General features: G+C 44.8%; 1 protein-coding gene and 2 long non-coding RNA genes across 3 annotated transcripts; 1 reads left to right on the top strand and 2 right to left on the bottom strand.

Moving 5' to 3' along the window:
• Positions 1-33670: 33670 nt before the first annotated feature.
• LOC138918641 (uncharacterized) lies at positions 33671-57088 on the bottom strand. Its single transcript, XR_011428190.1, has 5 exons — positions 56960-57088; positions 52711-52885; positions 47469-47573; positions 44675-45087; positions 33671-34691 (listed from the first exon to the last, which is right to left on the bottom strand). It is a non-coding gene; the product is annotated as an uncharacterized lncRNA (long non-coding RNA).
• A 1329-nt stretch (positions 57089-58417) lies between these two features.
• On the bottom strand, positions 58418-61128 carry LOC138918640 (uncharacterized). Its single transcript, XR_011428189.1, has 2 exons — positions 60682-61128; positions 58418-60300 (listed from the first exon to the last, which is right to left on the bottom strand). It is a non-coding gene; the product is annotated as an uncharacterized lncRNA (long non-coding RNA).
• A 59-nt stretch (positions 61129-61187) lies between these two features.
• On the top strand, positions 61188-64970 carry CXCR4 (C-X-C motif chemokine receptor 4). The gene is made up of 2 exons (XM_005601469.4): positions 61188-61335; positions 63388-64970. The coding sequence occupies exons 1-2, from the start codon at positions 61321-61323 to the stop codon at positions 64432-64434; spliced, it is 1062 nt and encodes a 353-aa protein (XP_005601526.1). The 5' UTR covers positions 61188-61320; the 3' UTR covers positions 64435-64970.
• The last annotated feature ends 7119 nt before the right edge of the window (positions 64971-72089 follow it).

The following is a 72089-nucleotide window of genomic DNA, read 5'->3' as shown; positions in this document are numbered from 1 at the left end:
GAGGGGAACAATCAGAGAGGAAAGAAGAAACGGACAAGGCAGGCACGATCATCCATCCATCTTGGAATCGATGAGCTGGGGCCTTCTACAATTGAGTCAACTTCTCTCTGAACTGTTCCCAAACAAGGCGGCTAGCTAGAAAAACCAGAGTTCAGTGGTTAAAAAGTGTTATTGACAATAATGTAAAACATACGATGCAAAACTGTCCAACCATAAGGGATGGCTTGAGCAAAAATAGTATATCCATTTATAGAATACTGGGCAGACATTTAAAAGGATGCCTAGAAGGCTATTAAACGACATGGAAAGCTATTTACAATCTATTCAGTTTAAAGGGAATAAAAGGGAGAAGAAAGGAGAGTATACAACAGCACCTATAGCATGCAGTTTTGGTTTAAAATTACATATGCAAAAAATAAAAACTATCTCTATATATACATGTGCATAGAAAAAAAAGACTGGAAGAATACGACCGATAAGTCCTGTTTATTTTAGATTGTCTACATTTTTTAAATTACCTATATTGAGCATACATTCCTTTTGCATTAAGAATAAAATAAGAGGTGCTGCGGCTCTTTTACATTTTTAATTAATAAAAGGAATAGTGCAATCTTGAATACATCCACCTCACTCACTCCTGCTTCTCACTCCCCACCCTCTCATCACGTCTATGGAAGGGGAGGCCTGCGAGTCTGCAGTGATACAGAGTGTAGAGCTTAACCTCCCCCGCTGCCAGGGCCCTGGGATGAACTGTGCGTCACTGTCACCCTCACTCAATATATGAAACCTCTACCTACATTTCAAATTCCATTGCAATACATTCAAATTACAAAAGATTGGCACATTAAAGCATATTATCATTTTTCTTCAGCTTGGCCAACCTCCTTCCATCAGTAGAGCTTCAAAAATTGCCTTGATACCAACAGTTTTTTAGTAACACTCCAAATTTGGTCATGTCCTTCTAAAGCTATCAGGCAACAGACATCCAAATGCAATGAGCCAAAATGCTGGTTTCCAAGTTAAAACAGAGCTCTTAATTTGGTCAACATAGTAACTGAGATCAAAGGGAGTGCTTCCTCTCCATTGGGGGGAATATAAACTAGTACAAACATTTTGGAAAACAATTTGGAAATATGTTTTTAAACCTCAAAAACTTCTCCACTAATTCCTCTTCTGGGAATATAATCTAAGAAAACAAATTAAAAAGCAGAAAGAAAACACTGTAACATTATTTATAATGCAGATCGGATAAAGTGTTTAATCCCAAGAGTGGGATATATTGCACAGCTATTAAAATACATGTTTTCAATAATTTTAACAAAAACGCAGGAAAATGCTTATGATATGATGGTGGTTAAAAAAAGAATGCCCCCCATGCCCAATTGTATAATCTCAAATATTTAAACAAAATGCAAAGTGTGAAGGAAATGCATCAAAACATTAATCCTAGTTCCATTTGGTAGAATTACGGATGATTTCCATTCTCTTATCTAGACTTTTCATGTTTTCTCAGTTTTGCATAGAGATGAGAGGTTGAGTGATACTCCCAAGTTCACAGGAGCTAGGAAGTACCAATGCTGTTTTAAATCAGGAATTCAGAGGTGTGTTCAGAAACTGACTCTCTATACAACAGAGAAGCAAAAAAATACCTTGATTTGTAGCATTTGCAAATTCCATGGTGTAAATCCTCCCACTGCAGCAATTTCAAGCTACAAACAGCCTGCCTCACACAGGTGGACTGGGGCAGGAGAGAGGTGGACGAACACCAAGGGTTGAGGCGAAGCTAGGAGGAGCTGAGGGTGAGTTGCTCACTCTAAGCATATTATCCAACCTCCCACCCCACCCCTGCCTGCTGGCTTCCCCTTCACTGTTGGAATCCAGGCTCTTTTACCAGTAGTCGTGATAAAGAAAACCAGTCTAAGAGTAAGGTCTTTTCAGTCCCAAAGATAGATCCCAAAAGCTGTCAGGTCCAAAAATCAAGGCAAGCCCAAATGGATCAAAAGCTGAGATCATCCTAGGTTCAACCAAGAGCAAGTAGCGAGGAGTCTATCAGGCAGTGGAGACCAGCTGACTCCGATTTTATTCAATCCGAGTTGGCGGTGGGATAAGGGATGGTTTAAGCACGGGGTCCCATGCCTTAAGGAGCATTAGAATCACCTGCCGGGATTAGTAAACACAGATCATGGGGCCTCAACCCGTTGTTTCTGATTCCCAGTAGGTCTGGGGTGGGGCCAAAGAATGTACATTTGTTCCAAGCTCCCAGGTGATGCCTATGCTGCTGGCCCAGAGCCCACATTTTGAGAACCACTGGCCTGGGTGATTCAAGTTACCAGCAAAAAAGGAGGAGGATTCCAGCAGATGAGAAGGTGAGTGCGTCTACTTGTAGATTAGAGGAAGGAAAACACGTTCTGTTCCTTCTAACCACACAATTACAATGGTTTTCAGTACGTGTCTTAATAATTCACAATCGTCTAAGGTAATTTTATTTCATCAGGTTGAACACACATTTGGGAGCTACGGCAAAATTTCGCCAGCCTTCAGCCTCACTTAGGAAGAAAGGAAAGTTGGGAATCATTTTGAGTAATTTGCATGTGCAGGATGTAGTTGGACTCCTAGAAACAATGAGGTTATTATTATTGTCATCACTTTCAGGAACCAGAACACACAGTCCCAGAGAGGGTCAGTTGCCCCAAACCACTTGGCCTATGAGGCAGTGTGTGCACCGGAGTGGGGGGGACTCCTGTGTCCCCCTAACCCGTGCCTTCACCCCCAAAGTCCCTCCAGTCTCACTGAGCACAGAGAAGGGATGAAGCTGCAGGTTCTTCGCGTCTTTGGGCTGTGGTCCCTTTGGGAGTCTGGAGAAGTCTCCAAACGTCTTCTCAGAATAACGATTTTCAATGCTTCACGTAAAATGCCCAGGATATAAAGGAAACCAACTACACTGAATTATTGTTATCGAAATAGTAAAAAGCAAATTTTATGTAGCAATGACAGATATTACTGTATATTAAAGCACTTAAAATCTAGGGCTAGCCTCATAATTTTGAAGCGGGGAGATAAATAGTATTTTGAGATATCTGAAACAATTTCGATGTGCCATGGTAATAGCCGTGATTTCTATTGGCGACAGTCATAGGTCTGTTATATTCTTGTGGTTTGTTCCCTACATTCGCAATTAAAGGACATGTCAATTTTCAATTAGAGAAATTCAGAATTCTAAATGTGGACTCCTTGGCCGGGGCTGGGGGTCCATGGACCCTAGTTTAAGTCAGATTCAACACATCTAAATAAATCTTCATGCCACTCAAATTTATGTTTTCATCTTATTTTTCATATTCCTTTAAAAAATATGGCAGCATGATTCCTTGCCTTTTTTCTTTTCTTTTCTTTTTACAACTTGGAATGCGTTATACTTGTGGTTCAGTAATTACCCTAGGATCTGCTATATGAAACACAAAACCCACATTCGTGTCTCAACAGGACTTAGCAAATTACATAGATCTAACCTAACCTCTAAAGAATAAAAAAAATCGTTGGTTAAAAAAAATTGTGTTTTGACGAGTAGCCCCATCTTTTCAGAATCATGAACTCAAAGAAATCTTGCTTATGGGGTACTACACCAAATCAGATCAGGGTTAACTGCAAAACATTTTTGGCTCCTTAGAACACATTCCAATTCCTTCCCTAATGGGTGTTCATTAAGGCTGTGTTTCCCCCATCGCTGGAAAAACCGTTACACAAAAAAACTTTATTCTCTTCTGGAAAACCAAAAGCTGATAACAATGCTCTCTATCACAGAAGCAAAGATAAGAAAAAATCAACAGCATTTATTCTTTTCCCAGATTCTATAACTGCACGAACATCTTGAGGTAACTAGAAGCTAAATTTCTACTTTTTAAAAGCCATGGGTATCTCTGCAGAGCACACAACACCAGCTCATTCACGTTTTTTTCTACTGCATTCCTCAAGCTCCTGCCCTTTCAAACACGTATGTAAATGAGGGGGCCCAAAGAGCTATTAATGCAAATTTCTTTAAATAAGGATCCTGAAAACCAAAGGCTGTTGGTGGTTTCAGAAAATATCTTGCAGGAAAATGCTGTGTCCATAGTGAACTGTTGCCGCATGACCCTGGGAAAATTAACTTGCGTGGAGGGAAAAACAAAGAGCGGTGGCCTAAGCAGGACACCTCAGTCAGTTTCCGACCACCAAACCAGGCAGCCACGCTGGTGGGGGGAGAGATTCTGAAATGGGTCTGGGAGGGGTGCTGGTTCTTTTTCATGCACTTGGGAATTCTTCCTTAACACAACAATGTCTCTAAACATCATGTTTAATAATTCATTAATAAATGTGTGAAAGGGTCTTTGTTAGAAGGATGAAATCCCACCACCCATCACTGGAACCTGAGACCACTGTGCTAATATTACTAGAAGGGTCCCACTGGGCTCATCCCACATGGCGCCCGCCCAAGGTTCTCCCCCTGCTGCCACCAAGACACTACTGGCTGCAGGAAGCAGGCTCCCAGATTTGGCTGTCAGAGCTGCTTCGTGCCTAGGGTTTTTCCTGCTGGGTAGAGGGACCGGACTCTGCCACTACATGGAATCTGATGGGACTTTGCTTCTCCCTCGAAACACAATGTTTTTTTTCATCAGTGTATTCTTAGATCAAGAAAAGGATCCCCTGTAACCAAGACCTTGGGAATCTAAGAGAAGAGAAACTAGCACAGTGGTGAAGCACGCCATCTTCCATTACTTGACCTCTCAGTGCCTCTGTTTCTCATTTGTAAGAGGGGGATAATAGCGTCTGCCCAAGGTCAAGTTTGCCAAGGGCAGGCAGTTCAGCAGCTATTCAGTGTATGGAAGAAGCCAATGGATTTTATTACATCTTTTAACTCAGTCTGAAACACCGGAAAACACACACCTTTATGGAAAAATATTGATTTTGTGAACATGTATCGATTGGTCTGGAAAGTAAAGGACTTTGTCCATTAGAAACAATGGGTCATTTTTCTAGAAACCTGCATTGCTACACTTTTCAAAGTGGTGGAAAAGAAGCACAACACTACTGGCAATCTTCCTTCTAGCCTGAAACCACGGGTGGCTGTTGGCCTGCAATCCCGATACTGCCACACTTGAGGGGGGGGTTGGAGAACCCACTCCCAACTACACTCTAGTTTTGCAGATGACACACTAGGACTAGAAGCATCTGTCTGTCCATGGCCACCCAGCAGAGCCCGATCCAGAACTCAGAGCTCCCAACTCCCTCCCTGGAGCTCACCTGCAGCTCCACAGAACTCTCGCAACCCCATGACAAGTATGATTCTCCTCCCTCTGCCCCAAGAGCGTTCCATCAGAGGTGTTGACTGATGAATTTGCAGTTTAAACCTATGAGTCGCCTTTGAATTTACAGCCTATGGAGGGCATCTGAACTCAGAAGCTAGAACTAGAAACTAGGAAGTCAGAGGTTTGAGGGAGAAATTTTTCTGAGAACTGTCAGCACACGTTTATTATTGAGGCTCCAGTAATTCTCCTTACCTCTCTCAGTGCATTCACTGCTCCATTAATTTTAATAAATGCAACCCTAGAAAGGTCTAAATGCAACCCCAGTTTCTCCACTCCTAACAGCCCTTTAAGAACAGCAACCCTCAGAAGGCAAGGTACTGAGCACAGCTGGCCTCAACCACATGTGAGGCACAAGTTCACGAGCAGCCCAACCCACAACCCAAACATCATCACACACCTGCCAGCCTCTAAATTCACACACCAAAGTTCACACAAGTACTCAGGGCCCCACCACTCACATTCATGTCTCACACTGGTCTCAAACACATAAACACTTCCAGCATACTCTTTACAAAACCCTACATGCACCCATATGCATCACATTCAGCCTACGCGTGTGCTCACGCACAAACGCCCTATGTCTGCGTACACATGCACACACACTCTGACTCAGTTCCCTACCTGATTGCTAACCCTCCAAGTCTTGGCTCTACAACCCTGAACTTCAACCCTCAAGCCTGCTTCTAGCTCTTTACACTTACCGTTTCCTCTTGAGCCCTCTGGAACTGGAACATGGGCTGTCCCTAATGATCTTTCACTCAATTGCCTTACTTCTCCTGAGATCTGCAACCCTGATCTGAAACAACCGTGTTCGAGCTCAGGCCTCTAAAGAATCCCAATTCTGACAGCTCCTGTTTGGTCAGAGACCCAACCTAACGAGCCCAGCTGGCCCAAGAGGGTGGGCAGCCCCTCTCCTTCCACCACCACCTTGTTCACAGAGTTGCGGGGGCAGGCGGGGTGGGGATTCAACTGGGCAGGACAGTCCCAGAGATCATCAGACCATAAAATGTGCCCACTGGAGCCAGTGCTCAGTTCACCTGGCCTGGAATTTTACATCTGCAGATTGGCTCTAAGTGATCTTGTCACAGGACTGCATAGTGACCCTTTCTGGTAAGAGTTCAAAGGTTAGGTATTTGTGCCCCCAGTCAGGCTCATCAACCCCCCCATAAAAAAAAGCCATGAGGAATTGGCCCATCCTTGAATGTCTTCAATTGATTCTCGACACTGCAGTTTTTTCAGAGACCAGCTTGTCACCTTTGGCTGTTCCTGAGACAGTAGGACAACCATCAACAGCAGCCGAGGACAGCCAGACAGAATCTCTCCCAGCCTCCTCAGCTGCCCCCCAGAACTGCCGACCAGGCAGAGTGTGGCTGAACTGGGCATGGCCCTAAAGACACCGCTGCCCATCCTTGCCTGGATCCCACCACCAGCGTCTGGTTTGGGACACTGCACATAAGTGAGGTCTTCACTTTTTCCTGTGTTGTTTTTACACGGTTTTCTTCTATGAATCCAGACAGAGAGTGGAAGCAGGGAGGTCATCTTGGATCCTGTGTGGAGCACATTCATTCCCAGTGACGCCTCTGCTGCCCACTCTTAAACCCACTCCCAGAAGCAAACAAAGACATGAGCCCAAGTTCTACCAAACAGCCACAGGCATTTTGCATGCACACAGGTGACTCACCCTCCCCCACAGACTGCGCAGTCATCTGAATAGCCCATGACCTCATTTTAACTGAAACCCAACCATTACTGTAAAGAGCAAGATGGACTTGGGAAGAGCATCCAATCCCGCTCCTCTTTCTTGTTCCTGCCTCTGAGAAGGAAGAGGTGTCCTTGTTGGGGAGCATCAGTGGATCAGGTAAGCAGTTACCGCCAGGACAAGCAGCTCGCATCCCCAGGCTGCCTTGACCTCTAAGTGAGATGTGGGAACCCAGGAGAGACTCAGGACTGGGTACAATGAATAGACTGATACTTTGCTGAACAGTTAGAAACCACATTGTATTGTCTGAGCTCAGGAATGATGACAGTATTCTATTTTTAGTGATTATTGCACAGAATCATATGCAGCTACACATATAGAGACATAGAGGAATTTTATTTGCCTGTATTCCACCCTATTATAAAAAGAATTTGAGATGGCTAACAGCTATATACAAGGCAAAAGTACAGTTTAAAAAAGAGTGATGAAACCTAAATGTCTATCAACTGATGAGTGGATAAACAAAATGTGATATAGCCTTTAAAATGGAATATTATTCAGCCATGAAAGGGGATGAAGTACTGATACATGCTATAACACGGATGAACGTTGAAAGCTCTGTGCTAAGTGAAAGAAGCCAGGCATAAAAGCCGCATGTTGTATGATCCCATTCCAGAAAATATCCAGAATAGGAAAATCCATAGAGACATCAGATCAGCGCTTGCCAGGGACCATGGGGAAGAGGAAATGGGGAGTGACTGCTTAATGGGTAAGGGGTCTCTTTTTTCAGGTGATGAAAGTATTCTGGAATTAGGTAGTAGTGATGGTTGCACGACACTGTGAATGTACTAAGAGCCACTGAGTTGTACACTTTAAAACAGTGAATTTTATGTTATGTGAATTTTACCTCAAAAAATATTTTTTAAAAGTAGTAACAAAGCATGAAGGGAAAACAAAAGGTAAGAGATTGACGTGAAGCCTGGGGATGAGGGGAGGTGATTGTTACACAGTGCAAACCATAGTTGTAGGGGTGGGCCACCGACATAGCCATGATTCCCAGAGGAGAGAGCAGACCAAGAAACCCAAAGGACCAATTAGGAGACTCCCATATCCCACCAGACAAGAGCAAACGAGTTAGTGAGGAGCAGCACAGTCTCCCAGCACTGGGACCCAAGAACACTGCTCTGTGGATCTCCAGAAGGGAAGCTCCAGAGGTGGGCTGGGTCCTCCCCACAGCCCTTCAGCGAATACAACAGCGGGTCTCACGCACGATTCTGTTAACATCTCTCAGTGCAGGCTGAAGGCAAAGAGCCAAAGCACCTTTCAACAAAGCCACGCCCATTACTAAACATCCGCACACTGTGGCTTCAGTCCTTCGGACCGTCTTTAGGGCCAATGTTTTTCAAAGGATCTTCTGACCTTTATCTTCCTCATATTTTTTAATATAGGTCTATATTGTGTGGATCTGTAACCCATTTTGAATCCTGCGTTAGTAACCCTTGGAGTGCTTATCAAAATGCAGATTTCAAGATATTAAGCTAAACTAATGCAGCTTCAAAGACTTTGAGGATAAAGTCCATGATTAGGCAGTTTAATAAACGCCCCAGATGATTTTTATGGACAGTTGAGTCCTCCGCCTTGGTTCCTGGGGACCCTGAAGAAGGGCACACTACATGGGCAGCCAGAGGGAGCCACGGTGTGTCTCCCCCCTCCTTACCTTCGCTCCCACCTCCCACCAATTCCTGTGTAGAGATAGGGTCACTTCAGTGAAAAGTAGTCAAGTGGTATCTTCCAGGGTCCCCTCTCAGCCCCTTTCAGGGCCTCCTGCTTTGGGCCAGACACCTAGGGGTCTCCAGCAGCTCTGCCTTCAGGGGCGGAAGGATGTTGATAAGCTCATTCACACCTTAGAGGTGAGTTCACAGGAAGACCTCACCACATAACTGAGAAAACAAGTCATGCCTCGTTACTCCCGGTCTAGGCCCTTCTACTCACAGGAGCAGCTGATACTTACTGCAAGGTCCAGCCTCTCTCTCCCCAACTCTGAGCTAAGCCTAGGTCCCTGTTCACAACTCTGTGTTGGACAGCTCCAACCGGAGGTCCCCAGGGCACCTCAAACCCAACAGGCCTCAAAGCAGCCTACATCCCTCCATGATCTTTAAGGGCAGTACTGATTGAATCTCCAGATCTCTGAATTCCCTCTGTTCCTTCATGTAGTCTGTCCCAGTGCTTCTCAAATACCGAGAGATAAAGGCTTGTATACACAAAATCACGTATACTGCACACAGAGGATCTAAGGGATCTGTTAAGGGTAATTTTTACTCAGTTGACTTTTGTTACCTTCGAACTTCAGAAACCGACACACAGGTGATGTGGCTCCTCTGAACCTGTTTCTGTTTACAGCACTTATCACTTGTGAATGATTTTCCCCCCCTTGCTAAATTCTGAATCCAAGGCAATGGCCACTTTTTTTCCTGGGAATAACCTGTTCTTATTCTTGGCCCATTTTTCTATTGGGTGTGTCTTTTTCTTACTAATAGGTTATCTTTACATATTACGGATATTGACCTGTTAATTGACATACATTGTACTATTGTCTCCTACTCTTGATTAATTTTAATGTTGTTTGTATCATCTTTCACTATATCAGAGTTTTTGTTGTTGTTGTTGTTAATGCCATCAAATCTGTCCATCTTTTCATTCTTGTATCCAGCTTCCAGAACAGTGCCTGGCACATAGATAGTTCTCAGTAGACACCTATGGATTGACCAAAATGAGTAAGCAAATCTGTGCTAAGGGGAGACTTCTAAACTTCACTTGGGAAATTCTCATGTTTGGAGGTAGAAGTTTGGAGGAAGAGGAGCCTTGATAGTATAACACCTAAGCATTGCTCTGAGACTTTTTCTCATGAGCTCAAGGGCAGCAACTGTCTATTTTCTCTTTTCAGAACGCCTCAGCCACCAGGAAAGGTGCAGACTAGAAAGATGCCCGCTGTCTGGTAAAATTCCAGTCTTTTCTCTCTGGACCACTTGCCCACAGCTTCCACGTCAACTAAAAAGACAAATGAAATTGCTCAGGTTGAGTGAAAGTGGCCAAGGGCCCTCTCTGCCTCCCAGTATCTTGGAAATTGAAAGAATTTTAGTTTGAACCACACAGACAACACATGCCGGGACCTAAATCCTAATCTTACAAGCAATATTGTTCTCCTCTCACTTTATCTGGCCAGTGCTATCCCTTTAACCTGATGAAAGCTTACTGAGGGAAATATAACCCACCACCTCTACACACCCACCGCATGTTCAGATTCCGAGAACTGCTCCCAGAGGAGTATCGTGCTGAGAGCCGTGTAGACGTGCTTTCCAACCCTGGCTCTGTCACTCAGTTTGATCCCAAAGTGACCTAAGTTCACTGTGCCTCAGTTTCTTCATTAGCAAAACCCTACTTTATAGAGTTATTGAGAGGATTAACTAAGTAATACTGTTATCTAGTTCTTGACAGTCCTGGCAAAGAAGAAACATTCAAAACTTTGGGATATTCTGAATACACACTTGTGTTGAGTCTTATCTGAAGGGAAAACTTTCGGTGGTGGTTCTGAAGGATACCACAGGTTAAAGTCTTCCACTCTAAGAAGTACTGATAGCTGAACACATACCTACACCCACAGGCTCATTTGGCCATTGTCTTCCTTACTTCAAGGAGCTGTTATAGACCCCATTTCCTGGAGCTGATTTCAGCCAAACTGGGAAAAAAACAAATGGTGTAGGACTTAACCTCAGCTAAAACAAGAAGGCTGGCAGGACCTGGGGCACCTGGGGGTCGGGGATAGGAGTTCTAGCTCAGTCAACAGTGGGGCTCCGAGCTCAGGACAAGTTGCCATCCGCTGATGTGCAATCGGGTACTAGAACCTCCCAGGTACTCCTGGCCGCAGGCCTGGACCGTTCCTGCTAAACCTCTACAGTTGTCTCAGCCAATCCGAACTCCTCCCAGCTTTTCCCCCTGGGCTCCCTGCCCCCAAGGTTGTGGGTGGAGAAGAATCCAGGCCAGATTTTATCAGAGCTTTTTTCTCCCCTGGATCAGAAGAGGGTTTTCTCTCAGTTTTATCCATTTTTCATTTAAAAGTTGATAGTCAACTTAACACAGTGAAACCTCACTCCCCAGAGGAATAGAAAAATAAGCCACCCAAATCCTATTCAATAGGGTAAATATTAGAATAAGATAAACATCTGAACTGCCTTAAAAAGACCATTGTATTCAAGCAAACTGCCATTTCCTTACCTTGAGGAAGGCTCTGAATTCAGAAATTCAGAGAGGCTCTGACAAGGGGCCCAGCTGTGGTAAGAGAAGGCTATGATTATAGTCATCATTGATCAAGCCCCTACTGTGTGCCGTTTCAATCAAATGCTTTATCCAATGGTTTGCTCATCTTTTTTAGCAACCTGCAGGGTTGGTGTTTCTATCCCCATTTCCCAAAGACCCCACTCTTGCCCACTTTCCACAGAGACTGCCTGGCCGCCTCCCTCCCGTGCCCTGGTTAGATGAATGGGCTGCGTCAGAGGAGCCAAAACGCCATCTTGGTTCCAGCCACCTGGATTTTCGACATGGTCTTAGGCAAGTGGTACCTCCTTTAGCATCATTCTCTCCATCTCCATCTTTCAATTCTCCACCTTCTTCCTGGAATTTTGTGGAGGTTAACAGTAAAACTAGTGGCGGCTCTTTACTGAGTAACTTACCATGTGGTTCTAAACACTGTGTGTGCATTATATAATTTAATCCTATAAATTCAATACCATTGTTCATCCATTTTACAGAGGCATGGGAAGTTCAGAAATTTGCCCAACCCACTGACTCAGAATCCTGTGTTCTGAACCAAAATCTAAGCCAGACAACAGATAAGAAGGGCAGAAAAGCAGCCTTGACTTCTTTAAGCCAAAGTCTGCCTCCATGAAGCTTCTGGCTGACATTTTCCCAAAGGGCCTGTCTCTACAGATGTTGATCAGGCTTTGCTTCAGGTTGAGGGGAGCACTTTGAAAGGCTCAAGATGTTTAAAAGGCCATTTGATCTCAGAAAGTCACTGAAAATTCCAGAAGTTTCCTTAGGGTTCAAAGAGCAAGAGAGAGCCATCTGTAAAAAAAAAGAAGTAGAGAAGTCTTCTAATCAATTTGATTCAGGATAACATGAAGGCGCTTTACTGAAACGCCTGGGTGTTGGGAAGCCCTAGCACAGAGCAGAGTCCCAAAGGGCCAATTGGGATGTGAATTTTCTCTATGAAAAGTGAACTAAAGTGCGGCTTAAAGATGTTGGAAGGGGAGGTCGGAGGTTGGGTTTTCTGTGGGGGCGGGGCATGAAATGGTGGGTTTTGTTTGTTCTGGTTGTTTTTTAAGTTTCTCCTGAAGCTTGTGTTTCTAGATGACTATCTCCTGAGCAGTCAAGCAAATGGACAAACACATTAGGGCAAAAACAAACATTTACATAGGCAGGGAAGTGAGTTCTCCCAAGGCCCCTAATTCACAGGACTGGATCCATTTAGGGACTAAAATAAACTGGCTTTTTTTTTTTTTTTCTTCTGAGGAGAGTGGTTGTTTTCCAGAATTCTCATACTCTACAGAGCACGAACAAACTTTGATGACAGGATTCTTTCTTCTCTTTCCGCATACGAAAACCCAATTCAGATGAGCAGTGCGCGCCGTAACCGTTCACAGCCTCATGGTGCTCCAGCAGAGGCCCAACAATAGCCTCTTCTTTTCCATTGGACGACGTCTTGAGTTCCAGAATGCTGGTATGAGAGCCAACCATGTATATAATTTTTAAAAAATTAATCTAACTGGACTTTAGTCAGTCATTACCATAGGGGATTAATTGCTCCTTCTTCTCTTAAATCCATACAGCCCATGTAGCTCTAAAATTATAGGAAGTTCAGGCTGAAAGGCCCCAAAGGGACAAGCCAGTGTTTTTCCAACTGAAGCATTAGGGGGTCAGGAAGTCAATATAAAGGGTTATGACCAGCATTTTTTTTAAAGTAGAAAACATAGAGAATTCCACATAGTAAGGGTAATTATTGTTTTATAAAACTTTGGTTTCACTTATGTATGTAGCTCTGAGGGTCACAGTATAAAATTGTGGACACTTCTTACTATGGGTCCTGATCTAAAAATGTTTGAAAACTATTAGCCAACCCTCTGGTTTTACAGATGGGGAAAGTGAGGCCCCAAGAGGGACAATGACTTCCCCAGGGTCCTGTGGAGACCAGGCATGGGATCCAGCCCTGCTCTACCCACTTCCTAACATGCCAACTCCCCCTGGCTCTCTCCCACTGGTTAGCACACAAATCAGCATACATTAGGGCCTGCCTCGTGCTGTGTGTGTCAGCATACAGTTCCATTCAGACAGCAGACCCCCTTGAAGGCTCAGCTTCACCCCGTATTTTTGTCACCCCACAGCACTGAGCACAATGCAGAGCTCCTGGGAGACATTAAGTGTTCACTTGGTGACTCACTGTGGGCAGAAGAGGACACAAGATGGAGAAAAGGTAAGAAAATGCTCAGCAGAGGAGAAGAACTCCACCAGAAGGGCAGCCATGTTTGTGAGTTCCTGAACATTGACGACAAGGGTTCCAACAATGACCATCTACCAGCTTGTATTGTCCTCCCGGGTGCTGGGCTGGACTCTGAGGATGCCATGCCTCATTCCGTCCTCACAGGAAGCTACTATCCAGAGCCGACAGAGGTTTAGTGACTTGGCCAAGGTCATTCAGCTAGTTAGGATCCAAGCCCGAGCAATCGGGCTTCAGACTCCATGCTCTTAACCACTCCACTCCGCTCCTCCTCCTGAGAAATGGCGTAGAAAGTCCTCCCAGACTGCTAGCTATTGCAGCAATGATTAGTGCTTAACGAATTTGTTGACTGAATGAGTGCATGCGGGAAAAAGGACTCACTCTGGCTTGCTGAGAGGCTGAAGCCTAAAGCAGAAGACTGCTACAACAGAGCAGACCAGGTCTCGCCTGGAAGAACCAGCTAACACAAGATCAACCTTCTTCAAAAGGGGGAACAAATGTCCCTGAAACACAGCTTGTCAGAGACATTCCCTTCCTCCTTCCACCCTCCTTTGTCACCCATCACACCCGCCATTGCTGACAGAACAAAGGTAGCAACCACGTCCTCAGTCTAGGGGCCTGGAGTACGGGTTTGTAACCCAGAAAAGAAGTCTGATGAGTCTATTTCCTAAACCAATGCCTCTCCAAAATTCTATTTAAAAAGAAAAAGTTAATGTGAGGTTGAGCTGTGGAAGAGAAAATTAACTCAGCTTTTCATCAGCTTGGACTCCTGGGGTTGTCAAAGGCAGCATGTCAAGTTAAAACATGCAGCTAAAATAAAGAAGAAAAAGAAAAGAAAAGCCTGTCTCTGGGAGAGGGCCTTTCCTTTCTATTCTTTGCTGTCAAGGAGGCAAAGCTGGTTTGGTTATTCTTTTTTGACTCCCCTTGAGAAATTCTCAATATGATTGGCAAGAAGTCAGGAATAACAAGATAGAGTGGTAACGTAAATGCCTGCAGAAACAGTAGATCCTTTGTGCTGACCTTGTCTAAGAAGTCTTAAAGTGGGAAGAAAAGCTGGGGTTTGGCCTTTGATGCGGAGCCCTTGCACGTAAAATTTACAGTATCCTTCCTATCGGAAATGCTTAAACACTCTCCCTACAGGTATTTACAATCTGTCTCAACATTTGGCTGACTCCTGGCAATTTTCTGCTTTCATTCACATGAACCGCTTAAAGGAAAGCTCCAGGGCGGCATTTTGAGTAGCACATTGAATTAAAACAAAGGATAAATAACCAAAGAAATATTGGAGAGTCTGGAATGCAATCAACATCTAAGAAAAAAAAATCATTATTCTTCACAAATACAAAACAATGGCAAGACATTGACAAGGACCTAGAAAGCTGGGAAAACAAGGCCAGGCAAACTGCATGTGAAACCACAATCCCCTTCTCTTTAAAGCTTCCAAAGCTCTCACATTCCATCGTCCTATGTGTTTCCAATTTAGACTCCCTTTAATAACCACAATAGACACAATCCTTCCTTATGTCTGACAATCTCTAATGTCTAACAAATTTGAATTGTCTTATGTCTTGTGCTCAATAGATAGAGAAATACTATGTCCTTACATCGTGTAATATCCCAAGCTTCCGGGATCCTCGCCTGGAAGAAGTCTCAAGACTCCCGTTTTATTTTGTGAATTTTATACGCTACACCAATATTATCCACGTTTGTTTTCATTTGAAAGCACTGTTTAAGCTATCGTCAAGTTAGATGGATCCACTAGGAGAACACACTGTGTTCATCCGGTTGCTGAGAGTGTTCCCAGCTCACTGGCTTACACACTCCATTAATAAGCCCAACTCTGGATGAAGTCCTTATCCATTAGGATGCTTTTGGCTGCGAGTAACAGTATATCCAACTTAAAGTAGCCTAAGCAATGACAAAAATGTATTACTGCACATAAAAAATTTCAGAGGTGGACGGCACAAGGTTCTTCAGTGACTCAAAAATGTCATCAGGGCCCAGCCCAGTGGTGTGGTGGTTAAGTTCATGCACGCCACTTCAGTGGCCCAGGGATCACAGATTTGGATCCCAGGCATGGACCTACAACACCACTCATCAAGCCGTGCTGAGTGGCATCCCACATACAAGATAGAGGAAGATTGGCACAGATGTTAGCTCAGGGACGATCTTCATCACCAGAAAAAAAATGTCATCAAGGACCCAGGCTCTTGGCAGCTTTCCATTCTGTCAGTCTCAGCGTGCTGGCTAGATCCTTCAGTTTGTCCTCTCACGGGCACAAGACCAGTGTCATGGTTAAGTCATTCTATGTGAACACAATCACATCTGGATGAAGAAAACGGATGCCTTCTCTCATGAGCCATGCTTTATTAGGGAAGAAAACCTTTCCCCAAATCCCCCCAGGAAACTTTCCCTCAAGCCCTACTGGCCATCATTGAACTATATGCCTGCTATAGATTGAATGTTTGTATCGCCTCAAAATTCATGCGTTGAAATTCTAACCCCCAAAGTGACAGTACTAGGAGAGGGGGCCTTCAGGAGCTAAATCATGCAAGCAGAGCCCTCATAAACAGGATTATTGCTCTTATAAAAGAAGCCCAAGAAATCTCCTGGCCCCTTCCACCATGAGAAGGCACTGTCCATGAGGAAGCTGGCCTTCCCAAGACATTGGATCTGCCAGCACCATGATCTTGGACTTCCCAGCCTCCAGAACTGTGAGAAATAAACGTCTGTTGTTTACAAACCACCCAGTCTATTCTGTTATAGCAGCGTAAGGAAACCAAAATAGTGCCCAAGTCTTAGTTGTAAGGAAGACTGGAAAATGGAAAATCTGACTTTTTCAGCTTCTATAGCAGAGGGTAGGTTCTGCCAGCAAGAAAGAAGTAGATGGAGTGGGAGGTCTCATAGCCCCGCACTGGGCAGGCAACCAGAAGGATCTGCCGCAAAGCCCCTAAGTCCCATTGCCTCAAGGCTCATGACAGAGAAGGGAGCTCATTACGACCACTTTGAATAAACAAGATTCTCAAGGGACGCAAGCAAGAAACCCTAGAAACAGTGGTTTCCTTATTTTTGTAACTTTCCTGAACCCTCTTTCAGTCCTTTTTGACTCAGTACCTCTGTCTCCCTGTGCCCCTCCTCTACTATGGTCACAAGGTGCTCCTGGGGACAACTGTGGTCCTCTCTTCTGCCACTGGATCAAGGCCTAGCTTCATTGATACAGCCCTTGCTCCAAATCAAGGTCACAAACTCAAATGCCTTCAGGTGCATGTTTCTACATGCACATATATTTCCCTACCATAGAGAAACCAAAGGACAGTTCAAAAATAAATAACAAATGACACTTAAACTCAGTGTTGGGGACAACATGGAATGGTGAGGAGTGTGGCAAACTAAAAATCACATCCCCTTCTAATGGGGACAGTGGAGTGTTGATGTATGGGAATACAGATACAGGATTGCCAGCTAATCCTGCTTTTATGGAACTCAAGATTGTTTTTTTCATAAAAATATGTAAATGTTGGCTCAGTTTTTTTTTTTAAGTAATGTGTAAGCCAAACACAATATGCACATCTCTGCTCAAGATCTTGCCCACCATAGCATAGCCCTCTCCCTAGAGGACTTGCTAGGTCTAGCAAAGCCATCTCTTCACATCACGGCTTTTCTTAACTGCTGACCGCCCCGCCCACCATGACCCAGTTCTTCATTCTTGGCTAACTGTAGTCCATATTATTTCTGGCTACCCAGGAATTCTCAAGACTTCAACATCCCTATTGACAACACATCAGACCTGTTGACCCCATAGTCCCTGCATCATGGCCTCATTTCCAATTAGGATCTCTGGGCTGCTTCCCTGCTGAGCACCCACCTGGGGCCTCTCCCTCCTGACAGCATCCTTCCACTCCACCTTGGTGTCAGCTATTCACCGTCACCAAGACCTCTCTGGACTCAACCTCTCTGCCTTCCCCTTGTGCAGCTGTCAGCAGTGCAGACCACAGCAGCAACCTGTTCCCTGTCCTCCTCTAGCCCTCCACTAAGTCTGAAGGCCAGGCCCCAGTCCTGGATCCCCTCACCTGGCTCTGTGGTCTCTAGTTCTGATCCTGGGCAGCGATGTTGCTGGACATCACTGAGCATCATGGACTTGGTCCACTGTGAACCCTGTCTGTCTCACTTCTACTCAGCCCTTGCTGCCTCTTACTACTACATTATACGTGGCTCCTCCAAACAGTGGTCCCTCTCTTCAAGTCCCTGGGCTACCCAGAGGCCCCCCGTGAGCATAAAATGTGGATGAAGATGACAATGATATGCAGTGAGTCCACTGAGAGCCTGCACATTCTGGGCACTTTGCAGTATCTCATTGAGTCAGCTGTTCCAATTAGATATCATCCCCATTTATAGATGTGGTAACTGACGTATCATTGGAAATACATAGATTACCCAAGATCAGATGGCTAGTGTCCCAGACAAGCAACATATGGCTCCAAAGCCTCACCTTTCACCCTATAACCTGCTGAACTGGTTTTGCCAGTCTCCGTCTCTTCTCCCTGGATTCTCTCTCTCACCCCCCCAGTGCTCTCTCCCTTCCCACATGTCTCAGAGGATGAGCGGTCCCTTCTTATGGAGCTAAAGGCCACACATGATAGACTAAGTGAGTGGGGCCTTGGCACCTCTGGTATTATGGAGAGAGAGAGGGAGGCCCTGCTGGACCACACACAAAGGATTCATCCCAGGTTCTTCCCAGCCGTGCCCCAGATTTTGATCCTCATAACAATCCATTTGAGGTAAGCACTATGAGCCTAGCTTTTCGGCTTAGGATACTAAGACACAGAGAGGTTAAGAAACTTGCCCAAAGTCACACAGCTAGGTAAGGATATAGCTGGAATTTAAACCTGGGTCACCTGGCTCCACAGCCCCAGATCTTTTCATAAAGCGAAACAGTTTCATTGGAAAGGTCAAGGATGCACAATTGCAAGTGCTAAAACTGACACACGAGATAGAGCACTAAGACCCACACCCGTCTCCTCTGAGTTCTACATGTGACTCCTAGCCCTGCCTTCTCCCCAGACCACCCTAGAAGTCAAATGACCGCTATTTAAGGGAATGGCTGGAGCTTGTATCCTCGTCCAGATTTTTATCTCCTCCTTCCCAGATACAAACCCTCTAGGTAGTACCCAGGTCTTTAATTACCCGAAGCTGGAAAGATCCATGGGCAGGGGCCTAAGAGGACATGGCTAGTGCAATTCAATCTGAGAGAAGACAGAGGCCTTACGGGTTGTGCGGGCTGTGTGGGCCCATGTGAAATGTTTGTTCTGAGGAAGTATTTGGACGCACTTTAAGGTGGGCCTAACTTCTTAAAGCACTGCCTGCCAGAGGGCTGACAAATGACCCCAGGGTTCATTTAGCCCATGGGCTGGTTAAAATGGCCGGGGCTAGTCAGGAACACTCTGAGGGAGTTTTTTTAATGTCTGGGTAGCAATCCAGCAGAATCTGTTTTCACACAGCCTGGAAAACAGAAAGTCAAAAATGTTCTTAGTGTCGGTACATGTGGTTTTTATTCTAAAAGCAGAAGCAGATCAGACAAGATGTTGGAGCAATGTTCCCATTTCAAGTTCACACAGATAACATCTTCAGATAAGGCTGAGGTAAGAAACCCAGGATGCAATCACTAAAATAATTGCTGAAGTGAAGGCTGGGGCTATTTACAAAAGAAGAAGAAGAGATGCTCCCTTGCACCCGCAAATTTTCAAGGCCCCGGGCTGCCTGGTCTTCCAGCTCAGCCTCAGGGCCTTTGTCTGGGGCTCATTGTTCCACAGGGCAGCTCCCCCAGCCAAGGAATCCCTGTCGGAATTCCAGCTTCCATGGCAAGGTCAGCAGCAGGTGATGTTTTCACGTTTCTTGCGATGTTTAGCGGAGGAAATGGTCCTCTCCTTTATGGCATCAATTCATTAGAACTTGTTGGCCTCCTTCCCCGGGTTCCGGAATGACTTGCCATTTATGAAATGTCCTCTCTTCAAAATGTGCAAATCCCACGTTACCCATTTGAGGTTCATGACCTCTTTTTCCTCTTTATGTTCCCAGCTCGCCCTCTCCCACAATTTACGGAGCAGGGAAAAGCCCTGTGAACAAGCAGCAGAAGCAGCCGCTTCCCAGTCTTCCGTGTCTGTGAGAACAAATAAGCCCAAGCCGTTCGCTGCCCTGCCTCCCCCATCGCAGCCCCGCTCCTCTCCCATTCCCTTATTAAGGAAACAATGAAGCGAACACGCCAGGATATTCTGGGGTGGACAGTGATCTCTAGCAGTAAATTACTTCCTCACTTAGTGACTTTTATGGGTCAGGGAAACCATATGGCCCAGGCAGCAGGCTCCAGGTCAACTCCAGCAGATTCGATGCTCATATATCTCACCCTGGTCGTATTCAAAGACTACAGGGTGCCCAGTTCTAAAGCTTTTCATCAGCCCTACTCCCCAAATGCATGCAATTCACTCTCAGTGACCAAGGACCTTCCTTCCCTGCTCTGTTGTCCCCATTTCTCAGCCTGTTGACTCTCATGCTTGGTCTACTGTATCTGGTTCTCCCCCTGCCAGCATCGTTCCGGGACAGCCTATTGGGAGGAACATTCTTTTGGGATTTCATACCCTGACTGATGTACTTCTCCACATCTTTGTCCTGCCTTTTCTTCATCTTGGTGACAGAATTACGTAAGAAACGTTGCCTCTAGCGCATGTTTGCCAAATTAGGCAGGGGGAGGCTGCCCCGGGTCCGCTCACTGTACTGAGCCAAAGTGAATTCGCTTCCTGGCTAGTTAAAATCAGACTCTCCACCAGAAGCAGTTGTCACACAGAGTAAAGTAGATTTGCAGCAAATAGGAGACCACACAGACTCATTTCCAAAGTCATGGCTGTCCCTGCACAAAGGGAAGCAGGCGTCTTTTATTTTGGATGGGGAAGGAATATTTAAAAGGGAAGTTCTGCCATCACATGTAGAGGGGGTATTAGCTGGCGCAGGCGCAATCTGAAAACACGCTCTCACATAATAGGCCTAGCCTTCTCCTCGGACGGAGAGTATAGCATTAAGATGAGGAAAAGGGCGTTTTCTGGTCATCTTCAGTCACCTGCACAGGCACTGCCTTGCAGTGGGGCTCGATCTGATTCAGGCCGGTTGATACCGGCATCTCTTTCCAACACAGCTCTGAAAAACAGCCTCAAGGGAGTGTTAAGCACCTTTAAACTTCCTTCCAGCTGCCTAGGGAATGCATCGGTGACATCACCCCCATTCCCACTCCGGTGCTGTGGGGAACCTAGGAGCCCCCGCTTTGTGACACAGCATTGAGTAAGACATCATTTCCAAGCCCACTGCCACTCAGAATGCCCTCAGGCTGTGCTTGCCCAACTGGGGGCACATATTCCCACGGGGCAACAGTGAGGGGTGCCTATGATGGGGTGGCAGCAGGGCACATGGAGCCACATGATAAACCAGCCGCTGCCTATTGTGTGTCGGGTAAGGAGAAGAGGGCTGCAAGCAATTTAACTTGTAGGTAATTCAAAACATCTTCACGTTAAAATAGGCCTGAATTTACCACAGACTAGAATGCAAAAAACTTTATAAGTTTAGACATATTGATTTCTCATTTGCAAGAGGCCACTTTGGGTCATTACCCTCCTCCAGACTCCCACCCTCAGGATAATTTTCCCTCTTCTGTTCCCAGAAGTATTTTGGTGAAAAGTATGAGAACTGGATTAGGTGGTGATTCTGAATGCTATTTATAAAAATATTAACAGTTACCACTAATTCCTCTGAGATGATTTTTCTCAAGCAATGTTATCATCATATTCCTGTGGATGGATAATAATGATAACAGAATGCCTGCTCTGTGCCTTCTCAAGGAAGGTATTATTATTCCATTTTACATTTTACAGATGAGTAAACTGAGACTCAAAGAAATTAAGTAATTTGCCCAAAGTCTTTTAGTCAGTATCTGGAAGAAGCAGGATATGAACCAGTTCAGGTATGAAGCACACCTTCAGGTAGGGCTGTATCCAGGGGCTCAATCAAGAGCTTCAAGACCATTTAAATGCACCTATCAGTTCAATTTTCCATTCACAGACTCTTCCTTATGGTGGCAAGATGCTCTGGGTTACACCGTTCTTACATCTAATACTCATGGAGGAGAGCGGTGCTTTCTATTTAGTTCAGCGCAAGTCTCAGGAAGAGCCCAGACTATACCAGCTGGAGTCACAAGTCCATCCCTGACCTAATCACTGAAGCCCGGAGAACAGGGGCTCTGATTAGAGGGGGCTGGTTATATGCCCTATTTCTAGAAGGGAGAGGGAGGTCACTTTTCTTCCCAAACTACACGGAATAGGTTCCCTCTAAAAAACAAGTTTTGGTTGTTAAATGAAGTGGGGAAGGGAAACCATGTTGGGGGAAAGCTCTGGCTGCCACAGTTACTGGCAAGAAAAGGCCTGACTTCCCCTCCTGGGTTGGGAGGCCCCAGGAGTGAGACTCTTGAATTTACAGATTTCTTCCTATTACCCTCCTTCAGCCTGGGTCTGGGGCTTTCTGGGATGCAACCCTGAGAAGTCAAGCTCCTTTGGGCAAGCCCCTTTCTAGTCCCCTCCCAGGCCCAGGACCACACCTACAGACTCCCAAACAGGGCTCCTACCTGCGTGAGCAAGGCTGGTATGTAATGCAATTGTACAGAAGTGGGGAGGGGAGCATCCTTCCAGCCTGAGACCGTGCCCACCAACTCATGGGCTCATCTGTCCCACTCACCTTTGCACTCCGTTCCCCAGCTTCCCGCTCTGGAGGTGTGTTGTTCCTACTCTGATGCCACTTTTCAGCCCTTTATAACGGGCCTTCCCCTGTTACATGCCATGTGTAAATCTAAGTGTGCAAGAGCATCAATCATGGTCTGGCAATGGGGATGAGTGATGGCCTCAGTTCTCACTCATTATCACAAAATCGGTAATGTGTGTGCAGAGAAGTCAGGCTCGTTTATGAGAGGCTATGATCTGTAACAGACTAAATGACACATTTCCAGGTGCTCCCTCCCACAGGGCCACCGGGGAGGGGAGCAGAGCCATTTGAGTCCGCTTCAGTACCACGTCCTCTTCCCCACATGTGGATTCTGACAACCACAACCACGGTAGCACGTAGTACTTCAATTGCACAATTTTCAAATGGGTCAAAGCAGGGTTTAATTTTACGTTCAGTGGTGAAAGAACCTTCAAAGTTATTTCCAAATCTCTGATGCAATCTCTGACAAAGAAACTGATTATCAGAGTTTACAATCCTGGCCCAACAAATTCAAAACGACGGTGCAGAGCAACCTATCCAGCACTGCCAACTGGCAGCCCCTGGGCTAAATACGATTCACAGACGTGTTTTTGGTTTCTGATAGTGAGTCCTTACAAAAAAGGAAATTTCACCTTTAAAAAGTCTGGAGTTCCCACTTATCTTAAAACCCAAAAGATCAGACAAATTAGACCCACAATCCAGCATGGTAGCCATCAGCTGAGGCAGAAGCTGAAGCTGCTCCATTTAGGCAGGTGGAAACTCACTAGTTTCTCACAGTCCCCACCATTCCCTATTGTCTTCCACTTACATTATCCACTGGCCCCCTCATAGGCATTTGCATCTGCAGCTCCTTCCTGCCATTCATAACCCCTGGCCACCACTGCTCTGTTCTCCATCGTGGTAGTAATGCCTGTCAAGCGTATCAGAAAAGTGGAGTCATATGTGTGTAACCTTTTAATACAGTCTCCTCTGATGTGGCATAACGCCTTTGAGATTCACTCGAGGTTTTGGGGTATCAGTAGTCCATTCCTGTATATGACCGAGCAGTGTTCCTCTGTATAGATGTGCCACAGTTTGTTTACAGACACATTCTTAACTCAAAATCCAGAGGGTTTTTTTGAGAGTTTGGGCAGTGGGGTGCTGGCTCAAACTGGCTCATGAGAGCCAACTGTTAACTTTTCAGAAATTGTGCCAGCTGGTTGCTAAACACAGTCATTAAAAAGTTAAAAATTAAATTAAATTAAAAGTAAAGGTAATAAATACTCAAAACATCACTTTCTAATTATGTGACTACATTTTGCTACTATCTAAGCTCAGGAGGTTATTTCCTCTGTCGCATCTGTGCGGCAGGAAAACTATATCGTGATGCGCAACTCCCCACCCTTGGCTTCAGCCACTTGACCCGGGTTCCATTAAACCCGGTGTGATGGGACAGTGTACACCATGGAAATCTGCAAGTGCTACAAATCAAGGCCCCTCCCTTCTTTGCCTCTTTTCTTCTTTCTTTCAGAGAGCAGCTGTCAAACATTTACTAGCATGCCATGGGCCGGCGGTTTAGAGAGAAGCTCGATGCTCCTCCCTACAGAAGAGACCACACTGGTTGTCCTCGCTTGCCCCCCTGCCACGCCTTGTCCTATGGGTTCAAGCATGTTCCCTTGGGGAATGGCTGGGGGCGTGGAGAGTGTAGACATGGTAAAAACCTGACATACCACACTTGGCCTGAGAGCAGCCAGAAGCGGTAAGGTGCAGTGGGAAGGGCCCTAAGCGGGAGCGAAGAAGCCTGAGCATTGCTCTGCCTCACAGGGGCCTGGAACGTGATTCTTTTTTCCTACCTCCCACTCTTCCCATAGCATGAACCCCCCCCCCTCCCCGGGAAGCGCTCCTACCCAATCCCCGGTCCTCATCCCACTCCCCCCGGCCCTGGACCTCCTCAATCAAAGGAGGGAGCTGGGTGGAACCCAAGTTTTCCAGGGGCGATCTGCAGAACCCTAGGTTCAAAGGCACCCCTCCCAGGGACACCAGGACCATGAGGCAGGGATGAGGGGGGAGACAGGGGGCTCTGGATCCCCCACCTCCCACTTCAACTAGAGCCCCTTCACTTTCATGCTTCACTTTCATGTTTTATAGATGAGGGATCGATGTAAGATTTCCTTTGAAATAAGATTTCTGCTGCTAAAAGAAAATAAACATTTTTTGAACATTAGTGATTAACTTTGAAGAATCCTTCATCTGGACTAGAGCAAGGGCCTCCTGAATCATCTCCCAGTTTCCACTCTTGCCACTCCCTCCCCCGCCACCTCCCACCGCAGCTAATTAAAAAGTAGATCATGTCTCTTTTCTCCTCAAAACTGTAATGGCTTCCCTTAGTAGTCAGGGTAAAATCTAAAGTCTTTAACATGCCTCATAAGATTCTACAGGGTCTGGCCCCTAGCCCACTCTCTGACTTCGTCTTCTGTCACCCTCCATATCTATCACACACATGGCCTCTGTGCTGTTGATCCTCATGGGCACCAAGCTCCTTCCCACCCCAGGACATTTGCACATCTTTTTGGAATGCTCATCCTCTGAGTACCCATGTAGTTTGCTCCCTCAAAGATTTAACCACGTCACCATCAGTGAAGCCTTCCCAAATCCACCTATCAAAACTAGTTATTTTCACTATAACTCTCTCAATCCTTAACCTAAAATGTGGGTTTTATGATTTTAAAATTAAGCCATGTTCATTTTAGACAATGCCGACAACACGGAAAAGTACAGATAAGAAAATAAAAATAGTCCATTACCATAAACCCAGAGATAAACAACTAACATTTTTCTATATTTCTTTCTAGTATTTTCCTTTCTTTCCGTCTTACTCTTTTTCAATGTTAATCATGCACAGAGTTAAATAATCGATTAGCTCTACAAGGCTTATTATGAGAAGCGCAATTTCCTACCCTTTCCACATGCCCCGCCCAAGCCAAGCACTTTCAACAACTCTAACTGACTCCTCTTTCTTGTTTTTTTGGTTATTGCCTCCAAATCTATACAAATCAAAACAAAAAATACGTTTAGGCATTAGCTATTGATTTCCCAGTGTGGAAGTTGAGGATTTTAATTCTCTCTTCCCTCTGCCCCCACCACACAGCCACACGCTTTCCATCCTTCTGTCCTTCAGATATAGGTCAACACCCAGTATTACAGAATTGACTGCGCAAACGCAACGAATCATATAACATTATAGTATTACTTTTTCTTTTCAATTATTCCTGTTTTGCCTAGAGTTACTAATTTTATAGTTTCCTATTTTATTGTTTCTTATTTCTGTGTCCTTATCAGCAATAAAAACCAAACTTCACCAGTGAACCTAAATCTTCTCCACAGATATTCAGACACATCGTGTGTCCTATCATTTTAATTTCTTGGGACACTCTCCCTGCTTTGCCTTCTGACAGGGTCCAATCTAAAATGATTTCCCTGAATATCTGGGAGGTTGCTTACCTCCTGGACTCGCTCTGCACCATCATCGCAGGCATCTTCTGTTTCCTGGCTCCGACACCTGTATTTCTCTGGGTTTACTCGGTCATTTTGCTGGAGCACATGCTCCCAAGGCTTCCTGAGAAACGCTGCCTGGAAGACATTTTTTTTTTTTTTGGAGACTTTGCACCCCTCAAAATGCTTTTATTCTGCCCTAACAGCTCATTGATAATTTGGCTGGAAGTCGAATTTGAGGCCCGCAATCATTTTCCTTCAGGATTTTGAAGGCATTGCTCCATTGTCTTCCAGCTTCCAAAGTTTCTCAATAGAAACCATACTAATTAACGATCCTTTGTCAGTGGCATATTTTTGCTATCTGACGAGCTGAGTGTGGGACTCTTTTCACCCATTGTGCAATTGTGATGGGTACTTGGTGGCCTTTTCATTCTGGAAACTCGTATTTTTCCATTCTGGGAATTTTTATTGAACTCTTTCTTTGACGAGCCCCTCTCCTTTGTTGCCTCTCTTCTCCCGTTCTGAAATCTCTGTTATTTGGACCTCCTGGATTGCTCCTCTAAGTTTCTCATCTCTCCTCTGCTATTAATCCACCTCTTCACCTTTTTATTCTACTTTTTGAGAGGTTTCTTCAACTTTCCAATTATCCTACTGAGTTTTTCATTTTGCCATCATATTTTTCATTTCCAACAGCTCCTTTTCGTTCTCTGAATATTACTTTTTTTATACAGCGTCCTGTTCTTATTTTGGAGCTGCATATCGTTTATCTCTTTGAGTATTTAACTAGAATTTTCTCCCTCCCTCTCCCTCTCTGTTAAAAGTTTTCTTCTCCCTGCATAGTCTGTTTCCTGCAAGCTGCTTTTCTCTGTGCTTTTGGGTTTTGTTTGGTCTTTCTTATCAGAGCCTTCCCTCAGATGTCTGGTAATCCTTGGCCATCTGTCCCTCTGAGGAACAGGGAACTAACATGCTGGTTGATAGCTCGGAATGCACAGGTGGGGCTTACAGACTGGAGAGTTTCACTGTGTGGTGTGACCAGGCTGAACTAGCTGGTTGGAAAACCCCAATATCAAGATCTTTAGGTTTTTCTCCCTTGAGATGGTCAGACTCTCCAGAGAATCCTTCTGCAAACTCCTCCTGGAGGGTATAGGCCTGGCTGCCGTCACTCTTGGGGAAAGGGAGCCTCAGCATCTGTACACATCCACTCACTTAATCCCCCTGTTTGCATCCAGTCTGCCATCCTCAGCTGGGCCAAAGTCTTCTCCAGAGAATAAAGCTCCAGTCTTCTGCCAGAGGTGCCCAGCTCTCAGAGAGGTCTGGAGAGCCGACTCTGAACCAATCCTCTTTATTTTATCTTCTGTTCCCTACACACACACATGCACACACACACACACTCCATTCCCGATTCACTCGACACCACCAGCCCTGCACTTCGGGAGATGAGGAGTGTAAACCAGGTTGGATCCCAGCTTTCCCCTCTGCCCACTGAGGACCAGTCTTCTCAGGTGTGCCTTCCAGCTCCCACACTTGATCCTGTTGCCTCCTCTCCCATTTTCCTTATCCATGAGTATCTGTGCCTTTAAAAAGGGCCATTATTTCATTCTGTGGGGTCTCAGGAGGGAGTAACAGCAGATCTGGGATTTCTGCCTGACATCTGTATCAGCAGTCCATGTCTCTATCTACTTATTTGCTCATTGCCTCTCCTCCCTCACTAGACTATGAGCTCCACGTTGGCAAGAACTGGTACATTTTGTTCTCCCCAATATCCTCAGCTAGACGGGTGTCTGGCACAGACTAGGTGCTCAACTATTGTTGACAACTAAATGGATAAATGTAAAAAGGAAGGAAGATTCCTCCAGCTCTATTTCTATTTCATAAGCTCTTGAGTTGTCATTTCCCAAGTTTATTCTAACTTTCTTTCTCTTCTTAAAGATTGGCCCTGAGCTAACATCTGTGGCCCATGATTTTTGTTTTCTTTTTTTTTCTTCTTCTCTCCAAAGCCCCCCCAGTACATAGTTGCATATCCTAGTTGTGGGTCCTTCTGGTTCTACTATGTGGGACTCTGCCTCAGCATGGCTTGATGAGCAGTGCTAGGTGCATGCCCAGGATCCAAACCAGCAAAACCCTGGCTGCTGAAGCGGAGCATGCAAACTTAGCCACTCCCCCATGGGGCCGGTCCCTAACTTTCTTTCTATTGAACTATGTCTCTTTCACCCAAAAGACCTCCCACTTCACTGTTTACCAACCTTTGTGCTTTCCTTGTGGTTTTTTCTTTTTCCTGGCTCGCTCCTAAATTTTCTCTGTCTTTCTACTGTCTGGCATCCACTTCAGTCTCAGTTTCCAGGAGGGAAATTGAGTTTTCACCCACTACATTTGTAGAGCTCGGAAAACACAAGAGAGAAGACTTGGTTTCTCTCTCTGGAAAAGCATAGTTTAACTAACTCTCTTTTAAAAATCAAGATTCCTTTTGAGACTCTAATTCAACCTAGGTTTTAAAAAAAAAAAAAAACTCAAAGGAGCATAAAATTACCAGAGTGCCAGGAGCAAGTGGGTTAATAAGAAAAGATCTGGGGATAGGGAATTTGAGGAATTGTTGGAAGGGAAAGAGGACTAAGCATCCAAACAAAGAAAAGCCAAATTGACACTCACAGGGCTCATGTTCACCCGTATCCTTCCCACTTCTCTTCTCCCTCAGCCCTTGGTAAAACCCAGGACTAAACTGGAAAAAGAAGAAAATTGTTCTTTTTCTCTCATTAAAAACATATTTATTGAATTTTCTGGTATGTTCCAGCACTAGGTGAAAAATCAGACATGGAATCTGCTTCTGTGAAACTGGAGCCTGTGGGAGCTTCAGATCATAAACAAGTAAATGAACAAAATAAATATTTACAAAGAGCAGCAGGTGCCACGAGGGAAGTGAGTAGGATTCAGCAATAGAAGATAACAGAGGGGACTTTCTTAGATGAGGTGGCCCTTGAAGGCTCCTCTGAGAAAGTATGATGGACTTTTTTTTTTTTTGGTCACATTCCAAACATTTTCCTACCAAAAGTACTCTACATCCTTTGGGAATTTCAACCCTCCCTTACATACAGCCATGTTGTTTGTTTATGTGTGGTCCCACCCTCATCTCCCAGGGAGGGTCCTGATTGGCTTAAGCAAGTCCAATCCCTCCCCTCTGCTTTCAGGTCCCTCCAAGGTGATTGGTTTAGACATGGTGATGCAGTTTAGGCCAATGAGGGACCCTGAATCCCTGGACTTGAGTAGGAGCTAGCAGAGGAGAGCCTCTGTCTCCTCCTGGAGATTTTGGTGTGAGCATGTGAGTCCCAAACAGTGACAGCTGTTTTATAACCGTGAGGAAAGAGCTTCAGCTGTATAGTGAAAGAGAAAAAGGGTCTTCAGTGACATAGATCAAGCCTTTCTTGAAGCCAGCGCTGTTTCTGGACTTGCTAGATACAGGAGCCAGTAGATTCCCATTATTATTTGGGGTAGTTTGAGTGGGATTTTCTCATTTGCAATCAAAACAAAACAGTTGTGACTGCTACAGAAGTGACATTTAAGCTTAAGGACTGAGAAAGAACTAACCAAGAGAGAAGAGGAAGTAGGAGCATTCCAGGCACAGGAATCAGCCCTGAGAAAACCCTGGGGAAAGAAAAATCAGTCTGTTCAGGGAACTGAGGGGAAGCCAGTGTGGGAGCCACAGTATAAGAGAGCGAGATCAGGCCAGATTGGCAGGCAGCGGGTCATGGGAAGGAATTCAGATGTTTGGATTTTATTGCAAGGATAGGAAGCCCACTCTGATTCATGTTTCATAATGATGTGGTTCCTGAGTGGAGAATGGATTGGACAGGGGCAAGAACGGAAGAAGACTACCAGAAAGGGTCTATGTGGTTGTCCAGTCAAGAGAAGGTGATTACATGGGCTAAGGTGGTGGTGGTAGGATGGGAAAAAATTGGATAGTTTTGTAGTCATTTCTTTCATTTATTTCTTCATTCATTTATTCAAACACAGGTATGAAGGGTCTCTATTTACCACTATGTTAAAACTGAGAATGTAAAGATGAAAATACACTCTCTCTATTCACAAAGAGATTTCCCTTTAGAGGGAAACAGCCAGGCACGTTATTATAACAATATAAAAAGAACTGTGATGGAGGTAACTGCAAGATGCAGTGGGGACATTGGAGGATGAACTACTAAGTTGGCTTGGGAAAGTCAGGGATGGCTTAGAAGAAATAAAGACTTAGGTTTGTAGGAGTTTGTCAGGTCAGCAAGAAAGATATTCTAGGCAGGGTGGAATGCCTCGGTGGAAAGGCATGGAGGCTTTAAAAGAGTTTATGTTCAGGGAACTAGTGGTCGGGTGTTTCCAGAGCTCCAGTTACAAGGAGAGATCATGACAGAAATAGTAGCACTCCTTAAACAGTGCCTACATTTCCCAGCCCCTTTGAAATTAAGCGAGAAACTCTGGCCAGTGGGCTGTGGCTGTCACTTTCATGCTGAAGCACAAAAGAGCTCAGGCCCACCTTCCAGCTCTCTCTTCTTTCTCCATGGCAATCGTGGAGGAGACCAGGTGAAACGGAAATATCACATGGTCAAAGCAGCTGGATCCCTGAGTTACGGCATGGAGAACAGGTCCTCTGGAGAGACAGCCAGATTTGCAGCAAACTGTATAACTAAGAAATAAACCTTTGTTGTATTAAGCCACAAGGTTAAGGAGGTTTTGGAGTTGTTTGTTAATATATCATAACTTAGCCTGACTAATGTCCAGAGTGTTGGGGATAAGACTAGGCAGGAGGGCAGGGTCCAGGCCACAAAGAAACTTTGATCAGGTGCGCTGCTCAAAGATTGGACTTTATCTTGTAGGAGTTAAGAATCATCTAAGAGTAGAGACAAGAGTGACTCTATGAGACCATTCCAGGCAGCACCATGATGGATGGATATTTGGATTTTGGACTTCAGAGTTTGAAGTAGTCCTTAAAAGCAAAGAGACTAGAAAAGAGGTGTTTAAATAGTACAGGAGAAAGATGATGACAGCGTGAACGAGGGCAATGATACCAGTATAGAAAGGACTGAGTAAGTTTGATAGGTATTTTAGGAGGGAGAATGCACAGACATTGTGAGTGACTGAGTTTTCACTCACAGGGGTGAGAGGAGACAGAGGAGGGAAGTTTGACTCCCTTACCCCCTACTTCCTTAGCCCTCATAACAAACCACCTTAATCACTATGGGTCCAACCACTGTCAGAGCCAAGAAAGGGCCAGGAGGAAGAGCGGAAGGAGAAGGCTTAGTGGCTTCATGGCAAAATGGGAACACAGTGTCCACGAGTCAGAGGAGCCAGGAGACCAGGTCTGGTCCCTCTGTCTTGGCTTACTTCATTGAATCTCTCTGGACTTCAGTTTCTTCATCTGTAAAATGAAGTCATTGGACCTAAAGATCTCCAAAGTCTCTTTGATTTTAATGCCATAATTCTCAAAAAGGAAACAGAGGAATGGGAGAAGGAGAGAAGGGGAAGAAGGTGGGTGAGGAGTCCCCTAGGATCAACAAGGAAAAGACAGGAAGAAGAGAGAGGGAAAAAGAAAAGACCAGGTGTGGTCACTCCAGTGAGATCCTCAGACCCCTGGGTTACCCCAGCCACCCGTCAGTCCACGTCAGCCAACATTCAGTTACATGGTGTGTAGTTTGTCTCAGCTAACATGTCATTGTTTTTGTTTATTGAGTTTGTATTTTTAGTTGTTGATACTATGATTCTAATTAACAAAAATTGATCAATGGCTCAAAAGTGGTAGTGATGAAAATAATAATGTAAATACCATAACTCAGGATAACATTTTAATATAAGAAGAGATTCAAGGATAAAAGAAAGGAGCTAAACTAGTATATGCTGGCAGAAGGGAGAATATGACTGTGATGCTCAAGCTAACAAAAATGTAAGTCTGAAAGTCAAGAATAGGAAATATGACCAGAAAAACCTGAAAACTGGACTTTGTTGGACTGGTGATATGTTCGCCCCTAGACCTCCAGGGTGGCATCTGTGATAAAAATGTTTTCCAATAACAGCAGGAAGCCATGAGAGCTTCAGTGTTATTTGCCAACAAAGTGCAATGACCTTTCTAATAGAACAATAAAGATTTCCAGAAAAAGTACAAACACTGTAAGTGCTTCCCAATACAAAATTGATAAATTCTGTTGCTAAAGATGATGGGGAAACCAAAACTACAGAGGGTCGTAAAGGATGCACTCCTCAGAGAAAAATAGATATACGCTGCACTATTGCCAAGAAGTTTGTAAGAGGTACAAAGCTACAAAGGTAAGGATAAATATTATGTTTGGAAAGAAAGCAGAACTATCAGCAAAGTTTCCTTATTAAAGAACATTGGTAGACCATAATGAGATGTCATCTTACATCCATCTGAATAGCTATTATTAAAAAGACAAGAAGTAACAAGTGTTGGAGAGGATGTGGAGAAGAGGGAATCCTTGTACACTGCTGGTAGGAATGTAAATTGATGCAGACACTATGGAAAACAGTATGGAGACTCCTCAAAAAATTAAGAATAGAACTACCTTGGGGCCAGCCCGGTGGCACAGCGGTTAAGTTCGCACGGTCCGCCTCAACGGCCTGGGGTTCGCTGGTTTGGATCCCGGGTGCAGACATGGCACCGCTTGGCAAGCCATGCTGTGGTAGGCATCCCACATAGAAAGTAGAGGAAGATGGGCATGGATGTTAGCTCAGGGCCAGTCTTCCTCAGCAAAAAGAGGAGGATTGGCAACAGTTAGCTCAGGGCTAATCTTCCTCAAAAAAAAAAAAAAGAAAAAGGAATAGAACTACCATATGATCCAGCTATTCCACTTCTGAGTATTTATCCAAAGAACACAAAAACATTAATTTCAACAAATATATGCACTTGTGTATTTATTGTAGCATTATTTACAATAGCCAAGACATGGAAACAACTTAAGTGTCTGTTGATGGATGAATGGAGAAAGAAGATGTGGTATGTATATACAATGGAGTACTATTTATCCATAAAAAAGATGAAATCTTGCCATATGCAACAGCATGGATGGACCTAGAGGGTATCATGCTAAGTGAAATAAAGTCAGACAGAAACAAATATAGTATGATTTCACTCATATGAGAAAGATAAAAAACAAACAAACACATAGATATGGAGAACAGATTGGTGGTTACCAAAGGGGAAGGGGGTGGAGGAGTGCAGAAGGGGTAAAGGGGTACATTTGTAGTGATGGATGGAAATTACACATTTGGTGGTGAACATGATGTAGTATATCCAGTAGTTAAAATATAATGATGTACACCTGAAATCAATATAATGTTATAAACCAATGTTACCTCAATAAGGAATAAATAAATAAAATTTAAAAAATAAAAATAGGGGCCAGCCCAGTGGCATAGGTTAAGTTCGCACACTCCACTTTGGTGGTTCAGTGTTCACCGGTTCGGATCCCAGCTGCGGATCTAGCACCACTCATCAAGCCACACTGTGGTGGCATCCTACATAAAATAGAGGAAGATTGGCACAGATGTTAGCTCAGTGACAGTCTTCCTTAAGCAAAGAGAGGAAGATTGGCAACAGATGTTAGCTCAGGGCCAATCTTCCTCACCAAAAAAAAATAATAAAATAAATATAAATAAATTAAAAATAAAATACCATAAGAAAAGAACATTGGTAGATGTTGCATAATATCAACAGTATATAACGTGGGAGAAAAGTAGTATACTGTCTGTGCAGATATCTCTCTTTATATATGGATAAAATTCAGTTCAGTAGGGGCACCAAATATATGAAAGAAAAGTACTTGATGATTTTCTCCCCCAAGACTCTTTTGCCTGAACAGCTTTATTGAGATATAATTCATATACCATACAATTCATCCACTTAAAGTATACAAGTCAATGGTTTTTAGTATATTACATTACTGATTCTTTTTTAATTGTGGTAAAATATATATAACATAAAGTCTCCCATTTTAACCATTTTTAGAGATCCAATGCAGTGGCATTAAATAAATATATAACGTTGTGTAATCGTAACCACAATCTACAAGACTTATTTTAACTGAGCTATGCTCTACCTGATTTCTGTTTATCTCTGTAAATCCATGCTCTACATGAAGACTATTTTCATTTGAACAAGACTTATTTTGTGAGCCAAGATGTAAAGTGGGAGAGCACATTGGCATCCGTTTTGGTGAAGTTCCACCTCTGTGAGCATCAAGGAAGGAATTCCCAGTGAACTGAAGAGGGCACATCTGAACACCAGTCTATTCACTGCTTCCCTCAAAGAGATCAGTTGGCTGTTGGCCACAGGCCTGGATGGTCTTGATTCAGTTTTGAAAGTGTTCCCCAAGAAGCAGTCTCTGGGATGGAGATTAGCATACAGGATGTTTATTAAGGCATATGCTTGGTATCAACATCTGCTGAAGGGGGAGAAAGGAAGCAAGATTGGGCAGAGGCAGAAGTTGAGCTGCAATGCATTCCAACAAAGTCCTCAGCTTGTCCCCCAGGGAGGTGTGGCCCTAGGAGATAGGTCTTCGGAGTTTAACTGAATTGAGATGAGGGGACAAAACTTCATACCCCCTCATTGATGGGTCGTTGGATGTAAGCTGTCCTTTGGGCAAGGAAGTTTCCTCAGCCAAAGCAATCTCTTGAAGGGGCTAACAGCTGAGAGCCATCTTCCAGGAGCGTTCCCAGCAGCAAGAGGAATTTGTCCTTCATCCGTAGGGAAGATCTGGGAAGAGTATCATGTTGTCCAGCACACTCCACCCGTTGCACTGCTCAGATCCACTTCTTTGTGTAAGCTCTGGGAGCAGCTCCCACAGGATGCCTGGGGGAAACCCAGGAGAGGCAGGTTAGTGAGATGAGCCATAGCCCCTATCACCGCAGCTGGTCTCAGGGCTGTAACTAATCCTGTCATTTCCCGCCTCTACAACTCATTTTGGATCCACCTCCCCCTCAGCTAGTGCATCAGTTGGTCTCACTGGCTTACCTGGCGGCATGACCCACACCTCACATGTGAAGGGGCTGAGCCCCTGGTACCATCCTCTTCTCAGATCAGGATGGCTGAACTTGTCCATTCACCATCAAAGTCGGTGGGTCACCTGGGTGCCATATTCCTCCCTGCCCTCATTGTGTAACAGCAGCCTTATCTCCTCCTCATGATCAGGACCAATTACCTCTGCCAAATGGTGACCCCTCTTCTTACCTGCTGACCCTTTGGCACAAGAAGCATGAGGGCAGCAGCCCTAGTTTATCATTCAATGAGACTCTTGCTGTCCTCTGACAGAAGTGTTCATGGTCTCCTTTGGGACCCTGAGTTCTGGGGATGAGAAGCGCAAATTTCTATGCTGTTGTGCCCATGCACAGGCTCCATCCTTCCCACCATAGCTACTTTATTCATGCCCCATTGGGCTAACGCTGGGACGGTTAATGACAGAGGCTGGCTGATGTCAACTGGCCAAGTCACTCTGTCTACCTGGTTGTTTAGTGCCTCTTCCATGGTAAATGCTTTATCATAAAAAACAAAGATATTTTTCCTTCTTTTTTAATCCTATGTGTCTACCCACATGAATTTACCCCAGCCCTCCTTGTTCCTGAACTTCCAATCTTTCTCCTCGCAGGCCCATGAATAGCCAATCAACCCATTCACCACTGATCTTGAGTCCATGTATATCCTAACTTCTGAGCCACTTCTTCCAGAAAAAAGTATACCACTCGAAGCTCTACTCCTTGGGAGGATTTTCCACCACCACTTCTTTCAAGGACACCCTAAGAAGAGCTGAGTGCAACCGCTATGATTTTCAACACAGGTGCCAAGTCGGCCCACACAGGAAACAAGCTCAGGGTTTTTCTTTTTTTCAGCTGGTCATAAAGGATCCCTATGTAGTCCTGGAAGTGAGCTGAGGGAGGGGCACTGATACTAACATGACAGATGACATGTGGCTCTGGACTCCCTGTCTCTGCAGCTTATTTGTGCCTTCTAATCCTATTGATGCTCAGTCCTAGATATGCCACTTTTAGTTTATTATGGACTGTTATTGGGCCTTCCCAACCTTAGGAGTCTGACAGAATTCAGTCCATTATGGGCACTTATGGCCATCTGGTCACTTGATGTGCCATGGTCAAGCACAAAGTCTACTAGGGCCCACAAGCTATTTTCCAGAAGGTATATAATTCTCAGTGCAGATGGCATTGCCTTGTTCCAGAAACCTAGGGATCTATACTGTAATTCTCCTACTGGGTTTATCACAAACTACACAAAGCATCTTTTCCCACCACTGATACCTCCAATACCATTGGGCCTACCTGGTCATCTAGCCCAAACCTGTACCTGCTGCAGTGCCCTTTGGTGCCCTGGGCACCAGTCAAAGCTGGCAGCCTTCCATGTCACCTACTATATGAACAAGAGTGATACTCCTAGGTATGGAATATGCTGCCTCCAGAAACAGAGGCAGACTACCAAGAGTTGTGCATTGTGCTTCCTTCTTTGTGGTAGGAGGCAATGATTTAATAACTTGTCCCTTACTCTTGAGGGGACATCCTGACATGCCCCAGAGCAGGAACACTTAAAAGTGTTACTGGTGTGGCAGGTGTTGAATCTTTGTAGGGTTTATCTCCCACTCTCTGGAGTGTATGCATCTTACCAAGGGGAGACTTATCTAATCTGATTAACATGATAATTGTTGATATAGTGAACAAAATTGATCTTCTATGGGATTTCCCCGATAGCCCAGACTATTTTATGACAGAGGGCGGGGGAGTTAATACAGCCCTGGGGCAAAACTGTAAAAGGATACTCTTGCCCTTTCCAAGTCAATGTAACCTGTTTCTGATCCTCTTTTCCAATAGGATTGGAAAAGAAAGGATTAGCCTGAACAATGACCACATATTATATACCTAAGGCCATGCTAACCTGCTCAACAAAGTTGCAATTGGGGCTACTAGTTGGTTAAGTATGCAGTGGTCCACTGTCACTTTTCAGGATCCATCTGCTGTGTTCAGGTTCCAAATTGGTAAATTAAACGTAGATATGATCGAGACCACCACTTGGTGTCTTTAAGGGTGGTACCAATATCTGCCATTACTCTCAGAATGCAATATTATTTTTAATTTGTTGTCTTATCAGTGGGCAGGGTGGAGAGAGGCCAGTTCAGGAGCTTCCACTTGACCTTCCTCACTGCCATATCTCTTACCCCACAGGCCAAGGACTTAATGCGAGTGTTGTGCCAAACACCAAGTATAGCTATTCCAATTACACGTTCAGGAACTGGGGAAATGACCACAGACACTCCATGTATTACCTAGCTTTCATATACTCCCACTCTAAAAGAAGGCCCATGATGATATTTCAGGTCTCCAGGTATCAATGTCAACTCTGACTCTTTGTCCAACAGTCCTTAAAAATGTTTGAGTATTCCCCTTTTCCCAGTGTAAAACTATCAGAGTAAGTGGCCATAGGTCTCTTTGGGGAAGGACTGGGGGATTCATTTTTGAACACACTGAGGTGTTTCAGGATCCTTCCCCCCGGGGACATGAACTCTCCTTCAGAAGATGGATTCCGGATCCAAAAAATTGACTCAGGTCTAGAAATTTGGCAAGGGAGCATGAATTTTTATTGGAACAATGACTCTCAGCCTCCTGATCACCCACCCATGATTTCCTTGAGCAGTACACTTATGGGCTACCCATCTGTTTTGCCCCAAAGGACAGAGTTCTATTAACTATTTGTAAAACCTTCTTCAGGTCAATCCCCCTTGGATGCCATTGGACCTTGCTATTCATTGCAATAATTGTCCCCACCTGGCTTCTGACAGCAAAGCATTGCCAACAGCCTCTACTGGTTTGGGTTCCTTTGATCTTCACTGTTATCTGTGAACCCAGTTCTGTAACAGTATCTCCTACTGTCAGCCTGGGATACAGGAACACAAATACCACTGAGCTTCTTAATGATGCAGATGCTTCTCTCTCCAGCACATTCCATATTGCTTTGGTCAATAGTGCATCCTCCTGGCCCTTCCGTAGAACATAATCATCTTGTGGGTTTTTTACCCTTACATAGTATATCCACTCTCTCATGCCCACTTCTCTGAGCCTTTTAATTCCTTCTTTCACCACCTGCCGCAGCAATTCTGTCATTTCTACTTCAGTTAGTGTTGACTACCACTTTTTCCATGCTTCTAGAAGCCATCGTAGCAGCGTGTTCATACCATTTCCTGGGGATCCTTACTAGTGTGTTCAGAAGAGTGCTCCCATATCAATAAACTCTCTTTTATCAAACGTATGTCCTGCCCTCCTCAGTCCAGCATTCTTGGAATCCAATCCTCTCCTGGATCCTGCTGGTACAAGTTGGCTAGGTCCTGCAGTCCCCTTCCTGGGCATACATGTCCTCAGCTGGGTTATGTTATGACTCAGCCCTAGTCACTGACCTAATGGACAGGAAAGGAGGGGAAGGAAGAGCTGCATTACAAGGAGAGGTCTCTATGTCATCTTCAGGCAAGTGGGAAGCTCCCATCCTTAGTAGGGAGATGTGGGCCACCTGTGCAGGTTCAGAGGGTTCAGGTGAGTCTCAGGATTCAAGATATTTGGATACATCAACCCAGATATCCCCAGCTCATATCTCACGGTCCCATTCTTTCCCAATCAAGGCCTTAACCTTGTAAAGCAAACTAGCCTTGGTTGGGGAGTTTAACCTTCTTTAGAGATCAGCTACTCTGACAATGAGATCCTGGGCCTGATCCTCAGCTTTCTCTCATGCTGAAGGAGGTGAAAACCCTTTGTGTATGCTACCAAGGAGGCCCTCTGGATCACACAATTAGATTTTAACTGCCAGGTAACCATTCCCAGATTTTGGTTCTTTTTCCAGAGTGGAGTTTAGTTACAGCCACCAAGTTCCACTCTCCTTAAAGTTACCATTTCCCCCATATTTCTCAAAAGCCTAATATACTACATGAGCTATCACATTGTTTTCCACCCGTGTGTATCATCCCAGTTCACCACCAGTAAGAGTTTTAACAATTGTGCTGCCACATTGAGCCAGGGGCTATCTGTGCTCCACCTACCACCAGTGGTAGGGTCCTCATTACCACCAGACAGCATGTGATCTAGACCCAGACTCCCATCCCGGTGACTGTCTTCTCCTATCTTCTCTGGTACCAGCTATTACACGTTGGATGCCCCAGGAAGTAGATTTGAGACAGATGTTAACATGCAGGACATTTATCAGGGCTTACTATTAGAGGCAACACTTACAAAAAGAGAGAAAGGAAGCAGAATTAGGCAGAGGGAGAATTTGAGCTGTGATCCAGTACTAAGTCAACCCCATGGGAAGTTCTGAAGGTCAGGGATGACCCTTCAGAGTTGTCTCCATTTGGGGTAGGGAATGGAGCCTCTCTACCACCACAGGGACCAGTCAGCCCTCGGAAGGAGACGTAACTTTGGGAGAGCCACTTTGCTTCAGCAGAGGCATCCCCAAAGAGGGCACGATGGCTGAGAGCTGTCTTCCAGTTGCACTTCCAACAACTCGGAGGTGGGGGATGGGGAATAAGTGTTTCATTCCTGGAGGGGGATCTGGGTGGTGGACATCACAGCACCTACCACAAAGGAAATGGTGAACATTGGAACAGGATGACATTGCAGTCACTGATAGATAATGACATACGTTGGCTATTCACAAGGAAGGAGGTTTTGAAATGAGAGATGAGATAAAAAATAATTTCTTCATGACCATTTCTATGATTTCAAGTGGCTTGCTATAAGGGCATATCTCGCTGATGTATTCAGTATCTTCAACAGCCTGAACCTGCATGGTCACACAAAGGATAAGATATTGGGGTTTTCTTTTTTTAACATTGAACCATGGTGTAAACTGCTCAAAAATGCCGAAAAACAAATTGATTTGTTACCAGCATATCAATGTTTTGGCTGGGTTTTTTTTAAACAAAACCTATTATGTATTACTTTATATATTTAAAAGTACACTGGAATTTGGCAATAAGACACAAATAAACACTTTTCGAAGCCAAATGGAACCCAAGAATAGACTAGGAATCTGTCTGTCATTACCTCCTGGTTTGCAGCATCCAGTTCTCCAGAATTGAGTATAATAAGCTCATCTACTGAGCATCTGACAAACGTCAGACACAGTCTTCAGAAAGAACCCTCACCACAATTTCTGGATCTGTGTATGAATGAAATATCCAGAAGCAAACATACGTGCTTTTCCCCAAATCTTCATAATTGTGAGATGTGATTTTCTAACTTAATAAAAATAGGAAAAGAAATAAAAATATAAGAAAAGATGAAACAAACAAAGAATAAGTAAAGAAAGTGACCTGGTACAACCCAGATCAATGACTTAAATGCTTGACATAAACAGATTATGGATGTTTTAATGAGAGATTGCCGGCAACATCATCCATCTCATTGCAATGAGACAATTATCATTTGATTTTTAACATTGTGCTTTATTTTTACTTTGTGATGAATACAATTTCATAACAGTTTGTTATAATTTACCTAAATTGGTGTATAGGGGTCTAACATCTATGTGTGTGCACACACACACACACACACTCCTTTCAACTAGACTGGATACGCTTTTACCTCTATTAAATATTGAGATTTCCCCCTAGGACACGTATTTTCAACTGAAAAGATAGATCCTGTTGTTGAAATCAAGTTTGAAAGCCACAACTTATTTGGAGCCCTTGGGTGGGGGGGCTATAAATTTATCTAATTATTCTGTCCATTTTTATTACTTTACCCTGTGTTTTTATCTTCATAGCTCTTAATTGTCATTATCATGTGCGCTTGTCTACTTGTTTGTTGCTTGTCTTCCTGACTAGAATATAAGCTCAATGAATTCGGGGACCTTGTCTCTTCACCTCATACCCTCATTGCCTAGAAGAATGCCAGGCACATTAGTACAAACTTACTAAATATTTGCTGAATAAGTGGATGAATGAAGCTTTTACTTATTCTTCCATTCATCCATTTATCTATTTATCCATCATGTACCTATGCATCCATCATATGAGAAAGCCATGTATACTGGTGAGTTAGTTTTGCTGTCTACTTGCAAGACTGAATATGGTTTATAGATATAGATATAGATATATGCATATATTTCTATTACGTGAAATAATCTTATGGAGAAGGAGTCCTGAGGTGCAAGTCTACAGACCCAGCAAACTGGTGGCTGGAGGAGTCATCTTCCAACTTCATTTCCCTAGTCCTTCTAGGCGGTAAAGGAGAGCAGCCAGCAAAAGAAAAAGGGCCTGGAGCAGGCATTGCTGGGAACCTGTTTCATCAATCTTATTATGCTTTGTGCTGACTTCATATTTTAATAATCTCCTCCCAAATACCTTGCTAACCCAGCCTAAATCGTCCCTTCATACAGTTAGTACATATCTGATGCCCAGTAACGACTTCTTTGTTCCACCCTCCCCCTGCTCAGTACAGTTCCATTTATTATCTAACCTCACTTAGGCATTTTCAGCAATCTTTTTATGTTCCTCCACACACATTTTCTAAAAAGCCAGCTGTGCAATTTAGACCATCCCTGGAGATTATTGACCAGGGTGGGTTTGCATTTATGAGCACATAACTGAAGCTGACACGGCCTTTACCAGAATTAATAGCTCTTGGAACAATTTGCCTTTACAGCATTTTACAAACAGCTTCATAATACATCTGAGGGCAAGGCAAATTTTAATTAGTGTCACTAACAGCTAAGTATTCAGAGGTGAAATAATTAAGTGGCTGGACCAATAGGAGAAAGGGGTGGAAGGTGAACTTGGAGTCTGTGCAGGTTCAAGGTGGTAGGAGTTTCCACTTGTCTTTGGGGTGATGCTGGGGAGCCGTTCTCTTTGCTGAGATGAGTTTTCTGTTAACGCTGACCAGGAATTACTGCTAGCAAATTCGGTCTGTCTGCACGCAATATCGTTTTGAAACACCCGGTGCTTCCTTCCTCCCACCCTCTCTCTGTAGTTTCTTCTCTTATTTAAATTTGGTTGCTCTATTTTACAAGCAAAGCAGCTGCCGGTGTGGGGAAGAGGTGGACCATGCAGATTTATGGTTTACAGTTTGCTAAATGTAAACCTGCCTAATCCTTTCATATCATTGGATTACTCTCCCCAAGCAAATTTTCCTAGCTTTCATCATGAAAATGGGCTCCTTGCCAAGAAACCACTCATCCCGGCTCAGGTCCACCTGGCCTTTCCCCATTGTCAACTCCTCCATCTCTGGCCATTAAAAGGGTTTTCTGACTGAATATTTGCACAACCATTTCTGAAAGTCAAACACAAAATCTTTGTTCCATAGTGTCACTAATCTCTATGCAGGATTCTGGTCTGAATTATTATCAGGGAAAGAGGGCCTTTGATCACTGGGTCAGTTCTCTCTTAATATCATCTAATTAAATAAAAATAAATTTATTTAAAGTTTAAATAATAACCAAGGTCAGATCAGAGGATTTAGAGAAAACAACATACCTGTTAGCATTAGTGCTGCTCCACAGGTGGCTGCGTTTGGAAGGTAGGTTAAGAAAGCCATCCTAAAATTCCTAAATACTCCATAAATGCTTCATCAATTAAACTTTTAATGGATTAAAAAAAAATATTCGTGGTTATTTGCTGCCTAATTCCCTCCACAGGTCCAGAGAAGGGGACCTTCTTGGGTTTCAAAGGGAAAGGGTTCTTTGTGACTGCAAAACAGAACGCGGGGTTTGATTCACACACACTGCTCTGTCAATCACGTCTGAAAGTCTGCACATGTGTAAACTCTCTCACCAGCTATGCAACAGCACCTTGCCATTCCATCACTGAGTGATTTTGATCCCTCCTCAGCTAAACTTTACTACTGTAAGCAAGTAATTGGGGGGGGGGGGAGGCGGATAGACCAGAGAGTGCCTTTCTGACTCAGGTACCCTGACTCTCGGAATTTAGGACCTGAGGGCTGCATTCATTGAAAAGGCAAGCACCCAGACATCCTCCTTGAACACCAAATCTGTTTAAACTATTATGAAAATGAAAGGTTCTTCTGTACGTTTTCTCACAAAACTTTCAGGAGTCTGAGTGAATTCAGTATTGAAGATGTTGAATGTGCACTCAAGATCCATATACTGGGTGGGCTTCCATTAAGCTATTTTCTTGATTTACTTGAGCCTAATGAGTCAAAAGTGGCAAGACAGAAAAATGCATTTTTGGTGGCCCAGGGCCTCCCTTCCACATTCTCTGGCTTTCCCATTGATTTCTAGAGCTGCCACAGCCAAAGCGGGGGGGGGGGGGGGGGGGGGACCTCACCCAGACACGGTAACAACGTTAGGCAGAGCACTCGCCTGTCACTGCTCCTCTTCCTCCAATCTTCCAGAAGACAGTGGGGAGGAAGGCCTTGCAACCCACTCTCCAAACATGGTACCTCTGGTTTGAATAAAGCAGTCCATATGAGCACGGGACTTTGAGGAGAAAGACCAGAAAATGCCTTACTATAATGGCTGATTGCAATATACCTTGTTTTAAATGTAAGTTCCTTGAAGACAAGGGACCGTATTTTTTATGAAGAGTAGAGGGTGACATCTGATAAGAAACTCAACTTCCATTCATAGAAGTCTGTTTGGCTTGGTAGGCACTCACACTCCCAAGTTTCACTTTGCATTTCTGGGTTCATCAAACCCTCAGATTCAATATTGAAAGTCAAAGTGAAACCCCCCACGAAGAAAACCACACTGATTTTTACCTGCTTTAATGTCGGTGTTTTGAGAAACTAGCATTAAATCAGTCCGGCTCACTCCACATTCACCTTTTGGGGTATACAAAATACCTCCAGTGAAGTGGCAGCAAATTTGTCTTGCCTCAAAAATGTTCACCAATGAGAGGGTTTTTAATTAAATCCAAAGCCTTCACATTGATTTCAACATGTTTTTAAAGACTCCTGCACAGATGTCTCAATTCAGTCAAGGGCTTAATTGTTGAGAGAGGAAAAACAAGGCACTTCTAAATTTCAACCTATTGTAGGGGCTTTGTGAAAACCTGAATCCTTCAAAACAAATGCCAAAAGTAACTGTGCAAACTTCTCCATTCGTGTGCATACAATGACACTGCCAACAAAAGAGAGGAAAAGAGAAAGCTCAAAGAGTGAGGGCAGATGGAGAGGAAAGAGAAAGAAAGTTGGAGAGGAAAAAAAGATCCAAAGATGGATTTCTTTTTCACTCATTTCTGGAACAGGTAGAATTTTCACTCTGAGAATAGTAATACTCACTTGATTTGAAATGCTCAAATCAGACCTGGGGCCGAACTGGTCTGTCAGTTTATCTGGGGCCAAATTTAGTCAGTTCCGTTTACCTGGGGCCATCTTCATCATACCTGCACAGCATTCCTGGGTGCTGTTCTGTCTGTCACTCTGACACGACAGGACAGGGGCCAGCCCAGATTCTGTGAGGTCTCATGGGAGCTGAGATCCGAATTGAAAACCTAGGAAGGAAGCCAAGATCCTACTGCTGGGAATGTACAAACAGCAGAGCAGGAGCGGCCGAGTCAAGGACCTGTCACGGTCACAGAGCCAGAGTTGGTCAGGTGGGAACAGGTCGGCCGCAAGGAAGGGAGAAGTCAGGGGCAGTTCCCAAAAGACACCTAATGCAAACATTTGGAGGCTTCATCATCCTATTTTTCAAAAAAGAAAATGATAACCCTGGGTTTTAGTTTGCTGTCTTCACTGAAAAAATTCAAAAGGCCCCAAGTGGGAATTCCCTGGAGGTGAGGATGAAAAGAAACGGGGCTCACTTACCCCACTGTACTGCGTTGCTCAGTTACTCACCTGCCACCCCAACTGGTGGCAATTTCCTCATGGACAGTGGCTTCTGTTTGTCCTTAGGGCCTAGTCCAGTGCCTGGTATTTGGTAGACATTCAATAAAGTGCTTGACTCAGTGACCGAGCGGACAAATGGTCATAGATAGATATTACTTGATACTTTCAATCTGAAGGGTCCTTAGAAGGCTTTTGAGGCATTTCTCCCCAGGGTCAATTAAAGATCATCAATCTCTAGGAAGCCCCAGGAGGGCCACACTCATGCTCAGTTTGCCTTCTCTGGAATGAAAGTGGCTACTTCTTTTCTGGAAACATATGAGGAAGTGTCCTATGGGCAGCTCGTCTTCCCGCCTTTTTGCCTGTGCCTTTTTGCCTGTGTGACAAAGTCTCTCTTTGCCTCAGAAATATAGCGTGTTTCCAGGCTGCAAAGAAACCGTTGAAAATTAAACCACAGAACAGCATTTTAATGAGAACATGATTACCTAACACCCCACTGTGGTTTCACATGGCCTGGTGCCAACCTTCCAAAATGCTACCAGAAGCTCAGAGTGAAAAGAAAAAAGAGAAAGAGAAAAAAAAAAAAGTGATTAGCATCCCCTTTAGTGAAGGTGGCTTTCTTGGATGGCTTCCAAAAAGATCTCTCTAGAAGGACGTAGGTTATTGGTGTCTGCAGTTGAACAAAACTTTCTTCCTGTTTTGAAAAGTTTGAGAGAGAGAAAAGGGGAGCCACCCTTGAATTAGTAAGTACATGATGTCCTGAACTAGGTGTTTATAGCACCAAAGCTCTACTGTGTGCGTCTGTACCCAGCACTGTCTATCTCATCAGCTTGCCTTCTGCGCACCCCCTTGCTATTTCCGTAGCCTAGGTTACAAGACCGCAGGTATTGCTGCTCCACTGGCCCCTTGGAACAAAGCCCGAGCGAGCATTGTTCCTCCCTGGTTGGCAGCTTGCACTGAGCATGCCTAGCACAGGGCACAGAGAAGGCGATGGAGGCGCTGGGGCTCATGTCGGGGTCGTTTCTCAGAGACATCCTTTCCTTGGTCTCCAACTGGCCCGGCACTTACCCATTTGGGGCTGCGGTTTCATTTCCACGTTGGGTTTCCTGACTTAACCCGTGAACTGCCTTCTGCAGTTGTCTTTCCACAGGTTCAACAGCAACCAGCTGGCCCTGCGAGGCCGCAGGAAAAAGCAGATCACAGAGCTGGAAGGAGCTGTAGTGGACTCCCTTCATTCCACAGATGCAGAAATTAAGGCCCAGAGGAAATTTAGAGATTCACCCAGTGTCGCCCAACTACTCAGCATCCTGACTTGCAGGCTGAGGATACTGCCCTAGCCCTTCCACCTCCAATTCCTTTCAGTAACAGAGTAACTTAAAGAACCACTTACACACAGAGTGATGGGCACACAGCAGGCATAATAGATGCTACTTTCCTTCCTTGCAAAGTGCTCACTGCTAAGCTCTGAGAAGGATAAGTGGAAAACTGCCACACATTCTTGCCCTCAAGAAGTTACAATATCTCGAAGGGAACAACATGTACACATTAAGCATACAAATACTACAAGCTAAATGCAAAGCAGGGTGCAAGGAGATGCTTAATAGAGCAAGTGCAATGAAAAGCAAAATGCTCTCCCTCTGTGCTCCCTTCTCTGGTTAACTTACTCATTTTATCTTGGTTTTGAGGTCACCTCTTTCGAGAAGCCCTCCTGGGTTTGGTTCAGGTTGGGCTGTAAGTGCCTGTGCACTTGTCTGGGTCCCCGTGAGCGCTGTGAGGATAGGTTCCTGGTCAGCCTTGTGCACTGCTGTATTCCATGTCTAATGCCAGTGGGTGCTCAGTAAACATTTGGGAAAGGAAGGAGTTGAATGTTTATCGAGAACATTTTAGCCAGCAAGTTGGATTGGAGATAGGCTCAAAGATGGGAAGGATTTACATCAATGCCGAAGGTGGCCCAGAAATGGGTGGATAAGCCCCCTCCCCCATAGAAAAATCACCACGGTGGGTGCTAGTGAGAGGTCACTGAGGAGACTCCCATGGGTGGAACAGTAACTTTTGATGAAGAGAGTCAGGAAGGTGCTGTCGGGTAAGTCAGATGAGGCCAGACTCTAGGAGATCAGGGATGCTAAGAGGACGATAGCAACCAGAAAGAAGATGTGTCGCCCTTTAAAAAGAAGAGAATTAGAGAACATCCAAGCCACGAGAAAGCTGCACACTGCGAACCACCAGCTCAGCTTCAGAATCTGATTTTGAGAAGCATTTTCCTACACTTGCAAAGAAAGCTTTCGGGCTTCCCTTTGGTAGCTGGATTTGTCGCCCCTTCTCTACTTTGAAGTGTTGACTCTTTCTCAACACCTGAAGAGACAGGCTGAGTTTCACCTTGGGAAAATGCAAAATAGTCAGCTGCGGTGAAGAAAAAACGAATTGTGATCTCAATCACAGCTTTCTTTGATACACTGCGCTAAAGGGAATTCTGAAAGGACCACTGACTCATTTCAGCCGGTGAGCCAGGGTGAACGTTTAATGTGGTGACTCAGTGACCAAGGAAACCACTTCTCTTGGGGAGTTGTTTGTTCTGACTCTTCTTATCTGGATGCCTCTACCAAACAAACGAGTATCATCTTTCACTTGGGGGCACCTGGTAGGCATTTACAAAAAAAAAAAGGAGTTCCGAGAAGAAGAACTATAATTACCAACAACAGAGAGGGCTCGGTTTCTGCTATCTTATGCCTCATCCACAGGTTTATCAAAATCAAGGAGCAAAATGATTTGTCCAGGAAGGGGGTGTGAAGGAGGAACAGAGACTCACCGTGTAGACAGCCACATGCTGCGTAAAACACCGCAGACATTTCGCGTCAACTCATGCCATTCCAGCGAGATGTTAACTTGGAGGAAATGCCAGGAAAATGAGAGGCTGGAAAAGAAAGGAGATGTATTCTTATGGATGCCTAGCTGGTAGGCAGTCCCGGACAGTTGCTGGTGTCATTCTACTCCAACCTAGAGCAGACTGAGTAGAGTATGACTCATCTCTAAATAAGAGCCCTGGACAGGCTCATGATAGAGCTGCTGCTCCCCAGGGGAAGGTCACCTGGAGGTTATAGGTTTAGAGACCTTAACAGTCCCATGGGCTAAGACGTCATTGCGCACAAGGCAGCCAGGTCCCATGCAGATGAGGATACGTCAAATGATTGGCCTCACTGTGGGAGCCATCCCTCTCTCAGGGGCCATCTGGGAGCGGATTTGAACTTCTAAGGGGCATCTCACACAACCCAAGTCCCAGTGAACTTTGGGATCCATGTGACCAAAAGAAGAGTCTCTCCTAATGAGAAATTCACTCCTCAGGGACCAGGCAGGAGACGTGGTAGGTGGACTGCTGCATTGGAAGCAGCCCTTTGTCACCCCTACCCTGGAGCAGCCATAAGAAAGGGTGGCTGCCATCTTGCTATTCACCACCAGCCTCTGGGGGAACCCAGTGAGGCACCTACGTGCTATGGGGGATAAGAGAGAGCATGCAAACATCTAGCTTCCCTGGTCCCACACACCTTCACACAAAGAACGATGTGAGCTTCTGATGCCTTTGTCCTCCTCTTTCCCCTACATCCTCGACCTGGGCTTCTATCAGCTTCGAGAGAGTGGCCTTCCCAGGCCAGGACCAGCACAGAGCAGGTGTGTCATAAACGTTGATGTTGATGGCTAGATTCATGACAAGAGGTAGGCACCACTTTGCATTATCTCCATTTTGATGAGGAAACTGAGGCTCTAAAACATCAAGTAACTTGCCCAAAGCCCCTGAGTTAGTGAACCCAGGTCTGTTAGCTCAGAGCCCAAGGTCTTAAACTAACTGATTCCGTTCCTTTGCCAAAGATAGACTGGATGGCCGGAGGAATTGGGTGTGTTAGAAGCTTCTTCAAGAGAATCACCCCTCCCCGGATTTCAGCAGCATCAGTGTCCGACTAGCGCCTATTTTATGTTTCAATTGTGGGTTCAAGGTCACAACTGTTTGTCCCTTCTTAAGAGCTTGTCACACCCAGTGTTCCCTGGTTTCATTTGTACATTAGGGTTCCAACTGTCACTCGCCAGCCGGCACATTGGTTTCACTTCCCTGGGCCCTAATTCATTCGTTTTCTGAAATAGGGATCTATCTACCAGGGTGGGTGTGAGAAGTAAGAAAAGGGGTGTGAATACAAAGCCCACAGGAGCCTCACCATGACGCTGTTCATGCACTAGTGAGCACTTCACAAACAAAAAGCATTGTAACAGAGTATTTTTGTCCTTTCCTAGCAGACTTCTGTCTCAACTCTGGATGACATCAGAACCAGAGCATTTTTTAAAAACACAAATGCCAAAGACCCCACCTCAGCCCTACCAAATCAGGAACACCAAGGGTGAGGTCCAAGGACCTGAATTTTACATGGTAGTCAACTCCCTGATGTGTGGGGACCTGGACCAAACTAGATGTTCACCCTATGGGAAGCTTCCATAAGGGTCGGAAGTAGGTTTAGAGGACCTGGAAGCTGCCTCCCAAAACCAGCCCTCTTATTTGCTTGGTTGCTGGTTGGTAGCTCCCTCCTGCAAGCTGAGTAGTAATCGGTGTACAGAGAAACATTCCTTCAGTCCTATTCCATATTGGTCGTCTCTACGCTCTCTCTCTGGCAGCCCCAGTAGGGGTAGGCTTGGGGCCCCACACAAAAACTACGCTCCCTCCAGGGCTGCCCTTCCTCTGCTAAACAAGATCACTTTTAACAACCACAAAGTTTCACGAATCACCAATGAAAGCCGATCATGCTGTTAAGTGTTTGTTAATGAAGAACATTCTTAAATGCACACACAAAAAAACCCAAAACAAACAAGCAAAACTATGAATTCAAGACAGTTTCAAATAAGTTTGCTATTTTATTAATCACCAAAACATCCACATGCATTTGAAAAGTTGTTATGCATTATTTACTCAGTCTGAAGTAAGACTTGGGACTTGAGAATATCTGGACCCTTTACAATAACTTTCCTGGGGGTCCACTGCCCCAAGATTGGGAACCAGCATGTGGCACTCTGTCAGGGCCCGTCCACCTATACTTACTTGCTCCTTAACAGTAAATATCACCCAAAGAATCCAATTGTGGAATTGTGGCAGTGTTTGAAATGAGCCACCGGTAAGAAACCACAAGGCCAGAAAAGTGATCTGAGGCCAAGAATGAAAGAGAAAATGGATCTGAAAATAAACTCTGCTTATAGCAATTATATCTAGGATCAGTCTTGAGCTGCACTCTGAGAACCAAAGTTGGACACCCAAAGGTAGACCAGAGCACTCAGCAAAGCAACCGTTATGACGGAGGCAAGGTCCGGAAGGAATGGGTGCCTACTTTCCTTGAAAAGGGACTATTACAAATAAAGGCACAAGTGTAGAGCAATTTATTTTCAATGTTCTGCTAAAAGTTATCTTTGCAGTTAAGGGATCTTGAAATTATTTTAACTTCAAGTGTCTTGGGTAGGACATTCCAGCAACATGCCAAACCGGAGGGTGAGTGGCACTGTGGCCTCTCTGTAAGGCACAGCTCAGATTCCATCTCTTCTGCAAAGCTTTCCCTGGGGCATATTGGTTTGAAATGACTTCCTCCCTCTGAGCTACTGGGCCCCAACCCTGGTGATTCTGATTCTGTAGGTCTGAGGAGCGAGGGTGCCACCAACTCCTTGTTTTCTGTATAATTCATCTGTGACCATAAAAGTTACAGATGATTCTAGCTGAACTGCTACTATAGTACAGATGCTGATACGAATTCTCATCTAAGTTTCTAAAGACGGTTGCTTCTCTCTTTCTGCCTCTTCTCCTATAGCTCTGCGCATAGAACCCAGCTCTAATTGGTGTTCAATAACCACATATTGATTTGCTTTGGTCTGACATAGTGTCCTACCCCGAGAGTCAACTCGAAATCATACGCAGGCAGAGGCTTTAGAGGTGTAAAGGAAGGATCTTGAAACCCACTTTTTTTTTTCGGTCTGCCAAGTTTTGCCACCTCTGATGGTTATCTTTTAAAGATATGCAATCAGATGAAGTCCCCCAATGACATCAGTAAAAGGATGCATATCATTGGACGCCCTGTGCTGCGCAAAAGCCCGCAAGTCAGATGCAGGTGTTGGTGAGAAACCAACACCCAAACTTTGAAAAATAAAAGGATAAGCCTTCAGACTTTCTCTAAACAGCATCACGTCCCCACTCAGCCTCTCTCCTCACCTCTATTCATCACAGCTTCGCTGAAATTTCCGTCACTCTGACCCCCTCCTTCTGCCTCAACTTCACACCAGTGAGTCACCAGATGCTAGTGCCCCAAGATCTCTTCTCTGAGCCTCCCTCCAATTCCCGCCACTATCCAGCTAGCCCAGAACTTTACAATGTCCCACCTGAGCTGTCCAAATAGGTTTCCGTCTGCTCTCTCCACCTCAGCGTCGTCCTTCCAACCCATTCTATACTCCACTTACAGATTAATTATTCTAAAGCATATCTCGGAACCATATTATTCTCCAACTCAAAATCTTCACAGTTTTGCTATTACTTTAGAGAATAAAGTCCGGGCCTCTTAGCCTTGCCTGTAAAACCCCAATGCTCTAGCCTCAATGTACTTCTCCAGACAGAACTCCAACCTATATTCCAATCAAACTGGCTCATCCTTGTTCCAGGCTCCAATCTTCTATTCATGCTTTCTTATTCCAGTCAGAATGTTCTCCTTCCTGTCAAATTCTTTCCAAGTCAAAAATCCTGCCCATTCTTCATAGATATCTCCTGTGTGGAAGATCTCCTCCTTCCCTACTGGACTTGTTCCTACTTCGCTTATGCTGTCTGTCCTGCTCCGGCTGATAGTACTGTTATCTACGTTCCTATATTCTCTCCCATGCCAGATTTCAGTGGCTTAATACTAAGGACTGTGTGCTGTTCACCTAGCATGGATCTCAGCACCTAGCAACGCTCTGCACATCACAGGCAGTCAAACTAGTTTGTGGAAGGAAGGGAAGAAGAGGTCTCGGAAGCAAAAGAGAAGGATCTCAGACGGGGCCAGAGAGAGCAGGAAGAGAATCCACCAAAAAAGGAGAAGACAAGTCATACAGAGAAATGAAAACAATTAAATAAAATGCTGGGGACAGATCCTGGGCAGTGTGAGAGGGTGTGTTCCAGATATGCAGAGAAGAACCAGGGAAACGTGCTCGCACCATGACAGGACTTAACACCAACCTTGACGTGATCCCAGTGGCAGATTCTATCACCTCATTACCTCCTGCACCTCTCACAGCAGGTGCGGGGCTCTTCAGGTCGAAACTTGGTGCCTGTGATTTATGAAACCGTAATGGGTAGAAATTTGCCTTCGTGTTACACTTCATCTAGATTTAATTAAAACATCTTATCTCTATAATAATTAACTTTTAATTAATATTCTTCCAGTTTGCAAAGTAGCCTTATACTTTGTATCGTCCTCATTATCAATCTTGTAAGATAAATAGTCAACAGAATTCCCTGAGAGTTATCTGGCACTTTAGAGTTTGCAAACTCCTCGTCTTACGTGGTCGTCTCATTTGGTGCTCACTCACGTTTCCATTACTCCCTTAATGCCGAGTAACGCTCAGGGAAACCCGTTTACTCCAGTTTCCGGGACACAGTCTGCTGCTTTACGCTTCCATGTCTGTGCATATATGGTTCTCCAGGTAGAATTCTTTTTAGCTCCTCACGGTCTTCACCTCCAGAAGCCAGGTCTTCTGCAGACGACCAGGGTAGCAGCACCTCAGGGACTCTCTAGGGTCCTCCCCTGGGGGCATGGGGGTGTCCATTATCACTGGACAGGCACACCTGGCATTCTGTAGCTGCCTCAACTTCTGTGGAAATTCTGGAAGGGGATTCAGAACCAAGGAGATTACGGGACCCAGGACACTGACTCTGGCCAGTGAAGAAACACAGACACACATGCAAATACACGTCTGCCCCCGGCAACACAGAGAAGGAGAGCTTACATGGTAAAACCCACTTCCCTTGCTCTCAAGAAAAAAAGAGGAGAATTCTGTATACTTACAACAAATGGGACACTCAGGGGTGGAAGAGAAACTCTGACTTTGTATTGGCTTATTGTTGCCAGTTTCTGATTCTTGTGGATGCCTCACACCCTCCATTTTCAGCTTTTTCTTTTGCAGAATTCATCCAAGACAGCTCGTTCTGTTCACGGGGGACACAAAGGCATGGGCCAGAGACTGCAAACAACAGGTCAGAAAATCAGGCTATTCTAAATGGTTCTCTCTGATTCAAGGTCGGGGTAAAGCAGAGATTTTTCAAGAAGAAAATAAAGTGTACAGTTTGAAAAAACATTCCTAATCATGTATTTTTCCAGATTTGGAAAACAACCTATTGTTTTCACAACACAAACTACAGAAAGGAAGTAAAGATCAACAAAACCCTTTTGGCCGATGGGGAATGGGCAGAAGATGTATCTTTTGTATATCCATGCTTTCCGGGAAGAGGCCAGAGCTTTCTCATGGGACCTATCAGAAAGGAAGGCCAATTAAATGTTGCCGTTTAGCATAAAAGGGTAGAGGAAGTCTTTGCCTCCCAGGGACGGAGGAGCCCTTCTCACTTTCTAAGCTAGTCTGGCAGCGCTCAGCACCCAAACTCTTAAAGAGAAGCCTAGATAGAAATTCATGGCAGCACCAAGTGGGCCTTCCCCTTTCTAGAATTGATGCTGGGGCACAGAGCAAGCATATGACAGAGAAGAGAGAAAGCAGGAGGTGCTAGGACATGAAAAATTCAGATACCCTAGAGGACTTGAGTTTCTGGGGTGGTTGGTTATGACGGTGTGCGTGTGTGTGTGTTTGTGTGTGTACGGGGGAGAGAGAGAGAGAGAGAAGTTGGGGGAGGGGCTCTGGGTGAAGGAGTGGGGTGGTTTTTCTTAGCCTGGCAAATAGCCAGTTGGACATGGCAGAGAAGAAAAATCCTATTCAGTCTTGAGGAGCCTAATTTAAATCAGTTGGGGAGAAGCTTGAAGATGGCGCTGGAATGCCCTCCCATTTACCATCAGAGATAAAGCTCTCAGCGATCTGGACTGGCAGATGGAGACCTGTTTGTGGAAAGGATGCATTCCCATTGTTTGGAATTGTTCAAAGTGTTGCCGCAGAGGTCATTCTTCTCTGCCTCCAAATAAGCAATAAACCATGTGCACATGAGCTGGTTTCCGAACCATAAAGGGACAACGAGGCAGAAACAGGACGTCCAACGCCTGCTCCCTCTGAGAGCTGCCCCACCGTGGCTTCCAAAGGCAAGCAGGGCCACGGAGGGCAGCCCTCCACAAACCGGACCCTAGTGAAGCCAGCCCAGGGGATGAAGCCGCAACCGGTTGACCACAGGCATAAATGAGTGGAAAAACAAGAAAAAAAAACCTGAAACACTCTACCTTGGCATTTTTAAACGACTCTGAAAACGATTTCATTTCCTCCTTGTAAAAAACTGCTCCCACACAGAGCCATCCCCAGTTTACAGAGATTCCCAGAAAAGCCCTGAGCCTTTGGTTGGAAGGCGTTGGACGGGCAGCTAGACGATAAAACAATGTTTTCTCCAGGCAGCCATCAGCACCTGCTAAAAAGGAACCTGTTTGGGCACGGATCTTCAGACAATTTTTTAAGTCTTCCTTTTAACCTGTTTCCTCTAATGTAATACCAAGCAAAGGTGGAATTAATCTCGCTCTTTATTAGCCTGCTTCCGAAGCTGCTGCTTTCCCACATTTTCTCTACAGCGAGTACATCTGAAAGTCTCAGGAGGCCTTAAAAAGTCCAGCACTAAATCTTTTGAGTCACTTAATCCCCAAATCTTCCATGTTTGGAGATAATTTCCTTTACAAAAAGAAATCCTAACCTGGCCTGGTTCCGCTCTCTAACCAGCTAATGGAACAAAGAGGCCTCTCATTAGACTCATCTCTGAGGCTGCAGAAATAAGTGTCTTGGGAAGGGCAGGTTTTTGCTTTCGCCTCATGATGGTTTTGGCTGCTGCTCGCTTTGGCTTCCTCGCATGCTGTCGCATCCAGCCAAGCTCGAGCTAAGTTCAACCCAGTGGATAGAAAATAGGGAGGCAGGTGGCTAGGAAAAAGGGCTGTCTGGGGATCAGGTTTGCCCAGCAGGGACGGGCTGCCTTTCTGAGGAATGGGCTGCCCATCCCTGGGAGCGTTCAGAGATGGGACCACCTTGTGTGGCTGTGGAAAGAGCTCCTTGGAACAGAGACCAAATGGGTTCAAAGCTCTGTTTCAACCCCGAATCTGAGTAACCACGGGGAGGGGTGAGAGGGGGAGGCGCTTTCACGGCACGTAGGAGAAACTTTATTACTTCTCTTTCCTTCCTCCATCACATATGTCTCTCTTCTGCCCCACAATTAGAACATTTCACACTTTATTTAAGGCTCCATTTCCCTTTACTTCACTTTCGTGGGTAACGGTGGAAAAAGCCATGTGACTGGTTAATCAAAGCCCTCCACCGGCAAGAAAGACATTTTAGCAGCTGAGATATAAGCCTATGTTAATAATCGGTAATGTTTATTCAGCACTTACTAGGTGCCCTCACTGTGCTAAAGATTTCACACGCATTATCATATTTAATCCTCCCAAAAAAAACCAAAAGGTGAAATGCTATTATTATCTGGATATTACAGCTAAGGAAACAGACTTAGAGATATGCTTGCCCAGCCTCTAGACTGGTAAATCATGCTCTGGTAAACCAGCTCTCAGTAAAGAAATGAAGAAATAAGTCCTGATTTATAGCATTTGTAGATTTCTGTGGTGTACATATTCCCACCGTGGTCGATTTTAAGCTACTAACGTGATGTCCCTGAATGTCGAGTTGGAAGAGATGTGTACACTCAGCGCTCAAGCGCCCATACGTGCTGGCTCCGAGGACCCATGCTCTGAACTACTAAGCTGCACTGTTCAGCTGGCGATCCTCCTTTCTCCTGTCAGCCCTCCTGTTTAAAGAGAAGAAGGAGGAATGTCCCCCTTCCTGAAGGCTGTCGTTCTCCAATAGCTGAAAGAAATAACAGCCCAGCATTCATGCATCAAGGTAGATGAGAAAGCTGAGAGCCTGAGTTGGGAGAATATAACAGAGTCACAGGGAGGTTGAGTTAATTCTCTTCAGGGTCCCAAATATTAACCTGAGTAAAGCTGGAGCCACAAGGGGGTATCGACTCAGGGAATCCAAAGTGACTAATTTCAGTCTTGGAATGATGGACAAATTATAGCACACAGGCCACGCCAAAACGATTCTGAGGCTAGTTCTGACTATTTCCATTGCTGCCCTTGAGTGTGTCTGTTCCATCCTTCCGGGTCTCCCAAATCCCCATCTTTCTTTCAATTCCTAGTGCCAACACCTTAGGCCAGTGTAAACTGAAAGCTTGTAGAGTTTTTGTTTATTTGCTTGCTCGTCTGTTTTGAATCAACATTTTAAAGTTGAAAGACTTCGCATGAAACAATCAGCACTTTCAGCTTCTCTTTAAAAATTGGAAGATATGGCTCAAATTCCTGCATAGGGCCATTAAGGCTAGGGACTACTCCTTTAGACAGGGCATGCACCCTCCAGTTCTCTCTAGTCCCCACCACTCCCTATTGCCTCATTCATTTACAATACCTGCAGTATTTTAGAGTTTGTCACTTGTGTCTTAGATCTACAAGTAGCTCCAATGGCCTAATCACGGCTTTGGATTTAGAAAACTGCTAAGGCAAGAATATTGAATGGATCCCCCTACACACAAACTCACACACACAAACACACAGACATGCAAATACATAGACACACAAATAATTCCCACCCTGTCCTACTAATAGAAAACTCTTGGTAGAATGTTCTCAGCAAGCTCTCAAAGCCCATCTGTACGGGTGATCAGATCACCACATTTCTGGGAGTGCCCTGGCTCTGCCATGGGTTGCATAGTTCTCTTTAGAAAGCAGACTGTCCACAGGGCTCTAGGCACTTCCTCCTGTTATATAGCTGCTTGAGGTCACTGCCAATAAATTACTAGTTTAAGGAAAACAATGACAAGCCTTTTCCATGGAGAACAGGACTTGCTCACTCAATTATTTCCTAGAGTCGTGCCCTCTTTCCCAGCTTGACACCATAATTATTGAGGCAACAGCAGTGAATCTGCTTGTTGTTGTTCTTCAGACCCACAAAGCCACACCACATCTGCCACATGAGCACAGCAAACTCTGAGAGCAATGCATCCTCCTGGCAGTGGAACTAGTCAAGTAATAACCGTTGCCTTATTAATTAAGTGGCTGGTTTGTTAAAAGGACTTACCAGGGTGACTCTAAATTGGCTGTATTTGTTTATCAGTCTAGGTTTTCTCTTTGTACAGGAAATTTTGCTGACTGTTACAAATCTTCAATGGAAATCACCAATAATCTCAATTCAGTGAAGTCAGACCTTTTAAAAATTCAAGATATGACAGATTTAGGAAGAAAATAGTACCCAGAAAACAAGCGATAATTTTCCTAAATTGGTATCTAGATGCAAGATGGAAGGTTCAGCTTTACTTTCCACTTGAAGGTGCTGGAGACAGAGGGTTGGGGAAGGAGGAGTGGGCGCATGCAGCCCGGTGAGGGACCATGTCTCCCACCTAACACCATCGTGGAAATAGTTGACATTTAATAGCATCGTCTCTTTGAGATTTGTAACCCTCTGCTAGAATTACATGCCCTTTGGGGAATAGCCTCTTTTTTTTTTTAATCACTTGGGAAAACATTAACTTTGTCCATTTGAATAGCCCCTACTGCCATCAACGAAGTGTGTACTTTTTTTCTCTTTCAAAAACAAAAGTGGCCATTTTTCTTTTAAGAGACAGAGGAGGGACTGGTGAGAGGACGGGGGATCTGGTACCTTCAGAAGGCCGTTAGTGCTGCTGCCTCCTGCCATCCACCATCGGGAGGAGGTCTGTCCCTAAGCTTTCTCCCCAACTGGATTCAAGCCTATAGGGGACAGAGTACAGCTTTCTGTCATACACACACAGATACACACATGCACACACGCTCACACACGAATCAACCAGCTGCAGAGCGAGCAACAGGAGGTGACAGAATGCTTGCCACTCTGTGTGTCACTGAGTTTGCAAGCATCCCCTCCAAACCGTGGCCAAGGCTAGTTATTCCCTGGGCTGAAGCCAGCCTGAGAACCTGGGGACCCTGCCAAAGCCCTGACAGCCCCTAAGCCTAGCTCTGTTGCCAGAGCCACACAGGAAAGTCATTAATTCATTCAATAAAGGTTCAGTAAATGATTAGGAAGCCCATTATTGTTCATGAGTGGGCTTGCTGCATAGAGGATATCTCAGCATTCACTTTAAGGAACCTCAGATATTTCAGAGAGAAGAGTAAAGATGTACACTCATTTAAAAATTGAGTAACCTCACAAGAGATGCCACTCAAAGCAGTGTGTAAGTAAATGCCAAATGACCTCTGAGGGCAGGGAGCTTTCAGAGGGTGAATCCCAGTGGTCAGAGAAAGGGGACGTTGTGATGTCGTAGAGACAGCCCGGGCTTTGGAGCCAGACAGATTGGGTGCAGGTCCTCACTGTGTGATCCCAGCTCTTTGTTTTGTTTCGTTTTTCAGAACATCGTGGAGTAGTTGAGAAAAGCAGTTGAGGCAGGGCAAAATAAAGGGACGTCATTCCCTGGAAAGAGGAAAGGAGGACTATTATGGAAAAAGTCATCACATCTAATGAATACTTTAGGAAGTGGAAAGGTATGAGAAGGGAGGCATTCTGTTTTCTTTTTTAACATATTTATTGACTTTTTTTCTGAACATGAAAATCATGTCTATTATAGAAAATTTGGAAAGCACAGAAAAATGCAAGGGAGAAACTAAAAACCAAATATAATTCTGTACTCCATGAAAACTCCTATAAACATTTCAGTTTTCCTTCTAATCAATTTCTAACACATATTTCAGCACAACTGACATCACACTACATACACAGTTTTGAATCCTGCTTTTTGCACCTAATTTTTCGCAAGCATGTCCCCATGTCATTAAAAATTCTTCACAAACATCATTTGCAATAACCACATGGAAATCCACATGCAGATGTACCAAAATCTTCTCAACTATTCCACTAACTGTGGACATTTAGGGCTGTTCAGACATTTCACTATGGGCTGTTCAGACATTTCACTATTATACATAATGCTTCCATGAGTACCTCTGTGACATAAATCCTGTTTCCTTAGGATAAGTTTCTATAGAATTACTGTTCTAGGGTTCCTGCTGAATACAGACAAAGTTGCTTTCCAACCCACATTCCCACCAGCCACAGGGAGAGACAGCTGGTCTTATCAAATCCTGAGACGGAATATTATCTTTGAAAAGAAAGTTTTTTGCCTAATTTGATAGTCACCAAACAGCATTTCATTGTTCTATGAATTATCTGCTTCCTTTTAGCAGATACAACTAAAAGGATCTCAAGGAGTCCTCTGATAAAGGAAAGAGATTTCTTTTGTCTGCAAACAACCCACAAATATTTATTGTGCAAATCATTTTACTCTGGATTTATCCTCTCTCCTCTTTCGGGCAGGTTTGTGAGATTCCACCTTTCAGGTTTTAGCCTTTGTGAAGAGAAGAGTTTCAAGGTACAATGCAGCTGACATTCTGGGTGAAAACATATCGATTCTGCCACTACCAAGCTTCATAAAAAGCGAGTCATGGAACCTGTCTGAAATTCCAGTCCTTTAACAGATAGAACGCCCCTCCTACCGAGTTTATGAAAATGTGAGGATCCTGAAGTTTTATTAATGATTTTATAAAACTAAAAGTGCCTTTTAAAGTTTCTTTAAAATTCTACATAATGTCATATTATGATTGATTTTATGTAGTCATTATTGTGTCCTAAATTGGCAGTTTCTGAGAGCCCCACCTCCTGACCCCAGCATCAGCTTTCAGTAGATGAGGACTGTCATCGACAAACATTAGGGAAGGGACCCAGACAAAAGGGAAACATCGTGCTCTGTTCAGAAAAGGCTTCCAGCCTCCGAACTACCTCTGGCATCCTCCAGGCTGAAAAGTTTTATCTGGAAGAAAGGGGGCGTGGTGTTTAGGGTCCAGCCTGGGTAAGTCCTCTTCATGAGACCGTCTCAGGGTGGGGGAATCTGGGATCCCTGTCGCAGCGGAATCATCGCTTTCGCCGGCTGGTGCTCGCACTTCGGTCCCTGCTGTCACCCCTGCGGTCACCGCTCCTGCGGTCGCACTATTTCTCAGTCCCACCCAGGCTCCGCGCCGGCGGGAAGTGGCGCGAGGCTGGAAAGCACTGTCTGGGCGTCCACAGCGAACACCAGCCCGTCTGGGACTCCTTTAAACGTCCGGCTCCCACCCCGACTCCACCCCGCCCGGCTCTTCAACCTAATTTCTTAGCGGTGCCAACGCTTGTCCTCACATGGAGTCGTGGAAGACGCCGGATGTGGGACCCGAAGATCTCAGTTCAAGCCCGGCGTGGAATCCGGGACCAACCCAGGCATTTCATCTCGGAGGGCCTGCTTCCTTTTCCTCCGCCTGGGGCCCTTGCTCTCTGGCTCACTGCTGTATCCCAGCGCCTAGAACCGTGCGCGGCACGCAGTAAATATCTGTTGACTAAATGCGTCCCTCTAATGGTAAAACCTGCAAGGTGTAGCGAGAATGAATGAGTAATTCTGTGCAAGTACCTTGTAATCTGTTACAAAAGGAGCTACGCTAAATTTATAATAAAGCAAATATATTTATAATAATATAATTATTTTAATTAATATTTAATTAAATATAAAATTATTTTATAATACTAAAAAAATTAATTTTTTAAAGTGCTATTCACTAATTGGTTACCCTGGAATACACATCTACTTCTCTATCACGGTCCCCCTCCAGAATTATGCCACATCATCCTATCTTCTTCTGAAAGCGTTTCCTGATTGTCTACACCTGACCCTGATGCTATTACTGTGGATGTGCATGTATAGCTATATACAGTTGTGCTCTTAAAAAAAAAAAAAAAAGGATCGTTACTTATTTTCTTTTCTGAATAGACTGCATCTGCTGAAAGAGCAGGGACTGGAGTCAGATATTAGACCCAGCTCCAGCATTGCCGCCTACTGGTTGGGCTACTCAGGCAAGTCACTTCTCCTCTCTGGGCCTCAGTGTTTTCCTTTGTAGCATTCCTGGGTCTGGAATTCCATCCACGTGAGCAAGGATGGATGCGCCACACAGGGACGCGTCGGTCGTCCGAGCTTCCCTCCTCTCTGCAGGCGCGTCTAGCTTTCCCAAGTTGGGGAGCGCGTCCGAGTTGCCGGAGACTCACGAGACGACAGCAAGGGAAACAGCCGCTCAGGGACTTCCCAGGCTTATCCCAACCTGGCCGCCAAGGGCTCGTCCCAACCGAGACGACTCCTCCCGGTCGTCTGCCACCCCGCAACAGCACCCCCATCCCCCATCCTCCATCTCCCATCTCCCTCCGCCCCCCACCTTCCTCCGCCCAGTCCCGCCCGCCCACCCGCGCAGCGCATGCGCCGCCCACAGAGCGTGTTTTTATAAAAGTCCATCTTCGACTGGAAAGTTCAGTTTGTTGGCTGCAGCAGCAGGTAGCAAAGTGACTCCGAGGACTTGAGTGCTCCGATAGCCGTCGCGGCTGGAGAGCGAGCGGTTACCATGGACGGGTTCCGTGTAAGTCCAGTCTCAACCTGTTTTTTCTTAAATGTATAAACACACGAACTTAGAGCGCAACCACTCTCCGAGCGTGCAGAAGCTACCAGAATATTGGAGGTGTCCGTGTCTTGGAGAGGGGGCGTGGAAAGGACTGTTCGTGTGCTTGGCTACATGGGGGGTGGAATCTTTTTCTCTGTAAATAGAGGAGAAAAGATTGGAACGACCGTTTCGGTGGCTGCATGTGTCTCCCCTCTGAGTCTTGCGGTGCGCGCTAGGCTTGCACGCTGTTTGCAAACGTGAGAACATTCTGTGCACAAGCGCAGAGAAGGCGTGCGCGCTACCCCGGGACTCAGACCGTGGATCTCTTCCTCGGCGGAGCAGTGATTTCTTTGGAGCGAATTACATGATCTGAATTTAGAGGCGGAGGGCGGCGCGCCCGGGCTGAGTACCCAGAGGCAGACCGCGCTCTTGGCTAACTTCGGGCAAAGGCGCTTGGGGACCACTCTTGGCCGTTGGGCGCGTGTTAGTTAAACTCTGCGCGGCCGGTACAGCTGTGCCAGTACCCGGGCACAGGGAGCAGAGGGCGGGAAAGGCGGTCGGACCCACCATGCCGCTCGCCCGAGAGGTCTGAGTGCTAGCCGTAGCTGGGAGCAGCCCTTGGGATTGAGAGAGAGACCTCACGAGCGTCCCATGCGCCGCGAACGGACCCCGGGGTTCGGGAGTTTGGGGTCGTGCAGAGGTCGAAGGAATATAAGCAGTCACCGCGCGGCAGCACCCCGAGGTGTGCGCGGCGGGAACTGGTGGTGAAGTGAGGGTTGAGAGGGCACCTGGGCTGCGGGTCGCTGCGGCGCAGACAGGCAGGTGCAAGTGGGAAGACCGTTTGGCTCTCACCCAGCCCAATTGCGCCGTTTAACCGTCGGTGGTTTCCTGAAGCCTTTTGAAAACCCCGTAGTAGGGAGGCTCATCGTTTCCCCCAGCGGCGCGCAATTCAAAGGCGCTCGCGGGGAGCCGCCCAGTCTCTCGCCAGCATCCTGCGGGACAGCCTCGCGTGCAGCGGGCTGAGCCCCGGGAGCCGCTGCGCGCGGGCCACCGACGTGGGCGTGGTAGGCGGCGGCGGAGGCTCGGAGCTGGACCACGCTGCTCCCCACGCGCGCTCCGCCTGGAAACTTGCAGCTGCAGACCTCCGACCCATTAACTGCACCAGTAGCGGGGTGGGAAGAGACCCGGTAGAGTGAGGAAATGAAACTTGGGGCGAGGACCACGAGTGCAGACCCCGTGACCTTCCCCTCCCTGGAAAATGCTGCGCTCCCTAACGACCCAAACGCGCCAAGTGATAAACAAGGGTATGGCAAAAGAGACTCATGCCCCTGAGGAGCGCCAGCTGGGGTGGGGGTGGGGGGGTTAACCCTCTTCTGACGCCTCCTCCCCCCGCGCCGCCCAATACCCCAAGCACCAAAGGCCCTTGGCTTCCACGCTCCAATCTCCTTCCCCACTACATGTTGCTTGAAGTACAGAATGGTTTGTGTTTAGACAGCATGGGGAAAACAATGTTTTGTGCCTTAGGAGAATAACAGACTTTGCCATCCCTCGGTGGTCCTTCCTCCCCTCTTCCCTTTCTGGCGAATCTTCATTCGGAAACTTAATCCCCGCTCCTCAGAAGTGGAGATTCCACGCCCTCACCACCTCCCTCTCACCCCCTCCCCCTCACTCCTCGCTGCCTAGGAGTGGCGTCTTTGTGTTGTGGTTTGGTTTTTTTCTTCCCTCTAGTGAGCCGCAGAAGAGTTAGCAGAGATGTGACTTTGAAACCCTCAGAGTCTCAGGCCCTTTTGTTCTAAACAAAGAATTTTGTAATTGTTTCTACTAAAACGGGATAATGAAGTGACTATGGGGGAAGGTGGGGAGGAGGGTGGAGGATTCTATAATAATTCTCAGGCCCTTCCCCAGTGCTTCAGCCAGAGCAGGATTTGGGTTTTATAAATTGCCTTTTTAAAATATCAGAAACGTGTTTTTGCACTTGGGGAATGCTTGCTGAACTTGAAAGTGAATGTCCATTACCTTGCCTCTTTGCAGATATACACTTCAGATAACTACACGGAGGATGACGTGGGCTCTGGGGATTATGACTCCCTGAAAGAGCCCTGCTTCCGGGAGGAGAATGCCCATTTCAACCAGATCTTCCTGCCCACTGTCTACTTCATCATCTTCCTGACTGGCATAGTGGGCAATGGATTGGTCATCCTGGTCATGGGTTACCAGAAGAAACTGAGAAGCATGACGGACAAGTACAGGCTGCACCTGTCGGTGGCAGACCTCCTCTTTGTCCTCACCCTTCCCTTCTGGGCAGTTGATGCTGTGGCAAACTGGTACTTTGGGAAGTTCCTGTGCAAGGCGGTTCATGTCATCTACACAGTCAACCTCTACAGCAGTGTCCTCATCCTGGCCTTCATCAGTCTGGACCGGTACCTGGCTATCGTCCACGCCACCAACAGTCAGAAGCCAAGGAAGCTGTTGGCTGAAAAAGTGGTCTATGTTGGTGTCTGGATACCTGCTCTTCTGCTGACTATTCCCGACTTCATCTTTGCCAACGTCAGGGAGGGGGATGGGAGGTATATCTGTGACCGTTTCTACCCCAGTGACTTGTGGTTGGTGGTGTTCCAGTTTCAGCACATAATGGTCGGCCTTATCCTGCCAGGCATCGTCATCCTATCCTGCTATTGCGTTATCATCTCCAAGCTCTCCCACTCCAAGGGCTACCAGAAACGCAAGGCCCTAAAGACCACAGTTATCCTCATCCTGGCTTTCTTCGCCTGCTGGCTGCCCTACTACATTGGGATCAGCATCGACTCCTTCATCCTCCTGGAAATCATCCAGCGAGGATGTGAGTTTGAGAGCACTGTGCACAAGTGGATTTCTATCACCGAGGCCCTAGCCTTTTTCCACTGTTGCCTGAATCCCATCCTCTATGCCTTCCTTGGAGCCAAATTTAAAACCTCTGCCCAGCATGCACTCACCTCTGTGAGCAGAGGCTCCAGCCTCAAGATCCTCTCCAAGGGCAAGCGGGGTGGACATTCTTCTGTTTCAACTGAGTCTGAGTCTTCAAGTTTTCACTCCAGCTAACGCTGATGTAAAAGACTTTTCGACATTAAAGAACTTTTTTTGTTACACATTTTTTCAGATATAAAAGACTGACCAATACTGTACAGTTTTTGTTGACCATTGGATTTTTTTCTTGTGTTTCTTTAGTTTTTGTAAGGTTTAATTGACTTATTTATATAAATATTTTTTTGTTTCACGTTGATGAGCGTCTAGGCAGGACCTGTGGACAAGTTCTTAGTTGCTGTATGTCAGACTGTAGGACCATAGAAAAGGGAACTGAACATTCCAGAGTGTACAGTGAATCACTTAAGCTAGAAGCGATCCTCAGCTGTTTGTGCATAAATAATCTCTCCATTCCAGTGGAACATTTTCTTTTGCCTGTTCTTAAAATTGTTTGGATACACCATGTGACTTTCGCTGTAAAAGTTGGCACTTACAACCAAAGCCTGAAGTGGTATAGAAATGCTCGTTTTTCAGTTTTCGGAAGTGGGTTGATAGCAGCGCCTGTAATGTACAGTCTTGTATTAAGTTGTTAATAAAAGTATGTGATAAACTTACTTAGTGTTATGTTGTCATTTCCGTTGACATTCCTTTGCCTGGCCGAAGTCAAAAATAACAATAATAGATACATTTATGGCCTGCCAGGTCGTGTCCTAGCTATTTTTAGTTGTCACATTTTACTTAACCCTTATGACTAGTCTATGATATGCTCTGGTTCTCTGATTACATTTTGCACAGCAAGAAACTGAGGCGCAGAAAGCCTACGTGACTTGGTCAAAGGCGCGTGGTAAGTAGCACAGCCAATATTTCAAACCAGGCAATGTGACTTCAAACTCTGATGCTTAAATCACTTTCAACTCATAGAAGTTTAGAAGTGTCCAGGCAGTACTTGTTCCTATGAAAGCTCTTTCTGAAGGATTAATGTGCTTAAACATGTGCAATACCATGTTGTAGATTTTACTACTACTATCCCGTGTATGATCAAGGTCTCTGTGGTGCCAGGCCTTGTAGCCTTTTCTCATTAATCCTTCAGTGTAGTTAGCATCACTCTCTTTTCACAGACAAGGGAACTGAGGTTCCGAGACTTTCCATAACTTTGCACTTCCAAGGAGACATACCAGGAGCTGATTCCATTTATCGCCCATCCCTTGCTCTTAACGATTACCCGCTGTTCCCCAGAACACCTGGTCATAAGTCAACTGAAATGTTATTGAAAATAAAGCCAAAAGTGAATGTTTTCTTCATAAAATTAACCATGCCAGAAATACTCCTCTTGCAATATCTTCTATGCAAATCTCAACACTTATTCTTACTCTATTGCAACACCTAGCACCTCAAGGGTTCAGCCAAGCAGATAAAAGTTAACTTGGAGCTGTTAGAGCTCAGAGAAGAGATCCACTGAAGCACGCTCCTCATTGCTCATATTTTGCACAAGATTTTGGAGTCTTATGTAACATCACCCATAGCTATTTACACTACCATTGTGCAAGCCCCAGGCTCTTGAGTAAATTTCAGGTCCGGTCTCCATTTAAAGATAATTTCTAAACTATTGTAGTCATACCTATCTCACTTTGGAACACAAACAGGGCACTCCAGGCATGCACTCAAAGATAATAACCAGGATATAATTAAGGCAATATTTGGTCAACTTTTCATAATTGGTTCTGGCACAGAAAATCCATTTTGGAGGAAAAACTGCACTGTCGTATCTTTCTGAGGCAAATCACATTTGTTGAAGGCAAATTATAGATCCTGTGAAGGGAAATAACTTAATTACTTAAAATAGAATCCAATTTGGCTGTACATTTTTGCTGCAGTCTATGGATCTGGGATAATTCAGAGTGGTATTCCTATTCCACTTGAGAACACAATTAGATTTTAGATAGGAAATTATCTTGAGGTTTCTTGGTTTTCCCTGGGAAGCCTAATTGGATCATCCTTCATTTAAGCATAGTTTTACATGTCCTTTCTCAAAAGCTTAGTCTTAAAGCCATGACCATTGTAAAAGCCTTCACTTGAACTTTCTCTATAAATATTTATTCTCGAGGAGACAATAGACAAAATCCTCAGAAGGAATTCTTTTTCTTTCTCATCTTGGCGTGAAACTTCGTCCCTCCGGATTCCTCTCCTCTGCCCTGGAGTCACAACAAAAGGAACCCAGCAGAAACTAAATTCCCAGTGTCACCAGTCTTAATGGGTATTTCATTCTCCCTTGGAACAAAGGTGGGATATCTCTTTTTCAAAAAGAAAAAAGCCTTGGCCCTTTTGCGGCTCTGAAAGCCACCCGGCCCCGTCATTCTCTGTCCCGACCCTGCCATGTTCCAAGAGGCTCCAAAGAGTTCCCTGTGTCGTGGTTTGTCCGACAAGGCTGGGAAACTCGGTCTGCCGGCCAGCGCGCATGAAGTAGCTGATTGTTTTCTCTCCTCATCCCTTATGAATGGGACCCTTGAAGGTCGGTCATGTAGACCAAGTTGTATAATGGAAGCTAAAATATTTAAATTGTATGCATGCTGCCAATAATGGCGTAAATACGACATCTGAGTTATTAATAACATTAAGCCTGTAACTGGAGAGGAAAATGGATGTTTTTTATCTTGCAAAGCCTTTGTTTCCCTAAAATGCCACTTGGCAATTCACCTCCTCCTACTGTGGGCTTCTCAGCCCCCTTTTGTGGTTACGCTTATATTAAAATAATAATTCTGGGGTACTCTTTTGAAAGGATAACCTACAGCCTTTATTTTAATATTCAACTAAGTGTGACTTTCTCCTAGCTTGTTGTCAGATAGTAAATAAGGGCTCCACAAACAGAATTGAGTTGTCATTATTCCCATATAGTATTCACTTAGGAGGAGCCAGGACCACTGGAGACAAAATTCACGTTACTTTGGAAAATAATCCAGGCGTCCCCAACACTTAGAAATGTGGTGTTGCAGCCGGGCACCAGGGATTTACCCAGCCTGCTTTGCAGAGGTCTCCACCTGGCTGCCAATGTGGCTCAGCAGGTCAGTGCTGGAGAGAAACTAACTGGAGGAATGACCTTCCAAGGAGCACAACCGAAGAGGGATGTTGTTGCCTCAGGGGCCCATAAAGTAGTTGAAACAAATACTTTCAAAGCAGTGGTTCTCAACTGGGGGTAATTTTGTCCTCCAGGGAACATTTGGTAAGATCTGGAAACTTTTTGGGTTATCATACTGGGAGGACAGGGGTAGATGAGGTGCTGCTGGCGTCTAGTAGGTAGGGGCCAGGGATGCTGCGAAACCTTCTACAATGCAGAGAACAGGATCCCACAACAGTTATCCAGACCAAAGTGTCAACAGAACTCACTCTTTAAAGCTGAGGGCCGTGGGATGATAATAATTACCAAAATAAGGATACATGCAACCAGTATAATTCCATGAAATTATCGTTGGACGAGGTTCTAAAGTCTCCCTTTAGCCTCCTTTATTCCGTCTCATTTCAATGTGTTCTTACCCCTACCTTACTCAATGCACACAATTCTGCCCACCCTTATTTCACCGTTAATTTGTCATAACGTTAACATGTCTTTCTGTTTGTCTTCTCCTCTCATGCTATGCTAGGAAGACATTCCACAAAAAGAAATAAATGGTGAAAGGTGACAGCTGAGGATTCCTTAGTTCCTATCCAGTATCTCTCTCTCTAATGACCACAATGTTTCCTCATTTAATCCTCACCATGGCCTGTGACTCAATTTGGAACACTTCCCATTTTTCTCCTTTTATTTAAAAAATAAATAAGAAGTGATGAGGTATCAGCCCATTGTTCCACTGTATGCAACTGACTTGAATTAATTTAAATCAATCCTAAGTCCGACAATTAGAATCTTCTAAAACCTTCTGAAAATCTTTCTTTCAACTGAAAATGCAAACTGCTTGCAGGCTGACTGGAGGGATCTGCAATGTTAAGAAGCCACAGAAGGAGAAAGAATTTTTCAAAATCAAACAAATAAAGGTACTCAACCAAACAATACCAGGTGCTAGGTGTTTATCTGGCAGAGCTGGTCCACGATTAAGTTGATTTACATATTTCAGTTCAATTAACTAGAACCCAACTCATCAACACTCTTAATTAAAGGGAATTACTTCCTCATATTTGACTCTGTCAGAAGGCTAGTAATATTTATTGAGAGCTCACTCAATTCCAGGCACATGTGATCCTCACAAGAGCCCCATCAGTAGGATAAAGTAGCCCCTCTCATCCACAGGTGATGCGTTCCAAGACCCCCAGTGGATGCCTGAAACTGCAGATAGTACCAAACCCCATGTTTTTTCCTGTACATACACACGTATGATAAAGTCTAATTTATCAATTAGGCACAGTAAGAAATTAACAATAACTAATAGTAAAATAGAACAACTATAAGAATATACTGTAACAAAAGTCACCACAGATCTTAGCATAGATCAGCATACAATTTTTTTTCTTTCCTTATTAAGTCAAGAACTTTGTCTTCACTTAACAGAAGCACTTTACGGCTTCTCTTTGGCATACCCAAATTGCCATCGCTACTCCTGTGCTTTGGGGTCCTTACTAAGTAAAATAAGGGTTACTTGAACGCAAGCACTGTGATACCATGACAGTCGATCTGTTAACTGAGCGGACTGCTAAGTTACTAACGGGTAGCGTTTATAGTGTGGATAAGCTGGACAAAGGGATGTTTCACGTCCCGGGTGAGACGGGGCGAGATTTCATCACGCTACTCAGAATGGCAGGCAATTTAAAGCTTAGGAATTGTTTATTTCTGGAATTTTTCATTTACTATTTTTCCGCCAAGGTTGACTGAGGGTAACTGAAACCACGAAAAGTGAAACGGAGGGAAGGGGGGACTACTTTATCACTATCTCCATTTTCAGGCAAGGGCGTGGTCAAAGATGTTGAACTGCAAATAAAGGGGTTGTGCTCTTTCCACTATGCATACTATAAATGGCATTAAGGCAGAAGGACTAAGAGCTGGAGCATGTCCTCAAGTTCTCAGTATGTTCGGTCCAAACTTCTCTATCTTTTCTACGTTGAATCCTACGCGATAACAAAAACAGTTACCATTCACCATGAGGACTTCTTATATACCAAAGTACTTTGCTTATTTAATCTTCACAACAGCCATACACAGTAGGTATTATTATTTGTCTGTTTTACAGACAGAGAAACTGAGGCAAGATTTACCCAACGTCACCTTTTTAATTAGTGGCAAAGCCTGGATTTGAACCCAGGCAGTCTGATAACAGAGTGTTCCTTCTTAAGCACTACAGTACCTTTATTATTTTCTAATAAAATAATATGGTAGCCAGGATAATAACCAGGAAGTCAAAAAGAACCTCTATGCTCTTCAGTCCTCTTCAGGGTCCAATAGTGGACACTCGCCTGATTATACTTTTTGAAGCAACAAAGCAGGCACTGACGTTTTAGAAAGATTTGCACTCTTAGTTGTTGAAATAAAATGGGTTTCAGTGCCTGGCATATAATAGAAACTCAATAAATATTTATTGAATGAGTGAATGAATAAACACCCATACGTTTCTATTCCTGAGAGCACACCAGACTCTAAGCGTTCCAATTAATGTTGGTGTGTGACTTGACTTCCTTCCTTCATTCTTTCAGGTGTTTTTTTATTGAACTTTTTATTGAACAACATCCTGGGCCAGGCAGGTATGATAGTTGCTCATAGTACAGCGGAAGATGTAATCCTTTGGTGTTCTAGACAAGCTGGAAAGGTAGCTAAAGGACTCTCAGACTTTCCGACTTCCTTACATTTTAAGAAATCAGAGTTTCCACCCGCCTACCCAGTTTTCCTATTAGTTATTACCCCCTCAGTCTGCTTTTGCTGATTCCTCCTTTGGGAGAGTAGATCCCTGCCCACCTCACAGCCTGGATGAGGAGCTTCCAATCCTGGTCTTCCTGTTTCCCCAGCCCAAGGGAAGCTGTCTGTTCAGGTCATGAAGATAAGGGCAGAAATTCTGCCAAACCACTAATATGGGAAAGAGCCCTAAAGGCAGTTTCTTGACCTTCCGTCCTCAGAGACACCTTGTTAGGCCCCTAGGATTGAAGGAGGAAATCAAGACCATCGTTTTGGGCCACATCCTACTTCCTCTGTCCAACGTGAGCTTTTCCATCCTAAATTCTTAGCGCGTGAAGTCTGCAGCATATATGGTAGCACAAATAAAAGGCTTTTGAAAAGTTAAAAGCAGCTATTGTGTGTATCATTACCATTAATCTTTTTTCATTTTTTAATAAATTTTGCTTCCTAACTAGTTTAATGTCTTAAATGCAGAGACCTTTGCAGTCAAACATAGTTAATTAATAGATTTTATTTAATTTGATGAAAAAAATAATCAGACTCCATAAGGTTGTGCTAATGTTGGCTAAAATTATATAAGGTTAGCTCAGTTGATTAGAACCTGATGTTTCTAAAGCCAGGATCAAGGGTGAGCCCCACTGGGGTCATCTTTAAAGTGATGTTGCACATGGATGTAAGCTCTCTAAATGTAAGGGCTATGTCTATCTTGTGCATAGCTGTGTTTCCAGTGTCTAGAACAGAAGTTGAAAGCTTTTTGTATAAAGGGCCAGATAGTAAATATTTTAGGCTCAGTGGGCCAGACAGTTTCTGTTGAAACTACTCAACTCTGTCGTTGTAGCAGGAGTGCATCCAGAAACAATGCATAAACAAATAAGAGTGGCCGTGTTGCAATAAAACATTTTTCGTGGACACTGAAATTTGAATTTCAAATAATTTTCACATACCAATATTATTCTTTTTCAACCTTTTTATAAAAGTGTAAAAACCATTCTTTGCTCCCTGGTTATAAAAAAAGAGGTAGGGCCAGCTCTGATGGCCTGTGGTTAAAGTTGGGTGCACTCTGCTTCAGCGGCCCAGGTTTGGTTCCTGGGTGCAGAAGCCCACACTCATCTCTCAGTAGCCATGCTGGGGCAGCGGCTCACATAGAAGAACTAAAAGAACCTACAACTAGAATATACAACTATGTGCTTGGGTTTGGGGGAGGAAAAGAAAAAAGAGAGAGAGAGGAAGATTGGCAACAGATGTTAACTCAGGGTGAAACTCTCCCAGCAAAACAAAACAAAACAAAACAGGTGGCAGGTCAAATCTGACTTGCTGGCTGTAGTTTGCTGACCGCTGGTCTAGACAATGCTTAAAACAGTAGAAATTCAATAAACATGAATGAATAAGTGAAACTCTAAATAGATGAAAGTCTACCCTTTACGTTTAAGGTACCCAGAACCCCAGTGAACAAGTGACCTTCGACTGTTTGCAAAAATAGTCTGCACTACCCCTTATAAAGCACTTTACCATTCCCACACTGCTTTCACAGGTAGGACCTCAATGTGGGTCTGTGTGCTGGTTGTTGCCAGATTGTTTAGCAAGATCCCGCTGATTTACTGGTTCTATTATTCGGGGAAGAAAGGTCTGGATAACAGAGTGGCCTTTTTTATCCACCTTTGTGCTCTCCCACTCTCATCTCCTGGAGCACAAGTGAAGGAGGCATCTCCTTTTATAACTCCCTGTGGCTGGAACAGAGACGGCTCGCTAATAAAAGTTGTTAAGGCACACTAACCTGCCTTGGGCATGGGCCACACGAGCTTTGCTCCTCCAGAGTGATAATCACCAGTCACAACAGCGACTCTCCAGACAGTTAGTAAATAGG

This window comes from Equus caballus, chromosome 18 (assembly GCF_041296265.1).
Source record: "Equus caballus isolate H_3958 breed thoroughbred chromosome 18, TB-T2T, whole genome shotgun sequence".
Taxonomy (NCBI): domain Eukaryota; kingdom Metazoa; phylum Chordata; class Mammalia; order Perissodactyla; family Equidae; genus Equus; species Equus caballus.
Note: the sequence above shows the minus strand (reverse complement) of the source record. Positions and strands in the feature narration are given on the sequence as shown.